We start from the raw sequence: 67220 nt of genomic DNA, 5'->3' as shown, positions 1-67220 counted from the left end.
AGCCAGCAGTGCGGGTGGCTCTTCTTTTGGAATGATTGAGGAGGCTTTGAAACTTCCTAGAAATAAGGATTGTGGCCGTGAGAAACATGCTGCCTGCAAGTTACCTTTATTCTTGGGGAGCAGCTTTCAGCCTCTCCTCCCTTTTAAAAACTCACATAGATAAGGAGGAGACCAGCATGCTCCCTTTGGATCCCCAGCCCGGAGGAATGTGGGGAATTAGTTTAAAAGACAGGGCCATCTCTCAGGAGCTGAAGCTGCATGTAAACATGGTCACCCCTCCACCCACCTTCTCGCTACGCAACACCCTTCATGAGGTTGCCCCAAATATCATCAGCTACTCCCGGCAATCATTCTTCAGTAGCGTGGAGTTGCATATACACTTTGCAGGGTGTCACAGCCCCACATTTGTCATCTGTACGTGTCCTCTTTATGTCTGTTTTATGAGCAAGAACCTGTCCACCTTAGTAACTTCTGCAGCTAGCTACCACAAGAGATCAGTGACTCAACACTGACCTCCACTGGCTGGCATAGAAATCCTTAATCCCTTTCTCTCCAAATGTTGCACACTGTCACAGGCTGAGCGGGGAGCCTGCCAGCGCTGCGCGTGGAGATGCTAGCATTTCACTGTGGACTGAAATTTAAAATGATTATAAATCCACCTTATGGGGGTATGAATGCAGATTCTGAAAAACTCTGGTCCGATGTTGAGCTATGGGACCACAGACCTCGGAGCGCCCAACATTGCCAAAATCAAAACAGCGTGTGCCACCATTTTGTCTACCCCAGGTTTGGATGCTCAAGGTTGAATTCACAGGGATCTGAGAAATCTAGGTCAATCTATTCCCAGGACGGTATTACTGACTACCCAATTGCCAAATGAGATTTTTTTTTTTTCTGTTAAATGCCTTGAACTTCAGTTGGTGATTGTAACCCCATTTTCAATTGGTATAATAACCTCAGCTACAGACTCAGCCTGCTCTAGATGCAATATTGCAAATGCCTTTGTTGGCTGCAAGGAAGGCCCACTTGGCTCAGTGCCACCAAGGTTCGGTTGTGATTCTCTTCATGGGGACCAGCCAAGGTTTGGAACCAGCCAGGGTTTTCTGGAGACATGGAAAGCCAAAGTCAACAAGGGGACCTCTGCACCCTGAAAAAAATGCAAGCTCATTGCCTTTCCTGGAAATATGTCAGGAAATAGTTCCTGTGTACCCCTCAAGTCCAGAACAGCCCTTTAAAATTTGGGCACTTCCTGATTATAGTGGAAGCCTAGATGAGGCCCCCCTACTCAGGAGCTTACAGTAAGATTAAGGGAGCGATTGGTGGAGGAGATTCTGATTTGGAAATAACTGTCATTTGGTCACAGTGAACAGAAGACTGTAAGAAGACAATATACCAGGTGTTCCTGACTGTTAAGAACCAGAGTCAAAAATGTAACTCTCAGAGAGCAAACCTGTGTTGTTCAGGTTAGTGCCTGCATTTGGAACAAGATGTTGCCTTAACACTGCTATGCTGAGGTGAATTTTAACCAGAAATTTAAAAATATCCATTGCAGTAGATATAAAAAAAATTGAGCAAAACAGCTTCAGTAAATATCCTTATTGGTTCACGCCTTTTAATGGATGTAAATATTTTATGTAAAGGTTGTTCATTTTATGTAAAGGTTGAATAGGTAATATATGTTCATGGTACTAAATTAAAACCCATAGAAGGATACACAAGACAAAGTAACTCTCCTTGTTATCCCTGTTCCAGAGTGAAGCAGTTCTTCTCCCCTAGACAATCTCTATTCCTAATTACTTATGGAACCTTCTAGATAGATTCAATATGCCTGTGTATATATATATATATATATACACATAATTTTTTGCACAGTTGGTACTAGCCTTTGTATCTATACTTGTCTGTGTCTTGCCTTTTCCCTCTCATATGACAGTAGCTGGAATAGCCTCCCGTAGCATCACCTGAAACACTTGCTTGTTAGTTTTGATTGCATAGTATTTCATTGTATAGCATTCCACAATTTATTTAACCTGTACTCTACTGATACATTTCTAGGCAGTTTCCATTTTTTTGCATTTATAAACAATATCCAATAAATCGTTGGAACATAAATAATTTCTTGCATTTGCAAACACATCTGTGGGGAGAATTCTTAGAATTGGAGTTCATAGGTCAAAGATATAGACGCTGGTCATTTTGATAGATAGTGCCAAGCCTTCCTCTACTGACACCAATTTACCCTCTTACTGTCAATGTATAAGATGGCTGACTCTCCTCTTCTTCATGGACACAGCATGTTAGAAAATGTATTGATCTTTGCCAATCTGAGATGAAATGTAATATTCTTTTCTTTTTTTTTTTTTTAAAGTAAACTCTTGTGGTGGTGTCTGGGTGGCTCAGTCAGTTAAGCGTCTGACTTCAGCTCAGGTCATGATCTTTCAGTTCACGAGTTTGAGCCCTGCATCAGGCTCTGTGCTGATGGCTCAGAGCCGGGATCCTGTTTTGGATTCTGTGTCTCCCTCTCTCTCTGCCCCTGCCCCATTCATGCGTGCGCACATGCTCTCTGTCTCTCTCTCTCTCTCTCTCTCAAAAATAAACATTAAAAAAATTTTTTTAATTAAAAGTAAAAAAATAAAGTAAACCGTTATGCCCAATGTGGGGCTCAAACATACAACCTGAGATCAAGAGTTGCATGCTCACTGACGTAGCCAGCCAGATGCCCCTGGAATATTATTTTCTTACAGTATTTTAACTTGGAATTCTCTAATTTTTAGCAAATTAATAAGGTTTTGGGGCACCAAATTAATAACCAACTGGGTGGCTCAGTTGGTTAAGAAGCCAATTCTTAGTTTTGGCTCAGGTCATGATCTCCTGGTTGGTTTCATGAGTTCTAGCCCTGCATCGGGTTCTGCAACGTCAGCATGGAACCTGCTTGGGATTCTCTCTCCCTCGCTCTCTGCCCCTCCCCCACTCACACTGTTTCTGTCTCTCTCAAATAAAATTTAAAAAATTAAAAAAATATTAATAATGTTTTGTCCTTTTTTGTTACATTTTCTTACAGATTTATGAGAACTCTATGTTAAGATATTCTATGATAAGGGGATTAACTCATTAAAGTGTCAAATATGATCACCAACTGCTACATGTTGCTATTGAGCACCTGACCAGTGGCTTATGCATATTGTGATGAACAATAAATTATAAAATATACACCAGGTATATTACTACAAAAATAAAAAGGTTGGAAACATCTCATTTATAATATTTTATTATTGATTACCTGTTGAAATGAAAATACTTTGGGTATGTCAAGTTAAATATAATAAAATCATTTAAATTAATTTTGTCCATTTCTTTTTACTTTTTTGATGCCACTAGAAAATTTAGACTTGCAAATGTATTTTGCATTATATCTTGATTGGATGGTGCTTTTATGAGCTGCAAAGTTTTGCCCAGTTATATTTTTATGTGGTCAGATGTATTAGTCTTTTTTTTATGACTTCGGAGTTTTGTGATATTCCATTTCCCATGGAAAGTCCTCGTAATTTTATATTTTTATTCTTTACATAAAAATCTCTGATTCATCAGAAAATTGTTTTGATGCAAGGTGTGAGGTAAGAATCCAATATTACTTTGTCCAGAAGGCAACCCAATAGAATAACTGAGTCAGAATAAGCAACATTTATTGTTTAATCTCAACTTTTTTCCCCACTGATTTGAAATGTCACACTTATTACATCCTATGTATGGTAACGTGTGGTAGGGCTAGTACTACATATTTTCTTTCTCTTTTTTGCTGAGTTTTTCTGGTTATTCTTGCTTGTTTATTTTTCGGTGTGAGCTTCAGAATCATATATAGATCCAGAATTCCATTGTTATAGTAACTATATTAATGTTTACATTAATTTGGAGAGAAATGAAAGCTTCACGATATTGAGTTTCCCTTGCCAAGAACATCATATGTCTTTACATTTATGCTAGTGCTTTTTTGTGTCCATGAGTAGCATTGTAAAAATTTCTTCATATAGCTCTTCCACAGCCGGTAAATTTATTTCTAAATATTTTCTAGTCAAATTGTTATTAAAAATGAAGTCTTTTCTTCTATTAATGCTTCTTTTTTTAATATATGAAGGATGATGACTTTATATATTAACTTTGGAACCAAGGGCCTAACAACATTTCGCTTTGGTTTTAAAGTTTATTTCTTTATTTGGAGAGAGACAGAGACTGTGTGAGCAGGGGAGGGTCAGAGAAAGAGGGAGAATCTCAAGCAGGCTCTACACTGTCAGTGCGGAGCTCATGTGGGGCTCGAACTCATGAAACCATGAGATCATGACTTGAGCAGAAATCAAGAGTTGGACGCTTAACCAACTCAACCACCCAGGCCCCCCTATTTTGTTAATATTTTTTAGTTGGATTACTTTTTATTGTAATTCAATATTAAATCATATGATCTAGGAACACGGATGATTTGTCTTCTTTTCTAAATTGTATACATTTTATTTCCTTATTTTATGTAATTGAATTGGCCAGGATCTCCAGGTCAGTGTCTATTAGTAGTAGTAATAGATATCCTTGTCTTGTTCCTGATTTCAAGATGAATAGTTCTGAGGTTCCCCACTCAGCATGATGCTAGGTTTTAGATTGAGATAAATGCATTTAATTATATTAAGGCAGTGTCAATTGCCATTTTATTGATAGGGATTTTTTCAATTAAATTAAAAATTTTAAATCTTAATTCCAGTAGAGTTAACATACAGTGTAATATTAGTTTCAGGTATACAATGGAGTGATTTAACACTTCTGTCCAACACCCAGTGCTCACCGGGACTAGTGCACTCCTTAATCCCCATCACCTATTTAACTCGTCCCCTGCCCCGCACACGCACCACGCCTCTAATAACCGTCACTTTGTTCTCTATAGTTAAGAGTCTGTTTCTTGATTTGTCTCCCTCCGTCTCTCTTCTTCCTTTGTCCAATTGTTTTGTTTCTTAAATTCCACATAGGTATGAAATCATACGTCATTTGGCTTTCTCTGAGGGATTTACCTCACTTGGTATTAGATAGGGTTTTTAAAAAAAGACTCGACGTTGGGTTTTATCAAATGCCTCTCAACATATAGGCAAATGACTTTTAATCCATTAGTGTGGTGAAAAGAACAGATTTCCTAAGTTGAACCATCTTTGCATCCCTGGACTAAATCACACTTGGTCATGGTGTATTAGTTTTCTAATGTGCTACTGGGTTTTGTTTAACGATGTTTTGTATTGATTATTTTTGTGTAATATTTCTCAGATTGGTGTCTGTTATTTCAGTTTGCTTCTTTACGGACGCCAATTATGTATGCATTTAATTTATTTTGTATGTATTCCATATCTATCACATCATCCCTTTAACGTCTTGTGTGTTGATTCTTTATATTCCCTTTTTCCATTCCTGTCTTCCACATCCCCAGCTGTGCTTTCATCAGTACCCAGTCTTTATGCAGCTTCCAAGCTGCATTTGACCTTCATTTCGGTGATTTTTTTTCAGATCTTCCCTTAATCCTGCCAGCATATGTGTAATCTACTTCTGTTGCTTTGTCATTGTTTCCTGTGAAATTGCATATAGGTGACTATTCATTTATTTTTAAAAATTCAGGAAAATATTTAGCCACAATTTTCATCTACCTCATTGAACATTTTTCCAGTAAATGTTTTCCTTTTTTTCCTGCTTTTTTTTTTCTTCCCTTAATATATTTTTATAGATCCTGAGTTGATTCCTTTTTGGTTAATCACCCTGGAATAAGTTTTTCTGAATCAGCTCTTTTCAAAAGACTTCTGTGAAAGAGAGGTGTGGGCCATATTCTAGCTAGCAAGAGTTGTTCTACTGAAAAAGCGGGTTATTTCAGCCTTTAACTTTGTCCAGCCAATTGATTATCAGCAGATTTGGGCCATTCATAAGGCAAAGTAATTTTCTTCCTCACCGGCAAACCAACAGATTGTTTCCAGCAAGTATGGCTTTTTTGTACAACTTTTCATTCAACTCCATCTCTTCTCCTTTTTCTAGAAACCTCACCAGCTTGAGATCCAAACCAGAGCAGCTCACACTCAAGCTGGTATACTTTTATTAGTATAAAACAAGGGTCAGCAAACTGCAGCCCACGGACCAGCTGCCTGTTTTTATCAATAAAGTTTTGTTGAAACACAGCCATGCCCATGTGTTTGTCTATGGCTGCTCGGGCTCTACAGTGGCAGGGCTGAGTAGTTCAGACAGAGACCATATGTCTACAAAGCCTAAAATATTTACTATTTGGCTGTTTAAGAAAAAGTTCACTGGCCTCTGTTGTAAAAAGCTGGGTTTACATTTCAATATGTATCGCTTATAACTCTTAAGACTTTTTCTGAACTCAGCATCCATGGTCACCTTCACTCTGGAGCTTGCTATGTTTCAGTTTGATCTTCACTGATTTTGCAAGTCTTTTATTTTATTTTTTGTTTTGGGGTCTCTGTTGTTTCCTAGATTTATAAAGGGTAGGCTTTGCATTACTGTTTTTCTTGTTTTCCTTTCTGCTTTTGGGTGGTTTTTCTGAGATGTGAATGAGGAATTGCTGAGTTTACTCTGTATATTAAAATTAGAAATTCTCAGGGTGCCTGGGTGGCTCGGTTAAGCCTCTGACTTCAGCTCAGGTCATGATCTCACAGCTTGTGAGTTTGAGCCCTGTGTCAGGCTCTGTGCTGACAGCCAGTATCCCTCTCTCTCTGCCCCTCTCATCCCTGTCTCTCAAAAATAAATAAACATTTTTAAAAAATTAGAAATTCTCGGGGCGCCTGGGTGGCGCAGTCGGTTAAGCGTCCGACTTCAGCCAGGTCACGATCTCGCGGTCCGGGAGTTCCAGCCCCGCGTCAGGCTCTGGGCTGATGGCTCGGAGCCTGGAGCCTGTTTCCGATTCTGTGTCTCCCTCTCTCTCTGCCCCTCCCCCGTTCATGCTCTGTCTCTCTCTGTCCCAAAAATAAATAAACGTTGAAAAAAAAATTTAAAAAAAAAATTATAAATTCTCAAATGATATTCCAAAGAATTGGTTTTTTGTTTGCTTCTTTGGTTGGTTGGTATTTGGTCATTGAAGAGAGACCCCAGCATACTAAATGTCTTTGTCCTAGGTACATGAAGATTTTTTTCTCTTTAATTTAATTTATCATGACACGTATCATGATATAAGCATTTTCTCTTTAAATACATACATTTATATGAGGTCGGGGGTTGGTCCATGAAAGGTGAGCATATTTCTGGAGGAAATGTACCCGAATGTAGTTGCTATAAGAACAGGGATCCATATGTGTGTTGTCCGTGACTTTATCTCCAGTACTGAAAGGAGAGTCTGGCACATAGTAGGCACCCAATATGCATGTGCAGAGTGAAGGGGTGGAAAGGAAACCCTCTGGCTACAAGGTCTTGCTGTTGAGTGGGCAGGGATGCCTAAAGATAAGATAAGAACTCCTGGGGCGCCTGGGTGGCGCAGTCGGTTGGGCGTCCGACTTCAGCCAGGTCGCGATCTCGCGGTCCGTGAGTTCGAGCCCCGCGTCGGGCTCTGGGCTGATGGCTCAGAGCCTGGAGCCTGTTTCCGATTCTGTGTCTCCCTCTCTCTCTGCCCCTCGCCCGTTCATGCTCTGTCTCTCTCTGTCCCAAAAATAAATAAACGTTGGAAAAAAAAAAATTAAAAAAAAAAAAAAAAAGATAAGAACTCCAGAAGAGGAGTCAGTCTGGGATGGGTAGAAGTGAAGAGAAGGATTGGTTTACAAATTGGGTTTGGGAGTCAAAAATTAAGCTCTAGCGACTAGGAATAACATAAGGTATTCAAATGAGAAACTGTTGATATTCTTGCAAACTGAGTTTTTTTAATAAAATCAAGAAATTAAATTCTTTCTTCATCTCAAAACAAAAAAAAAAAAATAGAAAAGTCAATAGGAATAACAAGGGAAGTAAAAATAAAACACAAAAAGAAACTACTATGGTGTCTTTGAGGTGTATTTCAAATTAGAAGGCACTTAAGCAAAATGTCTTTTCTGTGAGGACATTTTAAAAATAAGATCAGTTTCCAGTTTCCCAGGCAATTCCACATGTCAGGAAGCTTATCTACCTACTTGACTGACTCAAGTATGAAAATGATAGTAACAACTTGATGGATAGTCAGATAAAGCTTGGTAACTTTTCCTCACCAACCACTGGCCCCATAGGAGATATTAATCACTCCGGTTTTTATTTTGTATCTGATGTTTTAAAAGTAAAACCTAAGAAATTCATTTCCATGTGTTTAGGTTGAAAGAAAGAGAGAGAGAGAGAGAGAGAGAGAGAGACAGAGGTTTCACTCAATCTATTTCAGAAAATATAGGCACCTTGAGACTGAACATTTCTTTCAGTCTTGGCCCAAAGGCAATCACATTAGGGACATTGCATGCATTTGGGGTGATAAAAATTGAGCTGTGGTCTATCCTATTGCATAATTTTCATTCTAAAATTACTTGCACTGGACATAATGACCCCATCAGTCAACCTATCATCTGGTTAGTTGAATGAAGTAAAATAATCTCAGCTGGTCTCAGAGGAGTGGGGCTGAGATTTCCTGTGGGTTTGTTCTAGATCTCTGTCAGCCAGCCAGCATTGGCTCTTACCTTCCGTCTCTACGGCAAAGACTACTCAGGCCAAAGGAGAAGCCGCTTTAGATGAGGTCTGTAACCCAAGATGGAAGCACTTAACTAACCCAAGTTTTTTTTTTTTTTTTTTTTTTTTTTGCCCCCCCCCCCCCCCCTTCTGGTAGATCTAATGCACAGTGATTGTTCCTAATTAGGCGGTCTTACTTGAAAAGTACCCCCCCCCCCACAAATGCTAAGAGGGAGCTCTCTTTAAGTGTCTTTGAAACAAAGATACATTGGGGTAGAAAGTCAGTTTTCACTTAAGAAATCACAGCTGGGTAAACAATGTTTGTTCACTACAAGAAGAAAATTTATAGTATTTGTCAGGAAAAAATAAACACATTGGGACTGTTTGTGACAGTGTCACACTTAGTGATCCTTTGAGCCAGGCAACACAAGAAACAGATCAACAATGGAGGCAACTTTCTCATAATGTTTTGGAGCAGCTTTTTGTTTCCTTACCCATTTTCTATTTCACTTTTCAAGAGGACCTATATTTCTATGCATGTTGGGAAAAAAAGAATAGAGTAGTAATGGACCCTTTACTATCCTCATTGTCTATGTTTTCCGGAAGAGAAGTTCTCCTTAAAAACAAAACAAAACAAAACAAAACAAAAAACAAAACAAAAAAATAAAAAGATAAATTCTCTTATGAATTTTAGCGGTTGTAGGCCTTCACTCCTGGTCTTGGGATTTGACCCAGCCTTAGAGCAATGTTTTCCAGACTAAATTTCATGGAGAGTTAAAATTGGTTTTAAAACCAATACAGAGTTTTCATCTTTTAATTTTATACGGAAAGGTCATTTAAACAAAACAGAATATTTCTATCATCTACTATAACCCTCATTTTTTACAAAAAATGAATATTTTGAGGCACCTGGGTGGCTTCGTTTGTTGAGCATCCGACTTCGGCTCAGGTCATGATCTCATAGCTCGTGGGTTCGAGCCCCACGTCGGGCTCTGTGCTGGCAGCTTGGAGCCTGGAACCTGCTTCGGATTCTGTGTCTCCCTCTCCCTCTGCCCCTAACCCACTCACTTTCTGTCTCTGTCTGTCTCAAAAATAAGTAAACATTGAAAAAAAAATTTTTTTTAAAGAAATGAATATTTTAATACCAAAAGAGAAAGGACAGAAAAGCAAGTGTAAAAACCTCAAAACAAAAGACAGAGCCTTTCATGGAATACATTTAACTCTACGAGACAACTGAATCTATTTCCCCGAATTTCTCATTTCACTCCTGAAAGTTGAAGACCATGTCAACAGCTGGCCCCGAGCCACGACTGGCATTTGGAATTCACTAGATTAGGGCAAGGCCACAGAGAACTTCTGGTGCCAAGGGCTATAGAAAGGGGAGGAGTTTTGTTGAGTGCTGCCCATGCCCTTTCGTGGTCATCCATCATTACCCAGCAATCTGTAAGTAAGCTCAGCAATCTGTAAGTGTTTTTAAGGGACCTTGGGGGAATTCAACTGTTGTGGATTTTTCAGTTTATTTAAAGGTTTGGCAAAATTTATATTAAACACCCCAAAAGTTTTAAATCTTTAAGCCCCAGTGGAATTTCAAAGAGCTTAATGATATTTTCTTTTTAATGACTGGACCCTAGAAAATTATTTTTAAAAGCAGGGTTACTATAAAAAGGGTTCTGAACGTTTTTAGGACAGCTTATGGTACCAGTGAAAGCACATAGACTTCTTGGTGGTTTCATGCAGGAAGGTGTGCATATGCATGTGTGTGCGTGCACGTGTGTGTCTGTGTGCACGTATGTGTGGCAGCTGGAAGCACCTGCCAAGGAGCGCCCTGCTTTTATTTGTCAAGCCACAGTAACTTGCTACCATGACCCTAATAGATAAACTCCATGCTTTGGAGCCTTTATAGGGGGCACGTAAACAGAAAAGGAAAGGCGGATCAGAAGAGTGTAGGCAGAAAGTGAATGTTGAGGACCCAGAGAAAGCAGTGAGAAGGGGACGTATCCAGAGATGCACAAGAAGGAAAGATACCAAGGAGAAGTAGGGCCCATATCAGACTTCATACAATGAGTCCTCGGGTCTCCATGGATAATGGCTATACCGAGTGGAGCCTCATGAGTTTGGTCCTTTACATAGAACTCCTATCTGTTTAACAGAAATGCTGATAATTGGCTGGAACCTTCTGTCCCTAAAAGGATTGTAACGATTGGCATTTCTGAGAGGGAAATCTGCTCATCTACAAAAATTACCCAGCGGGGACTTCTGTGGTTAGGCCCAGGGAGAAAATGGACCCATTCAACAGGTTTAGCATTAACGCTCCCTTCTGCCTATCACCAGCCAAGCTGAGTAGGCAAAGACTAGCTATACCGGCAGCTTGATGTGTTTGAGTTTTGGGGTCTACCAGAGGGAAGCCTGAATCAGAAGTCAGAAGAACTGAATTAGTCTCTATAATCTTAAATATATTTAATTTTGTTTTGAATGTTTATTTTTGAGAGAGAGAGAGACAGACAGAGAACAAGTGGGAAAGGAGCAGAGAGAGAGGGAGACACAGAACTGGAAGCAGGTTCCAGGCTCTGAGCCGTCAGCACAGAGCCTGACATGGGGCTTGAACCCATGACCTGTAAGATCATGACCTGAGCCGAAGTCGGATGCTCAACCGACTGAGCCACCCAAACGCCCCAGTCTCTATAATCTTGAAAAAGTCACCTAAATTTTCTAGCCTTATACTTAAAAATCTATAAGAAAAAGAAGGTTGGTCTTTGTCAGTTTTTTGGTTTTGTTTTTATTAATTACAGTATTTATTTTGTGCTTTTTTTTTCAGTAGCAGAATCCTGTTTTCACTAGAAATGCTATTTGAAAATTGATATAAATAAATAACCACGAAGCCAACCTGATATGGTGGAAAATACCATGGGGATGGGTTCTGGAAGCCAGACCTGAGGCACCCCTGTGGGCTTGGCCCGTCTTATCTTTTCTGAGACACTCTTGGTGAAATTGTGGGATAGATGGGATTTGACATCCTTCCAGCCCCCAGAGCAGCTGACTCTATGCTCCAGCTACAGAAAATCTATTTGGGTGTGTATGTGTGTGGTTAACGTTTCAAAGATGAGTGTTAGTCTGTACCTGGAGATATAGGGTAAAGGGCAAGCAAGGCCATGGCAAGATAAACAGCTTACTCCTAAATAAGCACAAGAAAAATAGCTGTGAAGGTCCTGAGGTCTAGCACAGGGCAATACCATAAGTTACATCAGCAGAAAGGCATAAACTTTCATCTACTGAATAAAAACAAGTGTCTTTCAATCAACCACAGTTGGGATTCAGGGCGTAACTTGTTGATATATGCGAAGTTATATATAGTTTTACGTGCATAAATCTACTTCGTAGATAAATATATTTAAAACAATGGAGAAAATTGGGGCGCCTGGGTGGCGCAGTCGGTTGAGCGTCCGACTTCAGCCAGGTCACGATCTCGCGGTCCGTGAGTTCGAGCCCCGCGTCGGGCTCTGGGCTGATGGCTCAGAGCCTGGAGCCTGTTTCCGATTCTGTGTCTCCCTCTCTCTCTGCCCCTCCCCCGTTCATGCTCTGTCTCTCTCTGTCCCAAAAATAAATAAAACGTTGAAAAGAAAAATTAAAAAAAAAAAATGGAGAAAATCTTGATATGAATGTAGCAAAAGCTATGGAATTAATGCAAAAACAATATGTCTTAAAATTAAGACTTCTTTTCCAAGTTTAATATGACTTGTTGCCTATGAAAAGCAAATGCTCTGAAGGGATAAAAATGAAATAAATTATTCCTTTCCCAGAGTAATCTACAGATACAAGAACTCTTCAGTGCGGTGGTATGTGTCCGGCGAAAAACACACTTAAATTTATGCATCTGAGGGGCGCCTGGGTAGCTCAGTCGGTTAAGCGTCTGACTTCGGCTCAGGTCACGATCTCACAGTTGTGAGTTCAAGCCCCGCGTCGGGCTCTGTGCTGATAGCTCAGAGCCTGGAGCCTGCTTCAGATTCTGTGTCTCCCCCTCTTTATGTCCCTCCCATGCTCATGCTCTGTCTCTCTCTCTCTCAATAATAAAAACGTTAAAAAAATTTTTTTAAAAACAAAAAAAGTTATGCATCTGAGTTTTACCAAAAGTGTTGTTAACCTTTAGAAGAAGGATTTAAAGAAGAGTTTAAATATTCTTTCTTGATTAACTAAAAAGTCTCCATAATTTCTTTGAAATTTTTGATATCAAATACATAAACACTTTAAGATAAATAATAGAGATCTGTGGGTTAAATATTAAAGTGATGATTCTGGAATAATATGGTAAAATAAGCCAGTGCTATGTTTTATGACTCTCCATCTTAGGAGACAAAATGCATTATTTATAAATCTAGTATTTATAAATAAATAAGTTCTATTTACTCTCCATGATACACTTACCTTATATAAATTATACCAAATCTCCCACTGATTAGATTGAATAGATTTTCTTTTTTTTCTCATTTGTGTTTTTATTTATTTTTTTAATATAATTTTTGTCAAGTTGGCTAACATACAGTGTGTAAAGTGTGCCCTTGGTTTTTGGGGTAGATTCCCGTGGTTCATCGCTTACATACAACACCCAGTGCTCATCCCAGCGGGTGCTATCCTCAATGCCCATCACCCACTTTCCCCTCTCCTCCACCCCTCCATCCACCCTCAGAATGTTCTCTGTATTTAAGAGTCTCTTGTGGTTTGCCTCCCTCCCTCTCTGACTGCGGGTGAAATAGATTTTTAAAGAGATATTTCTGTCCATAAAGGCATTCTTATTATCTATTTTACAATGAAATAGTAAATGCCATATTTTGATCTTTGAAATAACCAATTTATATTAAAGATATTGAGCTTTTCTATTTCATGGCTAGAATAACAAAAAAAAAAAAAAACAACACAAAAGATGGCATTTTAAGCAATGTGTATTTTTAAATTGAGTTTCAGCATGGAAAGTGTTGAAATTAGCAAAGTATTATCAGCCACACCTGGTAAGATCAAACAGGCAGTTTTTTACAATCTAATTTAAACTCCAGAAAAATGTATTAGAAATGTAAAAGGCTGGCTCTGCACCTATTTGAACAAGGTCACTGTCACCACTATAATATTTTAAGAGGCCTCTTGTGAAGTGAAAATATGGGAAATCACTTAAAAGGAAGAGTCACACTTGGAAATATTTAGTTCATAATATGTGTTATATGGGTTGGGGGAGACTAATACACATATGGAAATTCATTCTACCTGCCCAAGAAAAGAAAATACTTTCACTCTAATGATTTTGATGAGGATTATGATGGCAGTCATTTTCATTAACTAGAATTTACCAACTTAGCAGAATTTCCAGTTATGAACATTGTATAAATTTTACAAAACTCCTTCATTTAGGAAATGAATTTTGAAAACAAGAAAGTGAAACAAATAGAAGCTGACTTCATGAGTCCTTAGCTCTCTTCTACAACCCAACTTAGTCTCAGTCTAGAAAAAAACAGGCCCGACATTGATAGAACACCAAATAACACAGGCTGTCCATCCATGCAACCACCCATCCATCCATCTATCCAACCAACTATCCAGCCAGCCATCCACCCATTCAATCATCCACTCATACTTTTGAGAGAACTAATTTCGTGACTGAATTGAGTTTTAAATTATGTGGTTTATTCATTAATACTCAATGAATGAGTATTTATTGATATGCTGTTTATTCCCATAAATTATGTTGTTTCTACAACAAACTAATAATAAACAATTATACCTAACATATGTAAATAAATCACAACTCTTCCTTTTGTCCTGGTCATCTCAGCTAATCCATGCTTCGTAACAGTGGGATCTAGAATGGAGTAATTATCATTCCCTTACAAGATTGAAAAGCCAGAAGCTAAGGGACATATAGAGCACTCTGTAAGTTAGCCCTAGAGCCAGAGCTAGAACTCACATTTTCTGACACATGAAGCTCTCTACTTTTTATTTTGATTCCCTGGTTCCATCTTTACTTCAGGGAGACAAAAGAAGCCATACCATCTCTCCCATGTCCCCTTGTGAAGAGGGGAGAAAAACCAGCCATGAGCCACAATGAGCAAAACAATGTGACATGGGAGAAGACCACAAGCATTGGAATCAGGCAGAAACAGCTTTTATATCTTGGTGTCCACACTGCTTTCTGCAGGAGTTTGGGCAGGTTCCTATACCTCTCTGAGCCTCAGTTTTCCCAGCTTTATGTTTTTTAATATAATTTATTGTCAAATTGGTTCACATACAGTGTGTACAGCGTGCTCTTGGTTTTGGGGGTAGATTCCCGTGGTTCATCGGTTACATACAACACCCAGTGCTCATCCCAACAAGTGCCCACCTCAATGCCCTTCGCTCATTTTCCCCTCTTCCCACTCCTCCCCATCTACCCTCAGCTTGTTCTCTATATTTAAGAGTCTCTTATGTTTTGCCTCTTCCCTCTCTGTTTGTAACTATTTTTTTCCATTCCCTTCCCCCATGGTCTTCTGTTAAATTTCTCAAGTTCCACATATGAGTGGAAACATATGATATCTGTCTTTCTCTGACTTACTTATTTCACTTAGCGTAATACCTTCCAGTTCCATCCACGTTGCTGCAAATGGCAAGATTTCATTCTTTCTTATTGCCAAGTAGTATTCCATTGTCTATATAAACCACATCTTTATCCATTCATCAGTTGATGGACATTTAGGCTCTTTCCATAATTTGGCTATTGTTGAAAGCACTGCTATAAACATTGGGGTACATGTACCCCTATGAATCAGCACTCCTGTATCCTTTAGATAAATTTCCAGTAGTGTTATTGCTGGGTCATAGGGTAGTTCTATTTTTAATTTTTTTGAGAAACCTCCACACTTTTCCAGAGTGGCTGCACCAGTTTGCATTCCCACCAACAGTGCAAGAGGGTTCCCGTTCCTTCACATCCTCGCCAGCATCTGTTGTTTCCTGAGTTGTTAATTTTAGCCACTCTGACCGGTGTGAGGTGATATCTCAGTGTGGCTTTGATTTGTATTTCCCTGATGATGAGTGATGTTGAACATCTTTTCACGTGCCTGTTGGCCATCTGGATGTCTTTGGAAAAGTATCTGTTCATGTCTTCTGCCCATTTCTTCACTGGATTATTTGATTGTTAAAATTATTTGATTATTAAAATGAAGATAATAATGCTATTTTTGCAGGCTTTAAAATAATAATTAAACTGTGTTTATAACATATACATAGCTTCTGGCACATGGTAAATAACAAGTGAATAAGTGGGAGATATTTTTTATTAATAAAGGGGAAGACTATGCCTGCTTAAATTAGATAATAAACATTTTATTATAAACACTTTTGTAGCGTAGCTCACTGGTCTCTATAGATTTCCTCTGCAAATCCCAGCCTTGTGGTCACCAGACCCCTTGGGTGACACACAGTTAAGGCCAAACAATAGCCACTCTGCCAACCCAACTAAAGGCCCACAGCATACAGTGCCCATAACATGATCCCAGGAACATAAGATGAACACTTAACACTGTCTAGACCAGAAGTTGCAAGCTTGGGAGCCAGCCTCATAAATTAAATGAAAGAAGCAGGCTGAGGCTTGACCGTGGGAAAGTTGAAAGCATGCATCCTCTCAGGAGGGAGCAGCCCTAAATTCCAGGAGACTGGAAGCCTCATTTAAGGGGGGGTGGAGCGGGGATAGCAGAATGGGGATAGCAGTGTTTCCACCTCAGTGTTTCAAGAGAAGCTGGAAGTCCTGATTATATGAACTCTCCCAGTGTCTGAATGTGGCTGACAAAATCACTCTCTCTGGGTCCCATAAAAGATATTCACAGCCCAGTTGGGCCCACAGACTATTATTTGGGACTCTATTCTGCACCTCCAGGTAAGGGGAAAACCCACTGGACTTCAAAGGAAAGCATAATAGCTTTTCAGTTCATATTTGTCTGCCCTTCCGTTCACATCCAGTCACATGAATGACTTTTTCTGAACACAGACCAGAATATCTACATCCCTGTTGCCCTAAGATACTAGAGTGAGAAAGTTGGATGATCAGAATTTTGAATTGTGCAAGAAAATTCCTTGTGCTGTTAACACGCATCCTTTGATAGAGTCTTGTCTTATTTCCGAGTGAGGTGTCCTCTGGCCATAGTCTCCCGAGCCTGGGAAAGAATCTTCCCTCCAGCTGGAGTTCCAGAAGTGGCGGAGCTGCCCCTGGGAAACTGGTTTGCCTACATCTTTAGACTATGAGATGCCTCGCCGGCTGTTTTTGTCTTGTGGTAACTGCCAGGAAGCTGAAAGCCAAATTTTCTAGCAACTGTTTACCTGTGTTTCATGTGCTTATCTTAGTCCTGACTTCATTTTAATTTTCCGTTTTAAATTTTAAATTTATCATTGAAGTATAATTGGCATACAATGTTATGTTCGTTTCCGGTGTACGACATAACTGATTTAACAATTCTGGGCATTACTCAGTGTTCACCACGACACTCGGATAAGTATAATCACCATCTGTCACCATTGAAAATTGTTACAATATTATTGACTATATTCCCTATGCTGTACGTTTCATCTCCATGACTTATTTTATAACTGGAAGTTTGTATCTCTTAATACCCTTTATTGATTTCACCCCCTACCAACCTCCATCTGGCAACCACCGGCTGGTTCTTTGTATTTAAGTGTCTGTTTATTTGTTTGTATGTTCATTTGTTTTGTTTTTTATATTTCACATATAAGTGCAATCCTCTGGTATTTGTCTTTCTCTGACCGACTTATTTCACTTAGTATAACACTCTCTAGGTCCATTTATGTTGTCACAAATGGCAAGATTTCTTTTTTTTATGGTGAAGTAACATCCCACTGCATATATATATACAACATTTTCTTTATCCATTCATCTATGGATAGACACTTGGGTTACTTCCACATCTTGGCTGTTATAAATAATGCCGCAATAAACACAGAGGTGCATATATATGGTTTTGAATTAATTTTCACTTTCTTCGAGTAAATACCCAGTAGTGGCCTTACTGGATTATACGGTATTTCTATTTTTAATTCTTTGAGGAAGCTCCGTACTGTTTTCCACAGTAGTTGTAACAATTTACATTCCTACCAATAGTGCATGAGGGTTCTCTTTTCTCCACGTCCTCACCAACACTTGCTATTTCTTATATGTTTGATACTAGCCATTCTGATAGGTGTGAGGTGATACCTCATGGTGGTTTTGATTTGCATCTCCCTGATGATTAGTAATGTTGAGTATCTTTCTCTTGTGTCTGTTGGCCACGTGTATGTCTTCTCGGGAAAAAGAAATGTCTATTCAAGGTTCTCTTCTCCCTTTTTTTAATAAAAGTTGATTTATTTCTTTTGAGAGAGAGTGAGAGAGTGGGGAAGCAGCAGCAGCAGCAGAGAGAGAGAGAGAGAGAGAGAGAGAGAGAGAAAATCCCAGGCAGGCTCTGTGCTGGTGAGCCAGACGCGGGGCTCCAACACATGAACCATGAGATCATGACCTGAGCCAAAACCAGGAAGGAGTTGGATGTTTAACCTACTGAGCCACCCAGGGGCCCCTCTCTTCTTACTTTTTAATCAGATTTTTTTTTTGGTGTTGAGTTAGATATGTTCTTTATATATACATTGGATATTAACCCCTTAACAGGTATATCATTTGCAAATATCTTCTCCCGTTCAGGTTGCCTTTTTGTTTTGCTGATGGTTTCCTGTTCAGTACAAAAACTTTTTATTTCGGTATAGTCCCCAAAATTTATTTTTGCTTATGTTTCCGCTGCCTGAGGAGACATATTTCTAAATACGTTGCTAAGGCCAATGTCAAAGATTGCTGCCTATGTTTTCTTTTATGGGTTTTGTGGTTTCAGGTCTCATGCTTAGGTTTTTAATCCATTTTGAATTTATTTTTTGTGTGTAAAGTATAAGAAAGTGGTTCAGTTTCATTCTTTTGCATGTAGCTGTCTAGTTTTCCCAACACCATTTATTGGAAATTCTGTCTTTTCCCCATTGTATATTGTTGCCTCCTTTGTCATAGATTAATTGGTCACATACACATGGGTTTATTCCAGGGGTTTCAATTCTGTTCTGTTGATCTCTGTGTCTATTTTTGGGCTAGTACCATACTGTTTTGATTTCTATAACTTTGTAGTAGTTCTTGAAGTCTGGTATTGTGATAGCTTCTGCCTGGTGCTTCTTTCTCAAGATTGTTTTGGCTATTTGGGTTTTTTTGTGGTTCCATACAGATTTTAGGATTATTCGCCCTAGTTCTGTAAAACTACTATTGGTATTTTGATAGAGATGACATTGAATCTGTAGATTTCTTTGGGAAGTATGGACATTTTAACGATATTAATTCTTCCAATACATGAGCATATTAATTTTTTATACCAGATTCTGATGTTCTCACTTACATTTTTTATTTTAGTGAGCCCCCCAAATCCCATGTTTGGAACGTGTTGTGGCAAAAATCAATTTGAAAAATACATAGAGATCGAATGCTGCTCAGCAATTTAAAGGAAGAAACTATTTTTTTTTTAAATCCTAACATTTCACAATACTTATATGGTTTTATTTTTTTTTTTATTTTTTTTTTTCAACGTTTATTTTTGAGGCAGAGAGAGACAGAGCATGAACGGGGGAGGGGCAGAGAGAGAGGGAGACACAGAATCGGAAACAGGTTCCAGGCTCTGAGCCATCAGCCCAGAGCCCGACGCGGGGCTCCAACTCACGGACCGCGAGATGGTGACCTGGCTGAAGTCGGACGCTTAACCGACTGTGCCACCCAGGCGCCCGGGGAAGAAACTATTGATACATGGAACAGTTTGGAGGGATCTCAAGGATACTTTGTTTAGTTTAAAAAAGACAATAACAAAAGGCCATGATTCCATTTACATAAGACTCTTGAATGGCATTATAGAGATGGAGAACACATTAGTGATTGCCAGAGGACAGAGATATGGTGGGTGGAGTGGGTGCATTCAACTACAAAAGGGTAGCACAAGAGAGTGCTTTGGATGGAACGGCTCTGTTTCTTGATGGTGGTGGTGGTGACAGAAAGTTATAATGGAATCAAATTGTGTAGAACTACACACACACCCGGAAACACACGAGCCTATGTAAAAGCTGATGAAAACTGGGTAAGGTTTATAGTCCAGTTAGCAGTATTGTACCAATGGTAGTTTCCTACTTTTGCTGTCGTGTCACAGTCATATAAGATGGCATCATTGGGGAAAGTGGTGTGAAAAGTGCCCAAAACCCAGGTACTATTTTGCAACTTCTCGTGAATCTGTAGTCTCTGGATAATCTGTGAATATAATCTATAGGCCTATAACTATTTTAAAGTAAAATATTAAGAAATAAGTAGATGCATAAAGACTTACCTGGATGCCTATAAAAGGGCCCAAGTTATTTATCTGGCAAATTCTATTCTTCCCTAGTGATACCGATTTGCTAAGGGCCACCCTCACTTTCCAAGGAACTCACTTTATTCGTAATGAACAGTTTTAAAACCTGTAGCCAAAGCCATAATTTCCTCTGGGAAATTATGATGTAATCATTAGTCAGTGCTCAAAAAACCCACTTGGGAACACGTTAGATATGTAACGATTGCTTAGAACTGAATATCCCTCAGAAGTTTTCATTTTTACCCGTTGCTAATAGAGAAATCTCTCCACTCAATGAACTCTTTAGCCTACTGAAACGAGTAAAGGAACATGAGAAGGGATGCCTAGAAAGTATGTGTTTATTAATATAGAGAATTACGCATATGCACATGCATACACACTCCTACTGAATTGATGGGATTTGCTATCAATTATTTTCCAGTTATTGCCATACTAACCAGATCAACTATTGATCAGATTGATCAGCTTCAGTCATCAAAATGCCTGGAAACCATGGAACGGCTGCAGTTTGCATCTAGAATAGATGGTGTTTTGTATAGAGTTAGATCAAACTTAATGAGTACATTTGAAGTGAACTGTCCCACGGGCCCACTTAGGCTGCAGCGAGTTGTGAATGTTTTGTGACTTAATGTTGAAGCAGGCTCTGAGAACAGGAGCAAAACAGTATTCAGGGCAGCTTCCTAACGGTAATTCCAGCCCCATTACTTGATAGCTCCTGATACTACTACATAGCAAAAGTTCCTACCTTTTTAATAAAAAATTCAAAAATTTGGTTTTGAGAGCAGAAAATATTATTAAAGTGCCTACAAAAATGCAGAATTTCAGAATACTGAGGAATATAGGTAATGAGGTAACCATTTAAATTTGATTGAGCAGAAGTATGAGGGAAATTTCATCGAGTACGATTATTCTGAGCACCAATTCACTGTGTGTGTATGTTTGCAGGGGAGTGGTTCCCCACGCCACTGAGAAATTCTCTGACACCAGCGGTGTGTCCCACAATTCAACTGAATTCTGACACTATCTACTAGAGGGAATATCAAGTTAGCCCACAGGTCAAGGGCTCAGTCCCACAAAATGCCTCCCCCACTTCCGATGCCAATCACAAGCCCCAGGTGATACCTGTGCTTCAGACCCACCTTATAAATCAGATGTTCCCATCACTCCCTCCTTGAGTTCTATAAATCTGTTGGTGTGGCTCACAGAACTCAGGATACTAACACTCACTAGATTATCAGTTTATTACGAAGGGTACTAAAAGATATGAATTAATAGCCCAGTGAAGAGATCCACAGGGCAAGGTCCCAAGCAAAGGAACTCTGCCCTCATGGAATCTGGGACCTGGCACAGTAGCACATGGACACCCTCTCGTTTGCCGACCTGGAAGCTCTCAGAACACTGTCCTTTTGGGGTTTTATGGAGGCTTCCTTACATAGGCATGATTGGTTATATCACTGACCACCTGCTATTGATTCAACCTCCAGCCGCTCTCTCCTCCCAGAAGGTCGGGATGGGACTGAAAGTTCCAACTCTCTAAACACATGGTTGGTTCCATTGGCAATCAGCCCCCATCCTTTGGTGCCATTCAAAAGTCACCTCATTAACATAAGACGCCTGTATAGTCTCAACAGTTTGGAAATTCCAAGGTTTTTAAACCTACAAGGCTTATCTCATTCTGCCATTTTTTTTTTTTTTTGTCTTTTAATCAACATTGCCTCAGGACAGGCAGGAAAATGGACAGAAAAGTTTTATTCATATTCCTCTAGGAAGAACTATTCATCCAATGTGAGTGCAAATAGTGTTCCTGCTATAGACGCTTACAGTTTAATTCTGAGTTACACAGGAAATAGATGACTGACAAATGTCCTAAAGTCTGAAACCAGAAGAGAGGCAAGAGAATATATGAAAAATGGAAAGGACCAGAACCAGCATCCATTTGTTTTTGCATAAAATAATGTTTAGATATAAAAGCCATACTGCAATTAACAGTCTTATGAATGCCTTTGCCCTCAAACTCTAGGAAAGATGGTCCAAGACGTGGAGAAGGTTGAGACTGAGAGAGGAGAAGGTACTGAAGACAGACTAAGGATTGAGTGAGATCGTGTATAAAACACCTGTCACGTCGGGTATACAGGTGGCATGAACAACTTCATGTGAGACAAGTTCTGTATTTTTCATTTGGGCAAATCAGCAAACCAAACAAACTCATTGGATATGCTCTTCAAGGTGAGTCTGGATACCCCCAAGGACGTTAACATTCCCAAATTATTCCACAGCTTTCTTCATGTGTGAGATTGCAGCACCTGGGGTGTACTTCTTTGCCTTCCTTCTAGTCCCTCCACCCCCACACACTCCAGATTGTTCCAAGAATATCCTGTACGCGTAAGCTACACTCAGAGATACAGTGACACATGCAGGGAAGAGAAGGGGGTTTCGTAGAACCTCTTTTCTCCTCTTTGCTCCAAATTTAAGTCAACACAGTTTTCTGTGACTTGTTTCTGTGATCACTGTGAATTTATTTCTCTGCCAGATACCTTTTACACTCCACAGACATTTCATAATGCTTAAGGAAAAAGAAAATGAAGCCACGATTATCAAAGACTTCATCAAAGCAAGGGGAACAATCACTGTTACTTCTGTGCTGGAAAAATTTCTGCCAGTCTTGAAAGTGTCTCCTGACTTATGACTGTAAACTCAGATATAAACTTGTCTACCAGAGGAGAAATTTATAAACTATGGGTCAGCTTTAAATATCACTTCGATTGAGCATAGCAGTAAACAAGTCACATCAGACAAAGGTAAGCTCTACTGGTAACACATGCCAGGGCTACAATAGCCCAGACCTTTGCTTCTGTTGTATATTTAAGTGCAACCAGGACTGTGGTAAATTTTTTTGGCTGTAAAAGAGAACACTAGGATCCCTGATGAGGATACCCAGATTATATGGAACACTTCTTGTTTGAAGTTCTGCTGAATTAAATGTGTCTTAAAACTCATGAATCCCAAGAATTTATACTCCTCTCAGATAGATTTACTACATAAGTATCTGGCACTGGAGCATGAAGAACAATGGAAATGGTGCTGACTGTTGGAGAGAATTTTTAGACGTGAAAGACACATCTTTCTGGCAATCCTCTGGTCTCTAGGAAATAAGTATCTTACAGTTTTCTACTCTCCGAAGGCCTTCATCTAAACCAAGAAAACTAATCTACTTTGGGGAGTAACTGCCAGTTAGAAGAGTAAGAGAGCATTTATATGGGGAAAGGGGACCAATTCTGAAGAGGCAAAAGAAAATGGAACACAGCCAAAGGGACCTGAAGATAGTTACTATGTCAGCATAAGGCATGCAGTCAAAAGGATGTAGGAGCAAGCTGATCTGGAAGCTCGTGGAACTTCCAGAGAAGTAGAGAAGGCAGTGAGGAGACCATCTAAGGAAAAGAAGCATGTAGGTACCATGTTGTCATTGCTTGTCTACCTCTGCTTAAAAATTCCCAGCATGGCCCCTATTTTTATTCCATAAGCAAATGTGTTCCCACCGTCCAGAAATCTATTGTTGTGGAGCATTGAAACAGAAGAGTCCAGGGCGCCTGAGTGGCTCGGTCGGTTAAGCGTCCGACTTCGGCTCAGGTCATGATCTCATGGTCCTTGAGTTCGAGCCCCGCGTCGGGCTCTGTGCTGACAGCTCAGAGCCCGGAGCCTGTTTCGGATTCTGTGTCTTCCTCTCTCTCTGCCCCTCCCCTGTTCATACTCTGTCTCTCTCTGTCTCAAAAATCAGTAAACGTTAAAAAAAAAAATTAAAAAAAAAAAAAAGTAGATGAAACAGAAGAGCCCAAAGGAATGGGAGCATGAAGCATCCAAGGAAACCCAAGAGAGAAAATATCAGATGGCTCAAGTTTTTCTCAGCATTATGAAGAGACATCCAGAACCTCTCCTTAAACAAGTATCACGTACTGCCCAAGGCACTATATAGTCTTAAACAAAAACCACTGCCTGACTCTGAGATGATCAAATCTCTCCAAACATTGCTGGAGCCACAAAAATGTGGGAATTTTATTAAGATTGTTGTCGTTGATGATGATGACGATGATTATAGAGCTATGGAAGAAAGTAGCCCACAATCATAAGTTTTAAAGTGTGCCTTTTTACACATACATTTGTGGAGCATTTGGGGTAAAGGGAAGAGGGAAAGGACTGCATGGGAAATCTGAGGAGAAAAAGACTACTCTTCAGAGTGACTTGGACTGGCCCCATCATTGTTACAATGAACATTATGATTATTAACCGTTTATTAAGTAGTAGCTACATGACTTTTTAACCCAATACTTAACCAAAATGTTCTGGATAAATTAATCCTTAAAATTGCCCTTTTAACTTTTCTCTTGGTGTTTAGATATTTGCTGAAAGATGGAAGGCTTGTAAGCATACTGGAGGGATCAAATCCCTCAGTCAAATGCCACTTCTGATGGCATTTAGGGTCCACTCAGATGACCTTAAAGAATCTCATCTCATTATCTGTGATGTAATCACCTCTGTTACTATCCAAGGTCATATTCGCTTTTTTGGGAATATATAGTAACGGACACACATTCTACTGGCTAAGACATGGACATACTCTTCGGGGGCCACCATTCAATCCACTACACTGGTCAGTAAACGTATAAATTTAGGCATTAGAAGATGGCTTTATGAAGAAAACAGAGCAGGGAGAAGGGATAAGAGAGTGACAGGGGATACTGTTTTTGATAAGGGTTAGAGAGAGCATCTGTAATGAGGCGCATTGTAGTGGAGACTTACTTGAAGTAGATGGGAGAGAAGTCTTTCAGGCAGAGGAAAGAGTAACACAAAGGCCCTAAAACTAGTTGTGTTAGAAGTGAGAACAGCAAAGAGACTGGTATTATGAGAATAGAAGTGTAGTAGGAGACGGGTCAGAGGCAGAATTTGAACTTTATTCTGAGTAAAAGGGGAAGCCATTGGTGTATTAAGCATAGAGGAATAATCAGTCTGACTTTTACTACTGTGCCTGATATACAATATGGAGAGGGCAGCAAAGTAGCGTGACCATTTAGGAAGACACCGTGCTATTCCAGGCAGGAATAGGGCTAGGGGTAGTAGCCATGGAAGTGGTGAGAAGTGATTCGATTTGGGATATACTCTGAAGGCTGAGCCATTAAGATTTGCTGATTGAGGGGCTATATGTGAGAGTGATAAAAAGAGTCAAGGATGATTTCAATGTTCTTTTTGCGCATGTGGCTGGATGGATATAAGCCAGCACCAAGTGAGACTTAGAAGATGGGGAAGAAGCAGATTTGGGAGCGAGAATCCTGTTTTGGATTTGGAAATTCCTTTTAAACATTCAAAGAGAGATACTCTTCTGTGAGTTGGCTATAGGCATCTGGAGTTCAGGGCGAAAGCTATATATCTTGGCATCATTGGTGGATAGCTGGTATTTAAATCACTGTAGAGTCAGTGTAATATAGAAAAAGGACTAAGACTGCAGAACCCTAAAATCAAGAAGCCAACGTGATGTGGAGGAATTAAGAAACAGATCCGTGAAGTGAGTTAGTGGTGTAAAACCATGAAAGTCTGCTGATCTGGAAACGAAAATAAGAAAGTGATTCAAGGAGGAAGTAGTCAACTGTGTCAAAAGCTGCTGATAGATACAATAAGATGAGGATTGAGGATCTGCCATGGAATTTGTCCATGGCCAATCGTTGGGAGTCATGAGAAGAACACTTTTGGTGGAGTGTGGACACAAAACCCATTTAGAGCGAGTTCAAAAGGGAACTGGGAAAAAGAATCGTAGACGACTAATTTGGGCAATTGCGATGATTTTTGCTTTTAAGGGGAGGAGAGAAATCGAGTAATAGCTGGGGGAATTGTTGTTTTAAGATGGGAGGAGACACTATAATACCATGCTGATGAAAATGCTCCTGTTGAGAAGCAAAAAATGATAATGCAGGAAAAGGAATGAGTGCAAGAGGGATGTCCTCAAATAAGTGAGAAGAGACAGCGTCCAGCGCCTGAGTGGTCAGTCAGCTTTGGAAAGGAGCAGGGCATGTCTTTTCTTATAACAAAAAAGGAACTCGGAGTATATAGTTGATCTATTAGTGTGAAGATGTGCCTTCTAAGGGCTTTTATTTTCCCTGTGCAATAAAAAGCAAGGCCATCAGCTAAGAATGAGGAGAATGGAAAAGGATCAAGTGTGAAAAGGTGTGGAACAGCCGTCCTAAGGGAGTAAATTGTCAAGCACAGCACTGAATCGTCTAGTGAATTTTCTAGGACACCACTATCCTATAGATACACGATGTAAGCCAAGAATGGAATTTCAAACTTTCCAGTAGCCACCTTAAAAGGGCAAAATAAAACTGGTGCAATTAATTTTAATAATATATTGTATATAACCAAATATATTCAAAATGTTATCTCAGCATGTATCGATATAAAAAATTGAGAAGATTTTAAAAGCCAAAAAGAGTGCATTTTACGGTTTCAGCATACCTCAATTCAGACTAGCCATGTTCAAGTGCTTAATAGCCACATGTAGCCAGTGGCTACCATATTAGATATTGCAGTTCTAGGGCATGAAATAGTACTAATGGATAACATGAGGGCCCCTTGAGATTAGTAGCCATGAACTGAAGTGAAATTTGCATGACTATGTGTTGTTCTTAAGTCACATTCAGAACTCACATAGAGATGGGGAGTAAGCAGAGTCGGTCTTGACCAGGGATGGAGTTTTGTGAGCAGAATTCAACCAAAGGAAAATGGGAGAAGGGAATTGGTGGCATGTACAACCAAATGATTATACAAGTTAAGCAAAGAACATAAGCCACAGAAGTAAGGGAGGGGGGCAGTGTGAAAAGGTGATAGAGACAATGGGAGTTCTAGTAGGGTCAAAGAACTTTCAGAATTGTAGCTGCTATGCAATATACAAATCTGTCCAAGCACAACATGTGTTTTATGTGAGTTCAGAGGAAGAAGAGACCATGCCCTACCAGGATGATCCAGGAGAGTTCAAGGAGGAGTTGATGGGTAAATCAGGGCTTGAAGGATGAAATAGGGTTTTTATTGCTCTATGCGAAACATTGCAAAATGAGGAAAAAACACAAGAACTGATACAAAGAAGCAAAGATATTCAATATTTCCTGGGGATGAGAGTTTAAAAAGCCTTAATATTTATTGAGATAGCTATTGATTACAATGGGCAAAGTGGCCTATAATGATGGGTCTTTAGAGAAAGAGTCCTGGGGTAATTTCACTGAGGAAAGAAAGACTTGACTATATAATATGGTGATAGTCCCAGAATACAATGTTTCTTAGGAATTGGAGAACCAAGGGCTAACGATTGTTTCCAAGAAATACATGCTCTTCTTTTCTGGCCCACCTCACCCTTATACACACACACACACACACATACACACACACACACACACGCACGCACGCACAAACACACACCTTTCATCTTTCATTTAGAATTCAGTCTCATTAATGTAATTCTCTTCTATGGAATAGTCAGTTGCATCCAAAGAGAATCAATATATATACCTTTCATCATTATATCCTGGAATAAATTTTGGAACCAACTGGGATTAGAACATGTGGGATTAAAAAGGCTTTGATTACTACTAATACTTTATTTTTTAATAGCACATCAACTCTCACCATACAGACCTAGTTTTTCATTCCTTCAGAAAACAAGGTGCACTATTCACAATATGCATTGTACTCTTTTTTTTTTTCTAAATCCAATGCCATTTCTATTCAAAATTTAAGGGTAAGGCATCACTTTAATTTACTTTGGTTCTCAATACAGTCATTAAATGATACAATCATTAAGCAATAGGAAATTTAGTTTTTCCTAGCATGTTCAGATCATTGTTGCAAAAAAAGTTAGCCTCTCTTTTCCCAGCTCTAAGTATTTAGGGAAACCTGCCAGTATATCCAGTCCCTCCTTTTTTTTCACAAGAATTTCCTACTTCAATTGGAATATTTAGAAACAGTTAAGAAGAGCTACATGTTTCCACATGAGACTTTAATAATACTGTACTTTGTATTTACATATCATATATCCTTGGTACTTCATAGCTCATTATCATTATAAATTTACAAATCAGTACATGAATGCACAAGGCTTAGAAGCAACTCTTTTCCTGTCCAACAGTAAGTTATTAATGCCAGGATTGGAACTCCTAATTATTGACACATGTGGTCCTACAACATCTAAAGATCATTTTCATAACATGAAATGAAGTGCTCAGTAAGTAGAACATATCAATTATCAAATATCCTATTTATTCAAGATAATTTTAAGAACCATGAAGCTTTAACCACGTAACCATATATAAATAACCATATTAAATAACCATATTAAACCTCATAGGCCTACATTAATATAAGTATAGATTAATGTATCATTTGATCAAAACTAATCCTTCTGTGGATCGGTAAATATAAACATATATGATACAATCAGCTCTGCCAAGTGGAATACATTTCAATCAAACAGTAAGCAAATATATCAACATACTTAAAAATGTGGACTACTGCTTTAAAAACCTGTCACCAACATTCTGTGATTCTGAAGGGTACAGATGCCACTGGTCAGACTGCTATATATGTCATCACCTCTCTCCTTCCTGGGAATAAAAGCACCCACTGTCTGCTGATTCAATTAGGAATGTCAGGTACCCAGTCCTCTTAGCAGTACTGGCTGTGGTTCTAATTCTGGTGTCTTGAGCATCCATATGTCTGGGAGATTCTGTAAGATCTGTCTCAAAGAAGCAGAGGCTACCATGTGGGCATCTGAAGGAAGATTAGCAAGTGACTGAATCAGCTTCATGACTATTGTCTTCAAACACCGGTGGGCAGTATCCAGATCTCTGTCAAACTGTTGTCCTTGAATTTGTAGAGCCAAATGACTGCAGATGTGTCTAAACTCAACACGATCCTGAAATAAACAGCAAACACATACAATTAGATAGGTTATGGGACATTTGTTATGTTTTGTGTACCTAGCTTCCATTCCCATCTCTTCTCATCACAGGACCTCATTTTTTCTCTCAGAGAACCTCTCCCCTCCATTTTCAGCCTATGTGGTTTGACTAAAGCTGACCCCAATTCTACAACTCCAGGGACCAGACCAATCGGAGACCACCCCCCTTCGGCCACTTGGAGTGGTCAGGAATGGACAGGTCTAACACAGACCAATAAGCCGCAGTTCCAGAGTGTCTGTTAGATTGCGAAAGAGAAGCTCTCTTTAACTGGGGCTTTTGGAAAGCATCTTGTCACTCTAAGGGGAGAATCCAAATGAGAATGAAGACAGCACAGAAGAAAGTAGAACAAAGGGATTAAAAGCGATTGATTCTAATTACATTGTCTGAGCATATTGACCCAGCAATACTTGAACAATAAACCCCAGGATTTTGGGGGTATCTGAGTCAATAAATATGCCTTTTTACTTAAGCCATTTGGAGTTGAGCTTCTGTTATTTGTTCCTAGCAGAGCTTTGAAGAATACACAGATAGCCTTTGTTGCTATTATTCCATATTCACTGTCTTCAAAATTCCAATACAGGGTTTGTATTTGATACCATCATCTCAAGAAGTTTCCAATGCAAATTTAGAAAGAACAGTTCCCAGGTAGTTAAACATAATGAAGTAACTAAACAGATTTTTAATCCCCAAATGGTTCACATTCTAAAATCCATTATATAGACATGGTATACTAAAATTATTCCAATAAATAATCAAAATCATTCCATCTCAGCGATAATGTTAAATAGATAACTTATTTTAAATACATGTAAATGACTCTCCACAGGCTTCCGGCTCTGGTAACAAGGCACACTTAGTTTCCCCGAAACTTTTGCTAACCGAATTCTAAATAAAATAGAACAAACATCCTTTCTGATATTGCAAGAAAGCAATGGAAATTCCTAACAGCCCAAGATAAAGGAAGAGTGGATTATTTGAGCTGTGCATCAATACTCATCAAAAAAAGAAAGTCGGCCTCGAGCTGGGTTTGGGATAGAGGATAAAGTTGCCCCGAGGATGCATAACTCTTGACCTTTACTACACAGCAGCTTAAGTTTGGAGCTGCCCTCTACACTCCATACCATATATACGTTATGGAAACACTCACGCTAAGAAATTAACTTAAAAAATTGGAACTGGGCGGAAATATCCACAGACACGTTGGTAAAAGCAAACAAGAGCCTAATCCATGGGGACACATCCACAGCCCATGCCCCACAGTAGTATTCTCATAAAGCTTTGTCAAAGACAAACTCAGAATATGACATTTAAAACATAGTCCACCATGATACAGCAGATACCAGTGCAGGGCAGGATTAAACTCCGAGTATTTCAGCTAGAAACTATACAATCTGTTTAAAGTGATTAAAAATATAAAAAGGAATCAAAACTATTTTAAGTAAAAACAGGCTTGAAAAAGAACCAAACGCCATTTCTAGCATGACAACTATCATGACAAATTAAAAACTCAATAGACAATTTATACACCTGAATAAACCTCGGAAGTGAGGAATGGTAAACTGGATGCTTAATAGGAGAAAATTACTCAGAATTCAAGATGAAAAGTCAGGCACGGGAAATATGAATGAGATGTTAAGCAACATGGATGACAGAATGATGAAACCCACCAGATGCACTTCCAGGAGAGACGAGAGAGGCTGGGGGAGAGGTGGGGAAGCAATATTCAAAGAGAAAAATGGATAAGAATTATTTGAAATTGATCCAAAACATGAATCCAAGTTCATGAACAGAGATTCAGGAAGTAAAATAATCCGGGCACAGAATAAGTTAAATGAGATTAAAATCTAAACTTATTAAGGCAAAAGTACTTTAAAAAATTTTTTTTCAATGTTTTTTTTTTATTTTTGAGAGACACAGAGTGAGTAGGGAAGGGCAGAGAGAGAGGGAGACACAGACTTCAAAGCAGGCTCCAGGCTCTGAGCTGTCAGCACAGAGCGTGATGCGGGGCTCGAACCCAGGTACCATGAGATCATGACCTGAGCCGGAGTTGGACGCCCAACCAACTGAACTACCCAGGGGCCCCAAGGCAAAACTACTCTTAAAGGCAACCAGAGAGAAAATGGCTGATGGCTTCAGGAGATGACAAGTCAGACAGCCAACTACTGAGCTACAACCACTGAAGACAGAAAGGACTGAGATAATTTTTCAAATAATTGTCAACATAGAGTGGTTTTTTTAGTCCAAATAAACTATTATTTAAATGTCAGGGCAAAATAAATATACCTTCATTTAATAGCACAACAAGAGTTACCCCACTGTCATATTTTTCTAGAGCTCTAATTCAGAAAGGAAATTTAATTCAAAAGGAAAGAATGAGCTATAAGAAGCAACAGTGAACAAAGGAACTTAAAAATATGACGCGGATCTAAAGAACTGATTAGACAGTTAGCTAACAATGAACTTGGGGCTTACAAAACAAGATGCTTCTAAGACGCTGAATAGGAGTAGCGTGTAGGATGGAGTGGCATTCTGAGGCTTTGTACATATTCAGAGAAAAGTGGCAAAATTGATAAACATCAGACTTGTTAAGTATGCATGTGGGAAATGTCAGTGCTATCATTAAAGCACAGAAATAATACGTAAAGTTAAAACTCAGCAGACTTAAGAGGTATATTAAAACTTAATTGATCCTATCATTCGTCAGTAAAAATGAAGAAATATAAATCGAGGTGAAAAGAAAACATCAAATAAGCCACCTTTTGAAATATAGTGTTCACCAGATTGGATTTTTTTTAAAAATCTATTGGTATGTTCTTTATAAGAAACACATTTAAAACTAAAAACACCTAAAAACTTAAAACAAATGGATGCTAAAATATATACAAAGCAAACAGAAGCCGAAACAAAGCCAGAAAATTCATTATTGGGGATAAAATAAACAACAATTAATAAAAGAAATTATACCCCAAGATGTTACAACAGTTTTGTACCTGTGTGTGCCTAATATGATAATGTCAATTTACATTCAATCCACAAACATAAAAGCTGATTTTTACCCAGTTTCCTCAGAAACTAATAAGTCAAACAACAAAACAATCAATCAACCTTGAGAGAAAAGATGGAAACACTAATCACAAGATGGAAACACTAATCACAAGCTTGGTCCAATAAAGATAAGCAGATATACTTATTCTCAAAAACATACAGAAAAATTATGAAAGCTGATTATATTATAATAGGCCAAAAGCAAATTCTCAATGAATATCTAGAAGTCTATATCATACAAATCACAATGCAAATAAACGAGAAATCAGTAACATAATCTTCCCAGTACATATATGACTTAAAAGTCGACTTCTAAATAATTCATAGACCAGTGAAAGAATAACTGAAAATTTAAAATATTTTATACTGAACAATTATGGAAACAGTAGATCGCGAATTGAGATGCATTGAGATGCATTGAGAAATACATACACTTAAGGCTATAGACAAGTAAAGAATAATCACTGGAAAGTCATGAGCTAAGAAGGCAACTCAATAATTTAGGAAAAGGGTAATCCCAAAGAAAATGAAAGAGAGAACTGAAAGCTGAAATTAGAGTTTGGAACTAGAGTTTTCTTCCTATTTCTGTACAGAAAGAGAAGGTATTCTGCTCCCTAACAAAAAATGCTGTCACTTGGGTTAGAAGGACTTGGGCTTCTGGCAAAGTGTTTATTACAGAACATCTTCTGGGAAACAAAACAAACATTCATCTATTCGATTCAGCAAACCATGGCAAACCATGGCAGCAGGACCCAGGCGACTTAGGTGCTGGGATAAAGATAAACACAAGACACCACAGTTCCCTTACTCAACTATTCACAGACACCCATGCTTCTTGTTTTGAATTCCTCTTTAAAGCATTCTCGCGTCCCTGCCTTTGTGTGTTGCTCCTTTCTGCTCAGAAGGTATCAAGGGGCTACTTAGATAATCTGTCCCCTACTTTATGGAGCAACCTATATTCCTGGAGCATATTGCTTGGGAATGGGAAAGTAGAGGGGGAAAAAAAATGCCTCTGGACTACTTCCCCTAGATCCACATCAAGGGAAATTGTCCGCTTGCTTTATAGAAGTAATACAACTCTAAGTACAAAGTGGAAGGATCAAAGACAACATGCAAAGGGAAATTCAAAATTGAAGGAACCACCGAAATGTGTGCTGACGTGCGCCTATTAGCCAGTCTGCAAAGGCATTCATCACCCAAATAAGATTAAAATGCCTTTAAAAATACGTTTGTGGGCCTAAAATCTGAAGTCAATTTCACGTTTACTGTAAAGAATCAAAGAAGGCATCGTTTGAGGAAAGTATACATATAATAAAATTCCACTGCTGGGCTGTACTGGTCCCTGAGGCCCTGGGTAAACTTCAAATCCCTGGCAAGCTCTGCAAAGTCTCTTTATTTTACTCTTTTAGTACAGTATTTCTTTTTAATCCTTTCTCAAATATATTCACAGTCAAAGAAAACAAATTAATAGGCATAGGCTTTCCATGGGACTCTTAAGCCAGGGGATGGAAAAAATAGAGCAGGTGGTTGCTTCTCTTCCTTTCTGAAGGGTCTGAAGGCCAACTGTGGATCCAATAATCATGGCCTCCAACTAAACCTCTGCTGATTCTGTTGCACAGGCGGGGGCCAAAAATTCACAGCATAGAGGCAACGGAATATTGAATGGCTCATGGGCTTTCAGTAGAAAATCACATCATCAATATTCGTGATGATTTCCTGTATGGTGCTTTCCGTTCAATGACAGAGCACATCCTCCCGGCAGCCTTTATTTGACAAGTCCCAGATGCTTCCAGAAATGATGTAATATCCTACGTGGGGTTTTGAGCACATTGTCAGCATTAGCACTATGAGCAATCTAAAAGCAGGTTTTGGAGCTTCCAAAGCCTTGTGTAATTTCAGACTCTGGATATGAAATGTATTGATTGCTACAGTGGTCCAAACTGGTAGCCAGCATCTACATTTTATACGGACTCAACTAATCTACTGGGGTAATGGCCTCAGCCTGTTTGGCTCAGTTAATTTAAGTTAATAATTACGTTTATTTCAAACGTGTAAAATCTCCACTACATGCTTGCCCTCACTGGGTAAAAAGCATTAAGACATGAGTGACTTCTTTCTAAGGAGCTTCTAACCTAATAGGAGGATCGAGACACATAGAGCATATATCCAAATGTCTAGGGAAATGGGATGGGGGCTATGGTAAAAACACGGAAACCCAATCCTACAGAAGACAAACATTTATAGACTCATAATCCAAGCACTGCAGAGGGTTCATACGAAGCTCGTTCCGATGTGTGAATCCTTTCTATGGCATACCTGGTGTCCCACCGCTTGCCACACTGGAGGCAACCTGTGGCTCTAGTCTTCAGAACATTTTTTCTTTTTTTCTTTTTTTTTTTTTTAATTTTTTTTTCAACGTTTATTTATTTTTGGGACAGAGAGAGACAGAGCATGAACGGGGGAGGGGCAGAGAGAGAGAGGGAGACACAGCATCGGAAACAGGCTCCAGGCTCCGAGCCATCAGCCCAGAGCCCGACGCGGGGCTCGAACTCAGGGACCGCGAGATCGTGACCTGGCTGAAGTCGGACGCTTAACCGACTGCGCCACCCAGGCGCCCCAGAACATTTTTTCTTAATTCCTAGCCAAGGTCTGCCCTATAGTAGACAGAAGAGTGGCCTCCCGAAGATGTCTATGTCCTAATCCTCAAAACCAGTGAGCATGTTACCCTATGCGGCAAAAGGGACTTCATAGGTGTTAGTTAGGATGGGACAGCCCTCCAGGTATCTACAAAGACACCTGGAATGTGGGGCTGACTCCTTCATGAGCACTGGATTTGCCACCAGAGTCCTGGATTTGCCCCTCTAATCGGCCATCTGCGGACAAGGCATTTCATCTATGGAATAGTCAGTATTCTAATCTGTAAAATGGAAACCGCGACCACGTGGAGAGACCGTGAAGGTCAAAGAAGCTTACCGTCCCACAAACTCTGCATTTATAAGGCACTCCATCAACCTAAGCTTGTGCATAGGGCACTCCGCTAGATGGTGATATCAGCAGGAAGGACAGAAGGGGAAGGAAGGACGGCAAAGCAAAGAAAAATATGTCCCATAGGAGGTGGGAATCTAATTGGTGAGATGAAACTATTTAAACTGTTCAGTAGAGATATCACACAGGATAAGATTAAGGCTCAAATAGAGTGGTCGAGCTCACCTCATCTCCATTAGGATGACCACCGTCAGAAAAACCTGAGCACGACAAGTGTTGGTGAGGATGTGGAGAAGCTGGCACCTTCGGGCACCGCTGGTGGGAAGGGAAAGTCACCGAGCCACTCTGGAAAACAGTATGGAGGCTCCCCCCAAAAATGAAACAAGGAATTACCATACGATTCAGCAATTCCACTTCTGGAACATACAAGTACAGCCAAAAGACGGAGTCAGGGTCTCAAAGAGATACCTGCACATCCACATCCACAGCGGCACTCTCCGCCAAGAGGGGGAAGCCAAGAGGGAGAAGCAGCCCAAGTGCCCGTTGACAAATCGATGGATAAACAAACTGTGGTATATACATAGGAGGAAATACTATTTAGCCTTTAAAATGTGCTATGACGTGAATGAACCTGGAGGACATTATGCTAACTGAAATAAACCAGACACAAGACAATAAATACCGTACGATTCCACTTATGTGTGGTACCTAGAGTCAAAGTCACAGAAACAGAAAGAATGGTGGATGCCAGAGCCGAGGGGGAGGAGAAATGGGGATTTGTTGGGGTTTTTTTTTTTCATTTTTAAAAAATGTTTATTTATTTCTCATAGTAGAAGCCTTTATTTTTTTTTTAATTTTTTTTAACGTTTATTTATTTTTGAGACAGAGACAGACCATGAACAGGGGAGGGTCAGAGAGAGAGGCAGACACAGAATCCGAAACAGGCTCCAGGCTCTGAGCTGTCAGCACAGAGCCCGACGCCAGGCTCGGACCGCGAGATCATGACCTGAGCCGAAGTCAGACGCTTAACCGACTGAGCCGCCCAGGCGCCCCATAAGCCTTTATTTTTTTAATGTATTTTTGGGAGAGAGAGGAGAGAGAGAGCGAACGGGGGAGGGGCAGAGAGAGGGAGGGAGACACAGAACCTGAAGCAGGCTCCAGGCTCTGAGCTGTCAGCACAGAGCAGACATGGAGCTCGAACCCACCAACTGTGGGATCGTGACCTGATGTGAAGTCGGAGGCTCAACCCACTGAGCCACCCAGGTGCCCCTGGGGATTTGTTGTTTAACGTGTACAGGGTTTCAGATGTTCAAGATGAAAAAATTATGGAGATTAGTTGCACAACAATGTGAACGCTCTCTATACTGCTGAACCATACGCTTAAAATAGTAAACTTTATGTTATGCCTTTTTTTTTTTTTACCACAATAATCTTTTTTTTTTAAGTGGTCAAGACCATCAGAGTTCTGTCCTGCCAGCCCTTGCAGAAGAAATGAGGCATCAGAGAAGTGGTGGGAAGACTGTACCGATATTATGAGACAGGTGATTCTAGGGAAAGCAGTATCGGCCCCCCAGGGAAAAGACGGCCCCCACAATCAGAATGAATAACATGAGCTACGGCCTGAAGTCAAGGAGGGGCTGGGACTGGGAAGGGGCCAGTCTGAAAGATCTTTGTGCTCCGAACCAGGACAGAAATTAGTGTGCGAGCCTTGAGCGCCACAGTAACGTCTCTGGACTCTTCCAAGCATGGGGATAACAGGGCGAGCCAGAGTTTTAAGAACGCTGGTCTGGCCTAACCCACTAGATGCAGGATCCAAAGCCAGGCTCCTGACACACCCTGTCTCACTCAGTCCTCACAACAGTCCGTGAGTGACAGGGGTTTAGAGAGATCAGGCAATGTACCCACCTCGCACAGCAAATGAGTGGCAGGGCTTGAGTTATCCTCTCTTCCCAAACTCAGATGTTCATCAAAGACCCGCCCCCAGATCAGAAACCGGGCTGGTACAGCAGTGATTCGCAAAGCAGAGTTCACTCTCCAGGGCAGGCAGCAGAAGGGGGTGGGGGCCTGGATTCCCGCCCCCCCCCCCCCCCACCATAGACGCCACAGAAGGGTGAGCAGGGATACCATGAAAGCACGCAGGAGAGGCACCGCACTAGCTTCGGGATGGAACAATGTCTGCAAGTGAATGTTTCTTCTTTGGCCACAGTCACTCTATTTTTCTTAAGGCTGGGTGTTATGAACCTCAAACTGGCATTGGTCACATACAAATTGAAAATTGGTCCATTGGCCCATCCCTCCTCCCTGCAACATCATTGAGAGGGTTTGGCTGTCTGGAAGACGTTCAAGGTGTGGAACCTTCTACACCCCATGCAAAGCCAACCCGTAGCTAATCAGACACCTCCTAGCTGGAGCTCACTCTTCCGCTGCTCGGCCCTCTCCTACCTGGGAGAAAGGGAGGTCTCTTACAAAAACTGCCCACTTGCCCTTTGCTGCCTTCTGCATTGTATTTATTAGGAATGCGCACATCTGGAACCCTGGAGCAACCGTAAATGCACCTGCAAAATCCAAAAGGGAAGAAAAGCTAAGACTTTTTTTAGCTTCTTACTGAAAATAAACACTCCCATCGAAACTGAAGGCTTGAAGGCAAAAAGAATCTGGCAGCAGCAGTTTCAAGGCTTGTTTTCTGAAACCAACACCAACGGATAGTCAAAAACACAATATGACTTTATAGGCTCTACAATTCAGATAACTTTTAAGCAATCCATGAGGAAGATTTTTGGCTTTTTCCCTACCTCATCACCTTCAAAATCACTTCTAGATCTATAAAAACTAAAAACCAGTTCATATAGGCTTAACCTCCGCCTTTAAAATAAGTCCATTCTTTTGGAAACAGCAACATTTTAAGCTATATTCTCTTACAAGGGCCTCCGTAACCTTGTTTCTTTTCACATTTTCCTTTCTTGCTCCCCATGAACCTAATGCCCTCTACAGAGAGGATTGAAGAAAGAGCTTTTTCCCAGCTTTCTGGGATGAAGCCTGACCTTAATGAACTTCAGCTTGGCCAGCAGGCCGCTCTCCACTAAAGGAACACAAACCCCCTCCCCCAGACCCATCACAACCTTCTGCACTGGATGTGTACGTAAAATGGGAACGCCATTTCTTTATTTAGAGGCGTGTTGTGAAAACCACGCTATCAGAAACAGTATACTACAAACTGCCCCTTGGTTCATCAACATCTGGCTTTGAACTACAAGTTCACAGGGTCCAGAGCAGCCTCCAGTTGCCTGGACCCCAGGTCAATCTCAAATAGATATGCAACTGTGTTAATAAAACACTCAGTGAAGAACCAAAGTATCTGCCAGTCACCATAAAAAGTCTATCGTCCACAGGAAATTAAACATTTTTACGTGTGGGGTACCCAGTTTCAACACTTAAAAGTAACTAAGGTTCCTTATGCATTTGCTTTGGGTATGGTACCGTTTTCATTAGAAAAGTCCAGTTAAAAGCACTTTGCGATGGATACAAGCACTTGATTCAGGTACGTTCACAAGGCAAACCCCAAAACTGTAAAATAAAGCACGGCAGCATTTCCAGCAAGATGTTATATATAAGTAGTTTTGTTTTAGGGCCTTCCTGCCCTATCTTTCCCCAAAGTTTCATTTTGGAAGCATAAGTGCCCTGATTTTCTTATCATTCAGTATGAGCAATAACAAAGCTAGAGTTAAGCTACTTGAAGAGCAGTCACTGGGCCTTTTTGTCACAGGAAAACATGATTTTATCCCCAGTGAAGGGCAATTCTGTGGCTATGCTACTAACCCTATAACCCTGAGCATTTATTTCTTCAATAGTATGTTCGTAATTTTTAAAGGCACGGTTCCCACATTTGCAGAAATTGGCTTCACAACTCATGTTAATGAGGAAAAAAGCAGTCATCACCAATGTCTTCCTCTGAGTGACCCAACATTCACACTTGCAGTTTGCAAAGAACATTAGCAGGGACCGTGAAGCCAAAGCCAATGGTTTTATGACCACCGCACTCGGTATGTAGAATGAGAAAACCAGCAAAGACTACTGAACATGAAGGAATGACTGCTAGTGGAATTAGCTCATTGAAATGAGTGAACCCACAGGCAGGTTTTTTTTAAGCTTTATTTATTTTGAGAGAGAGAGAGAGAGAGAGAGAGAGAGAGAGAGAGAGTCCCAAGCAGGCTTCACAGTATCAGTGCAGAGCCCGATGTGGGTCTCGAATTCATGAACAGTGAGATCATGACCTGAGCAGAAATCAAGAGTCTGACACTTAGCCGACTGAGTCATGCAGGTGCCCCTCCAAAGGCAAGTTTAATCTGTAACAGCAGGAATGTTCTCTTGCCTCCGAAAGTTGGCATCAGCCATAGTTTCCATGAAACTTGCTCCAGAGCAGAACTCTTGGAAACTGTAAATGGTTTTAACTCCTCAAAGGAAGACAGACAAACTCAATCAGAGTGACTTCATAATTGGCTTGGTTAATGGTGTCTATGTGAGTTGGTCATTTTCAGCAGCTCTTAAAATCCTAGACTGCGTGTTTCTATGTTTCCTTTGAGTGGTGAGTGCCTAAAGCATCCTTGATAGTTATTACCAGTTTGATAATGATTTCCTACATTTGTCTGGTGCTTTTTGTCACTATGTAAAGTGGCCATCACATAAAGAGACACACAAATGGACCAATATAATGAGCTAAATTGTGTCCCCCCACAAAAAAACTCATATGTTGAAACGTAACCTCTAGCGTGACTGTACTGGAAAAAGGACATCTAGGGAGGTAATAAAGGTTATATAAGCTCGTAAGGGTGAAGTCCTAATCTGATAGGATTGAGGTCCTTGTAAGAAGAGGAAGAGACATCCAAGATCGATCTCTCTCTCTCTTTCTGCATGTACAGAGGAAAAGCCATTCATGACATAGCAGGCAGTCTACAAGCCAGGAAGAAAGCCCTTAACAAAACCCAAATTTGCTTGCACCTTGATCTTCAACTTTCCAGCCTTCAGGACAATGAGGAAATAAATGCCTGTGGTTTAAGCCACCCAGTCTATGGAATTTTGTTACAGCAGCCCACGCTAAGATACCCAGTCTACAAGGTGACTGTTGTAGTCCAAGCAGTGTGCAGTGCACGGCACATACAACCGTACCCCGTCAACTGTACACACTCATGTACTTGATTTCAGCATGATATTCATAGCCCCTCTCTAATTGATTTGGTAGAAAAAGTCAGCTAAAACCATGTTTGGATCGTGGGCCATGACTTGCCGGCTATGAGATCTTTAGCAAAATCCTAAATTCCTCTGAACCTCGGTTTCCTCTTGTAACAGATATTTGTCAAGCTGATAAACTCTAGGCTCTCCAACAAATTTAACAAGACTCAGTACCGTGAAGCATTTTTTATCCACTATAAAGAATCTCACTTCATGTACGTTTGGCGTGTGTTTGATAATCTCTAAATATTCAAAAAGAATATTGTGTTGGATTCTTTAAGAAAAGACTAAAATACTATAAAAAAATATCCATTAGTATTGTGCTGAGAGTTTCTCTGCCTTCGAGCCTAAAAATTTCACTTCCTTAATTAATCCTCAGTGGTTTGATCAGGAAGTCATTCAGTGATAACGTCTCTACGCTATTCATAAGAGACATGGGCTAAGCTGACCTCTGGAGAGCGGAGGATTCTTAAAAGTCTCCTTGGGTCATCCTGACTCTGCTTCTGTAAACTCAGAAAATTAAATAGAGTCCATGGGTCAGATCCATCAATATCAAGAATGCAACACAATAATAACAGTTGACAAGAACATGAGGCATCAACTTATTAATAATAATAATAATAGCTCAAAGGTATTGGGACTTTATATGGGCAGCCACTAGCTAAGACTTCATGTGCATTATCTTAGTAACCCAATAAGGTTAGATCCCTCTACCCCCACTTTACAGGCAAGGGGATTGAGGCACAAGAAGGATACTCTGTCCAAGGGCCTACAGCAGGCAGTGGCATAGTAGGTTTGAAATATTCTGGAAGACCAGATCACCGAGCTGTGCTGCACTGTCTCTGCTTTGGGTCCCTGCTGCCTATCACCTGGGCTGTGGGCTTCAGGCCAAGTGAGTCCTCCTCTCTGTGGCAAGTAACACTGTGAAAGAGACCTGATGTTGGAAACATTTCCACACACTTCCAAGTGACACACAAGTGTTATTTCCATTAGTACAAGTCCTCCTGAAATCATTCTGTGTAGAAAATCAATCTGCGTGTCCTTAATTTGAAAATACAGAAAACATGAAAGGAATTGGAGAAGACACACATAAATGGAAATATATTCCATATTTAGGGATTGAAGGAATTAGTACTGTTAAAATAGCCATACGAACCAAAGCAACCTACAGGCTCAGTGCAATCCCTATCAAAATTCATGGCATACTTCAAAGAACTAGACCAAATAATTCTAAAATTTGTGTGGAGTTACAAAAGACCCCATATAGCCAAAGCACGATTAAAAAAGAACAAAGCTGTAAGGATCATGCTCCCTGATTTCAAGGTATACTACAAAGCTATACCACAATGCTGGTGCAAAAACAGACATACAGATCAATAGAACAGAACTGAGAGCTAGAAATAAATCCATACATATATGGGCAATTAATCTATGACAAAGGAGCCAATAACAATGAAGACAGGACAGTCTCTTCCATAAATGGTAATGAGAACCTTGGAGAGCCACAGGCAAAAGAATGAGATGGGGGGGCGGGGGGGGGACAAAACGTAGGCAGTAAGCTCCCTTGACATCAGTCTTGGGACACATCTTTGTGGATCTGACTCCACCAGCAATCGAAACAAAAGCAAAAATAAATGTGACTACATCAAACTAATGAGATTCTCCTCCACAAAGGAAGCCATCACCAGAATAAACGAGCAACCTATTGAATAGGAGAAGATATTTGTAAATCAAACATCTGAGAAGGGGTTAATATCTAAATATATATAAAGAACTCATACAACTCAACAACAAAAAAGTAAACTACTGACTAAAAAACGCGCAGAGCACGTGAATAGACATTTCTCCAAGAAAGCATACAGGTGGACAGCAGACACAGGAAAAGATGCTCAACATCATTAATTATTAGAGAAATGCACATCAAAACCACAGTATCTCCTAACACCTGTTACAATGGCTAGTATCAAAAAGACAAGAAATAGCAAGTGTTGGTGACAGCGTGGGGAAAAGGGAACCTTTGTGCACTGTTAGTGGGAATGTAAATTGGTGCAGCCACTTTGGAAAACGCTATGAGGATCCCTCAAAAAATAAAGAACAGAACTGCCATAGGAGTCAGCTCTTCCACTTCTGGGTACTTATCCAAAATATATGAAAACACGAATGTGAAAAGATACACGCACCCCTGCGTTCACTGCAGCATTATTTTTAATAGCCACGATATGAAAACAACCTAAATGGCCATTGATACATAAATGGATAAAGAGGTGGCTCCACACATACACACACACACACACACACATAGCCATAAAAAATAATAAAATCTTGCCATTTGCGACAGCATGGATGGATTCAAGGGTACTATGCTAAGTGACATAAGTCAAACTGAGAAAGACAAATATTGTATGATTTCACTCAGATGTGAAATCTAAAAAACAAAACAAAAGGACAAACAAAATAAGGCAAAGACAAAAATCAGAGATACAGAGAACAGACTAGTGGTTCCCAGAGGGGAAGGGGGTTGAGGGGTGGGTGAAATGGGTGAAGGTGGTCAACCGTGTGGTGATGGGTTGTAACAAGACTTATGGTGGTGATCACTTTGTAGTATATACAGATGTCAAATGATAAAGCTGGGCACCTAAAACTTACATCACAAAAAATATTTAGAAAGACAACTCTTCCGAATTTTTCGAGTTAACACCAGTGATAATGAAACCAACTCTGCATAACCAGCCCCCTGGAAAGACAAACTACTGTGTCCTTAAGTCTGAGTTCTTTATAATCATTACTCCACAACCAAATGGAGATACTACCTTCTCTCCAAATAGAAAACCAAGAAAAATCCCAAGATGTTAGTTAGCCAGGAGGCAAATCATCCAGAGAAACCTCTGCCTGTTTCTCTCCCTTCTGAAAGTACTGGCTCTTCTCAGGAGCTCTAAGAACTCACCCTTGCAGGTGAGCAGCAGACTCCGGGAGTAAGAAAGTTGACAGCTCTGTTCCTAATGAGCACTCTGGACACTTCTAGAAAGTGGAAGCAACACATGCAGATGTCTACTTGTTTTCTCGGAAGGTGAATAAAGGACTGGGACTCAAGGTGCAGGGAGGTAAGGGAAGCTTGAGCAAGTTTATGGACTGAGGAACCGGCAGAGTGCAGGCAGCAGAGACTATATGGATGAGAAGGGAATTGATAGAACGAGGTCCAGGGCAGATGAAGGATTTGCTCTAGCAGCTAAGAGGAAGGCTACTTTGGTTGGGGGTCAGGGGGACCAAACAGCATTTCTTTATTAGCGACGAGAAGGAGGATGAGGGGAAATGAGATTTTTCAGGTCGAGAGGAAGCTATTTGTGTCTGTCGGCCTCCATTTTCTCGGAAAAGGAGTGAGGGGGTTGAGGTTTGGATAAAGAAAGCTTGGGGCGCCTGGGTGGCGCAGTCGGTTAAGCGTCCGACTTCAGCCAGGTCACGATCTCGCGGTCCGTGAGTTCGAGCCCCGCGTCAGGCTCTGGGCTGATGGCTCGGAGCCTGGAGCCTGTTTCCGATTCTGTGTCTCCCTCTCTCTCTGCCCCTCCCCCGTTCATGCTCTGTCTCTCTCTGTCCCAAAAATAAATAAACGTTGAAAAAAAAAATTAAAAAAAAAAAAAGAAAGCTTGAGGACGGTGGAACATGTTGAGGACAAAAGTCAAGTCGAAAGCGTTAAGAGGGTCACCAAGTAGAAGTGACAGCTGGGTAAAGTTCTGGAGGTGTGATCTGTAGGCCAGAGCAGAGAGCTCAGTGCGTCTGAGCTGGGTCAGGCCCTCGGACCACGGTCTCTGACCTGACCCCCAAACTGCGACCTCCCCGGCTGTGATTTATCCAGGGTCAGGTCCTCGCCTCAGTCATTTCAACAGTTGCCTTTGCCTGCAAGACGATTCAACGTCCTCTGCGTGACACACAGGCCTTTGGCCACCTGACCCCAGCATCAGACCCCTTACGTCTCCAGCATCCTTTTATACCTTCTGCCATAGCGAGCTCATTTCAGTTCCCCCAAAGGCCCAGGCCCTTTCCTTGCTTCCGGGCCTTGGATCACACAGCTCCCCTGAAATGTTTTTCCCCTTTCATGTCTGTGAGGCAAGCACTCATTTTGTTTCTTAAAGATCACTTCCTCTGAGAAGCCTTCCGAGATCACCTAAGGTGGAACTCATCACTCGGCCTCTCCTCTTGCCAACCTACCTGTGCCCCAGATAGGTTCCTGACATCACACAGCGCTTCCTATTCCGTCAGTTCTAAGATGCACCTCTTTTCACGAGGTTTCAAAAATCTCGGAAGTGGCGATACATCTTAGAAACGGCGCATCATAGTTTAACTGGCAGGAGTTTTTATTTCTTTGGGGTACCAAATACAAGGTGCATTTCACACGAGAGAGCATTAGTGACATGCAGCTGCTTTTTTAACTTTCTAACATGAGTGGAGCAGCACTTCCCATTTTTGCCCCAAACCCTGGCTTGTAGAGCAAGATAAAGCAACTCTTGAGGACGGCTCTAGGCTTTCTTCAACATCCCTCCCTCATTTCCTTCCGATAGCCGCCTGGGAGGCAGCAATGAAGCAAACCTGGAAGGCCAGAAGATCTCAAGATCCGTGACTTTCAACCAACTAAGGTTAGTTAATGACAAAGCGGAGACTGGATCCCAAGCCCCCCCAGGTGTCCACAGCCCCACTCGGCCTGAGAGGCGGCCGCTCTGTTCCCCGGCTCGCCTGACTTAACAGTTTGGTACCATAAGAGGAAACGTGCCCTACAGATATGAGCTGCGTGACTTAGCAGGAGTTTAGCATTAGTATTCACGCTTCAACACCCGAAACCCACCCCGCTCTCACCCCACTTTATGAGAATTTAGGTTGACTCTGTAAGGCCTCTGAACTCTGCGGGGAGTTGGATTTATGCAAAAATAATCGTGAGTCTTAAGTGTGAAGGAACTTTAAATAAATCTAGGTGATTTTGTCATGCAAAAGACAGAGGGGACCTCAGACGTGTATGCAAGGCTCTGGAGAAAGGGCTATTAATTTAGAAGGGGGGGGCCAGGGGGAGCGGTCCTCCATCCACCGCTGCACATGTGGAAAGGGCCTTCAGCTGGAGCAGGAAGCTGATTTATGTGAGAGACAGAAAGGAGTTCCAGAGGCAGGTTTTGGCAAGGCTTCCCTGCGTCTCGGCTCCGCAGTCAGGTGGGCTCCAGGTGGGCCCGAGTTCCTGGACTCAAGTCCCCGGGGGTGTCGCCTCCCGCGTTCTCTCTCGCCCCGGCGGAAGGTCTGTGGCCAGCGCGGCCTCGCAGTGGGCGGCCCCGCCCTGCCCGGGGATCCTGCGCCCCACGCGGGTGCGGGAGGCCAGACTCGCCTTCGGATGGTTGGGGAAGGACCTCTCCTGCAGGAGGGGGCCCAGCAGCGTCTGCTCCACGCTGACCAGCTCCGAGGTCGAGGCCACCACGCGCGCCAGCGCGCTGCGCATGCCCATCTGGGCCAGGGTGCAGCTCCGCGCCCGCCTCGGCGCCTCGCACCGCTTCCGCTTCTGGGGAGCTGACCCGCTCCCCAGAACCCCCCATTCCTGCCCTCCCCCCATCCTGGCGCCCCAGGACAGGCCCGGCCGGCCGAGGGCCTGTCTATGCGACGCGCTGGGGCGGAGGACACGTGGTCTGGATCGCGCGGGCTCCCGGGGTCGCTGGGACCGTCCCCTCAGCCCCACTCCTGCTGCAGCAGCTGCAGAATCTGCAGAGCCACTATTTGGTGGCTGATGGAGGCCACTAAGGGCGCGGGGCTAAGCCGGCTTCCCTGTCGGCGGCTCCGCGCTCCGCGGGCAGGTGCAGCAGTGAGCGAGAGGGGCGGGGGCGTTTGGGGTCGCCAAGGTCACATTTCCTAATCCGCGGCCTCGCGGCCCCCTGGCCTCTCCCGGGTGGAGCCGGCCCCGCTCCTGCCCCCGCCCCGCAGTGGGTGACCCGGGCTGGCCGCTGAATTCGCTCCGTCCGAATGGGCGTGTGCAGACCCAAGGCTGCCCGAAGCGCTGCCTCTGTGCGCTCGAAAATCAGCCAAATGCTGAGCACTGGTTTTACATCGACTCCAGGACTTCGCCGGGGGGGGGAAGCGTGCTGCTTTGAGCAGATGTATCTACCTGCAGGGATGGCCCGCCCCCGTCTCCTTTGAAAGAGGCCTGTCAGTGACCTTTCGTGCCGCGGGTGCTGGAGGTGGCCGGTGAAAGACCCGCCCCGATCAAAAGTGCGAAGAGCCAGAGAAAGCTCACAAAAGGAAGACTGTGCCTGATCATGCCCCCCCACCCCCTTTCCCAACCCTGAGAATTTTCAGGAACTTCGTCAAGGCCTTGTGTTCCCCCAAACCAAACAAGGGGACTCGGGTATGGGAAGTCCTGCCCCTCTCTGCCTTGCCCCATGCCACGTGAGCTCAGAGGATCTGACGCCTAAAGTAGCATCAGGGCACAGCATGGGGGGGGGGGGCGCTCCTGAAGTGACTGGGGAAGCGCGGGTCTGGTAACTGCCCAGATGAGGGGCCTAAATGGCTTTGTGTGAAAGTCCCAGAGGACAGGGGCAGGGAGGTTTGAAGCTAAATCCTTTTACGAGCCATGAACCCCGAGACAGCTGTACAAATAGTTGCTGCTTTTAATTAAACTTAACTTCGCCGCGTCCTTGACTTAGGAGAGAAGACTGGGACATTTAAGCTTTGATAGATTGGAAACTATTGGTGTGTGGTTACATGTTAGGAGGGGGGAGAAAAGCAACACACGCTTGAGGAGAATGGTTGGAAGAGTGTTACAGAGCAGCATGGTCTCCGCTTTCTTCCTGCATGGGAAACTGTTTGCATAACTTAGCAGGTAAGGAGGGTACAAGCCCAGGGACAGACACATCAACCCTAGTCCCGGGGGAGGGGGGGGGGTGGAAAATGGGATTTCATTCTTCCTTTAGAAGGGAGAGTCCACTCTTGGTGCCGTCCAGTAAGAGCTGGAGAGACCTTTGTGTGGGAAGGCTGCTCCAATGAGTCTGTTAGTCTAAAGGGGAGTCCTCAGAGCTATGGGGTGAGATTCAGGGTCCTTTAAGGTTTCTTCAACTCTGGGATAACATGACCCCATATAATCCTCCCAATTCTCCAGCGAAGGTTCCTTCTAGTTCTCAGTGTTTTCTTCGCCTATGAAAACAAATCTGAATGCCAAGGTAAAGAAAACCTTTCTTAAACAAAAACGAGCATGTTCACACTAATTATAACTAAGTAAAAATGCATGTCTGTGCATTGACAGAAAGGAAATTACTTTGGAAGGAAGTAAATAGCTTAACATTGATGAGATTCTCTTGATGAAGTTACTTAAGTTCATGATAAAAAATTAAAAAAAAAATCTTTGAGTTTGTGTGTGTTTTAGTCCTCAAACACTGAAATACATTAGGTTTAGCGGAGACTGACCAGGAATAGCAAAAACTAAGCCCTACTTTGCACAGAGCACGTCAGATCTCCAGGCATGCTCCTCTTTCTAGATAGGCAGGAAATCCAGCCTCGTGGGCTCACTCTTCCGCTATCAGATGGCTGACTGCAAAACCTTCTTGACAGACGAAATTCCAGCCAACAGCAAAATTGAAATGGCTAGACACAGCCTGACCTGAGGCCCCACTGTTCTACAGAGCAGGCTGATTCTGAGACCCAGGAGACCAGCTGAACTTCAGGGACTATGAGAGAAGGGGCCACAGAACCGTGGGGTCCAGGGGCTGGTACATACTGCTTATACTGTCTGGGTTTCCTCGTATCTTTTAGAGAGGCCTGGATCGCCCGGCAGCTCAAGGCCATCTCCGGCATCTGTCTCAGCCATGGACCACATTTTTGTTTGCTATGACCTTCTAATGGCTGATGTCCCAAAAGCTGGAGATATGAGGCCCTAAGTGAGGAAAAGTATTCATAGGCTTATTGAGATGGGTCAGCAGCACAGCAGATCTACCTTTGGTTTAAACACCCCCAACGTTACACATGCTAGGCTACCAGACCAAGCAACTAATTACACACTCCCAGCTCACTATGGTGACAGTTTGAGGCCACTGTGTAACAGAAGGCACACTCAAATTGGATGAGGTACTGGACACCAGATATTGTTGCTTCACAGTATCTGTTTCACTCTTTTTTTTTTTTTCAACGTTTTTATTTTTATTTTTGGGACAGAGAGAGACAGAGCATGAACGGGGGTGGGGCAGAGAGAGAGGGAGACACAGAATCGGAAACAGGCTCCAGGCTCTGAGCCATCAGCCCAGAGCCCGACGCGGGGCTCGAACTCACGGACCGCGAGATCGTGACCTGGCTGAAGTCGGACGCTTAACCGACTGCGCCACCCAGGCGCCCCTCTGTTTCACTCTTTAATGGAAACAACACCCTCATCACCCAGTAGCTATCCGTCCTCCTCCATGCTCAGTCCATGTAGTCAAGTAGGATGAAGCTGTCCCACTGCACAAGTGAACAGGGGCATCTTAGGCTGGGGCCACTTACACATCACATTCTCATTGTGAATGATCAGGAGTGGGCACATGACCCAGCTGGAGCAAGTATGACAATAATATTTAGGATGCCTTCAGCTGAATGTACTATGTCAAATAAAATGATGGAACTAGAAGACAGTGTGGACCAAAAGATGAAATAGCAAAAAAAGGTGAATTCCTCTTTTAACAAGAAACCAATATAAAGGCATTTTGTCAATCAGAATAAGCTATTGTCTCGGATCACACACCTTAAGGTAGGATGGCTCCAGGGTTGGTTAATCTCTAGGGGTGTCGCATCTCCAGGCATGCTCCTCTTTCCAGATACCCTGGAAATCCAGTTTCATGCAGCTAATCCTTCTTCTATCAAATGGCTGACTGCAGTGATCCCTTGTGGATGTGGAACTAAGAAGACGTAAGCTCTGGAGCTTCTGCAGCCATCTTGTGAGTCTGAGGGATGAGCCTGTCCAGGAAGGAGCCAACACTCCAGAAAGAAGAGCAAGGGGTCCGTAGAGAGAAGCCAGTGGCCTTACAACACACGTGAGCCCTACATTTGGCAGTATAACAAGATGACCCCACCTCTGAGCTCTTCAATTATATAGGCCACTAAAATCTCTTTTTGTTTGAGCCCCTTTAGGTTGAGTTTATGGCCTCTTGCAACAGAAAGTCACAATGAAAGCAAATTGCTTCACATAGCTTATAGGGTGGATACGATGTTACAGTGTTAACAGGAGTGATTCTGTAACCCAGTGCCCCTCAGGCAAAACACTGCTAAAAGGTCCTTCCAACCAGTTCCAGCAACACCTCTGTCATTCACCTCGACTTTCTATTACTTCAGCACTCGTGGGGAAAACTCTTGGAGCAAGTCCGGTATTCCGGACAATTGATAGGAGCATTATGAAATGAGCAGTGGAAACACTCATGACCCTGGGTGATGTGGGGTGAAAAGGAGAAGAGGATAGAAAACTCGGTGAAATGAGAAGCAATATTCTATCTGTTAAGAAACATGATAGAGTGTGGTTAGAGGAATACGTATTCCGGCGCCTCCGTTCATCCGAAGGTTCTTTTCCACATGAGCAAAAGATATGAACTTCTTTCTTCTTTTCTCTCTCTCTTTTTGTCGTTTCTTCTATTGGCATACAGTCAATGCACAATGTTACACTTGTTTCTGATGTATGGCGAGTGTTAGACATCTCTACACGTTCCACTGCGCTCACCAAGAGTGTAGCAAGATATGAACTTGGATGTGGAATCTTGAAGAAGCCTGGCACAGTGAGGGGAAGGGAGGTGCAGCTACATGAAGCCTTCCTCAAAGGACTTGGTAGAGCCCAGATACATTTGAGCTCTCCTTATATACTTTGGCACTTTTCTCCAAAAGGGATCCAAGAGCATTCCAGAAATGGAGCTGGTAACCTTCAACACACCCTGGCAAAGTTCATAGGCGGGAGCAAAACAAAGCATGTCCAAAGAGACCAAAGAGTTATTATTTTTGAATGAAAATTATGGTTGAGGAGAAACAGATGCTGAAGAGATATCCCAAGATAGGAAAATGTAGCGTGAAAGAGAAAACAATGGCCCTAGAAAGGATGGAAACCTGAAGAAGAAAGAGCAAAAAAGATCAAATTCCCTTTGTAAACATACAATTGCAATGTTTGAATATGCCAGGTCATAAAAATGCACGTGCAACTCCAAGTTCGGCCCAAACATTTGATTTTCAGAAAAAAAAAAAAAAAAAGAAAAAGGCAGTCCTGCCACGAAACCTCTGAACTGCCAAAAACAATTGTTTACATAGGGCAAAGTGTTTTCAGGACATCATATACGCACTGCCTGCCCAGACCCTATTAAGCTGGTGAAGCTAAGTGAAGTTTAGTAAAACTGAGTGGAGAAAAAAAAGGGAAGCATAGTAAAGGGAGGGGGAGAAAGAAGAAGTTTAAAATGCTGAGTCTCACCTGACTGTGCCGACATAATCTGATGTGCAAGTCACATCCTCACCAGAAAATGCAATTCTTTCTGGACACGTAAATCATTTTACTTGGTTCTGTCTTTCTGATAAATTTACCTCCAGGAGGAATTCTTGATGTTGGCAGAAAAAAAAAAAAATTAAAAGTGGATTTTAAAAAGCACAGATAGGATTTTTCCCAATTCTTGTAGCTTTGGTGGATGATTTTATGTTGAAGAGTGACAGAGTTGTTTTGGATTTCATGCTGCCTACACATAATTTCAACAAGACAACCTGGCTGGGTTTCCCCTTCAATTTCTGATTACAGAATGTAACCCTTGAAGAATAACCTTTCCCTTGGAGGAAAAAAGTGAAAAGCTGCTTAATTCCCTGAACTATTTGCAGGTTCTTTAATGTTAGGGGCGGGGGGCGGGGGGCTCGTGAGGATGTGACCACCCTCATCACTTCCCATGACCATCCTGTATTTCCAGTAGGTACTCTCTTAATACGATCTAAAGAAATACACTACTCCTTTCCTTATATTTATCCTCATTCCCCGATGCATTTTTTTTTTCTCTAAGGAATTTTCTGTTCTTGTTCCCCAATTCCTCTTCTGTCAGGCTTTATGGTGGAGCAGGCGTTGGTGTTTTTATCTACGTTCTCATTTCCTCCTCTCTCCCTTCTATTTTTCCGAGCTCTCTTTCCTAAGACAAATAAAAGAAAGGAGGGGCAGGGAGGAGGGATTTGGGGAGGTACACAGTTCTGTACAGCGTTCGCTGCAAGATCACTATGCTTATGTTTCTGCGAAGTCAGAACTTCTTACTGGGAGCTTCAATCCGGTTTCCAACTCTTAAACCCTGCGTGAGGGGAGGGGGATCTCGAGCAGTTTCGAGAACTGGATTAGTGCCTTCCCACATTGGCAATCTGTGTTAGGAAAACAAGAGAGGCTGACAGATCTGCTTGTTTTGTTTGTTTGGTCATTTCAAACCTTTGTCTCAAAATATTATTGAGAATAGTCAGAAGAGTTGAAATAAGGTAAAAGACATTTGAAAAATAAAGATTTGTTGAATATGACTGGAAGCAATCCATTTTCCCCCCCTTGGAGGAAAAAGATATAAACTATTTTAAAACTTCTGTTTACAGAAAAACATGACATTGCGTATTTTGGCATTACGAATGTCTATATTTTAATCCTCATCATCTGTTTCTTTGTTTTTGTTTTTTTTTTTTACTGTTCACTGTTAATTAGCAAGTGGGGTTTTACAGATGCTAATCTGACCATAAAACACAAATGGTCCATAGAAGTGATCAAATTTCAAGCATTTGTTCAAAAAACCCATATATAAATTTTATTTGGTCTGTACTTCCCATTTGAAAATTGAAACCACATCCAATAGGATCTATAATGCTTCTGTTCAAATATCTAAGCTTACTCATAAGCTTAAATTGTAGTCTTTAATGGATCATTCATAGATAATGGTAGATAATTTGTTAAAGAAGCATTGAAGGAATTCTTAACATCTCCTTCATTTCAGCTAAGAATGAAATTTAATGCTTTCTGAGTAAATGTTAATTTTAATACATGATTCTATTTTACAAAGGCTTCGTTTTCTTTTTCTTAATTTTTTTTTTTAGCATTTATTTATTTTTGAGAGATAGAGTGTGAGCGGGAGAGGGGCAGAGAGGGAGGGAGACACAGAATCCAAAGTAGGCTCCAGGCTCCCAGCTGTCAACACAGAGCCCGACGCGGGGCTTGAACCCACGAACCGTGAGATCATGACCTGAGCTGAAGTTGGACGCTCAACCAACTGAGCCACCCAGGTGCCCCAACAAAGGCTTCGTTTTTAAAAAAATTTTTAAGTAAATATTATTCCAAAGTCAGCACAAAATATAAAATGCGTGTGACGGGATGCCTGGGTGGTTCAGTCAATAGAACATGTAACTCTTGATCTCGAGGGCATAAGTTTAAGGCCCATGTTGGGCATAAAGCTTACTTAAGATAAAATAAATGCATATGATGAGCAAAAAAATATACCCTAAAAACTCTTATTTATCACAATTTACACTATGCTTCAAAATAAAACCTTTTTTAGCTTTCTTAAATTTCCATGTTAATATTTTAAGTTCCCAAATTTAACATTCATGGAAGCTAACAGATTGGGCTTTTGTGGATGATAGAAACACCTGCCTGTGGAATCCAAGAAAATCAACTTAAAACTATAAGAACAAGTGAAATTTATTTCAGATATATATAGAGTCAACATACAAAAACTGATTAGCTTTCCTATATACCACAATAACTGATTAGAAGTGTCAGGGGGGAAATGGTCCATTTCATAATAACAACAAACCTAGAAAATAGCTGGAAATACAGTAAACATGAACATTTTCAAGACTTATGACAAAAATTATATGTAAAACAAAATTACTAAAAAACTGTAAAAGAAGATGTAAATTACTAAACTGTAAGAGAAGATCTAAAAAGAGAAAAATACTCCCTTACAGATTGAACAGTCCAAATGTATAAAGTTATAGATTTTCTCTAAATTAATCTAATAACTCAATGCAATCCCAATAAAACCTCAACAGGATTTTTATGAAACTCAGCCAACTCATTTGCAAGTTCATCTGGAAGAGAAAACATCAAAATAGCTTCAGAAAATTTTGTTTAAAAACTTTTTTAATGTTTATTTATTTTTGAGAGACAGACAGAACGTGAGCAGGGAGAGAGAGGGAGACCCAGAGTCTGAAGCAGGCTCCAGGCTCCGGGCTGTCTGCACAGAACCTGACACGGGGCTTGAACTCACAAATCGAGCGATCAAGACCTGAGCCGAAGTCAGACGCTTAACCGACTGAGCCACTCAGGCACCCCAAGAAAATTTTAAAATGAGAAAAGTTAGGAGGGACTTCCTATCCTGTGTATCAAAATGTGCTATAAGCTATACTAACTTTAAAAGTGTGATAATGGTGCCAAAATGGACAAATGGATCAACAGAGTCAGAGCCAGGTATGTGTATATATACTAGAAGCTGCACATATGGTAAGGGCTTTCAACAGGAGCAGGGAGCTGATTTATGTGAGAGAGGAAAGCGTTCCAGAGGAAGCTTTTGGCACGGACTTCCTGCATCTCTGTTCTGCAGTCAGGTGGGCCCCACGTGGGCCCCAAGTTCCCTGCCTATACCGAGTTCCCATAAATGTATACAAGGTACAGTATATATACACCACAAAGGAAAAACTGGATAGATTTTATTACATAAAATTGTAAAACTTTTATTTGATGAAGACCATAAATAACATTTGAAAACTAGTGAAGTCTGAGAAAATATATTTGCAGCACAAAAAACAGGCAAAGGATTAATATATGGACACACAAAAAGAAACTATACAATATTTTAATGAGACAGATTTTAATAAAATATAGGCACAAGAGGGGCACCTGGGTGGCTCAGTTGGTTATGTGCCTGACTTCTTGATTTCAGCTCAGATCATGATCTCACAGTTTATAAGTTTGAGCCCTATGTCGGGCTCTAATAGTGCAGAGCCTGCTTGGGATTCTCTCTCTCTCTCTGTTTCCCTCTCTCTCTGTCTCTCAAAGTAAATAAATAAACTTTAAAAAATATATATATACATAGGCAAAAGAGATAGAGTCAATGGTCTAATAAATATATGAAAAGATGGTCAACCTCACTAGTTCTTAGGAAAATGCAGGTGCAATCAACATTGAGATATGGCCTTCCACTCCTCAGCCCCTCAAACTGGCAGAAATAAAAGCTGATTAAAATACATGTCGCCAACAATGTAGGGTAATGCCTACTTTCATATACCATTAGTAGGAGTATACTAAGTCAACTGTTTTGGAGCCTCACTTTTATCCTCCAGAAAGAGTCACACGCGAGGACAGTTGTACATACACTGTGTGCAATAAAGGAGGAAAATGCAAATAAATGAAATGCTTATCTGTAGGGGAATGGGTAAAGAAAATCATGGGACACTGAGAGTATATGTCTCTGTTACAAAGAATGCTGATACGAAACATAAGTAGAACTATAGCCCTTAACATGGAAAGAAGGAAGTCGCAAGGCAATGCCCTCACCTGACAAATATTAATACTGATTGAGCTTCTCAACTGGTCAGGCACTGTCGTAGACTCTGGGGCACAGAAATAAGCAAAACAGGTCAAGTTCCTTCCCGGAGCAGCTTACACTCTAATGCAAGTTTGGAAATAAACAAATCAACAAATAAATGTCACCAGTCGTGTTCAATAAGTGCTGTGAAGAAAAAGCAAGCATGGTGTGTCATTTTACTGCGTTCAGCTGTAGGAGAGAAACCCAAGAAGCCAAGGCTTGAATAAATAAGGATTATTTATTTATCAACGTGTAACGGAAATTCAGGCTAGGGAGAGGGAAGCTGAGGGTAGCTTACCAAAGAACGACGTTCCTTCCAGCTTTCTGTTCTACCATCCTCATTGGTGGCTTTCGTCCTCTTGCCTACAAGAAGCATACTGGCTGTGTGATTCGTCAGCATTCCAGGCGGGGACTATTCTTTCTTCAGTAAGCTCTACACCCAGCATGGGCCTTGAACTCACGACCCTGAGATCAAGAGTCACGTGCTCTACCCACTGAGCCAGCCAGGTACCCCTCATGGGGCCTATTTTAGATATGGCAGTCAAGGCAGTGACATCTGAGTAGAGACCTATGTGAGGTGGAGGGAGTGAGCCTTGAGATGTCGGGCCTGAGGGAAAGGCTAGCAGTGAGGCCCATGGCAGGAGCAGGCCCATGTGTTTGAGAGCAGCAGGCTTTGTGGCTGGAGCAGAGTGAGGGCTGGGGTCAGAACACACAGGGTGTTCTGCATGGACCTTGGAGGTTTTTTTTCTAAGGTTTTTATTTTGGAAAATATTCAACAGAAAAGTTCTAAGAATAATGAAAAGGACTCACGTACTCTTCATCTAGAATCTGGATCAGTTGATGGCATTTTTGCCCCATTTGATTTATCTCTCACTCAAATCTCTCTTTCACTACACGTATTTTGTATAACCCATTCAAGAGTAAGTTGCAGACATCAGGACTCTTAATCCCTATGCAATTTTCATGAGTCCATTAAAACAAGGACGTGTTCTTATATAATCATGGTGTGATTGTCAAATTCAGGAAATTGAACATTGATTAAACACCACTGTCTGATACATCCAAATTTCACCAATTGCCCCAGTAATGTCCTTTTCTTTCTGAATCAGGATTCAATCCTGGATCACACATTACCTGTAATTGTCATGTGTGTTTAGTGTGTAAGCTGGAACCATTCCTCAACCGCTTTGTCTTTCATGACATCAATCTTTTTTAAGAGTACAGGCAATTTTTTGGGAGGTTTTCCCTCAATTTGGGTGTATAAACGTTCTCTCATGATTAGATTCAAGGCCTGTGCTTTAGACAGTGATGCTGCACAAACCACGTGTCCTCCCCGGTGTGTCATATCAGGAGGCACGCAATGCCGGTTTGTCTCGTTGCTGGTGGTTTATGCTTCCGATCACTCATTGAAGACGGTCTCCTCTGCATAGACACCTTTTCCTCTTGGTAAGTAATAAATCATTTGTGGGGAGATATTTGAGACTCTGTAAATATCCAGTTCCCCCCTCCCTCACCACCACCACCAATAAACTTTGACCCAATGGATCCAAGGACTTTAGACTTTGTATTGTGGGAAGCCACTAGAGGGTAATAGTGTGATTCCAATATTTTAAAAAATTACATCTGTATGTAAGTGCTCAGTGCTAAAGGCTGGGAGCATTGTTAAGCAAGTGATTAACTGTAGACTTCTACATTATTTAGGTATTTGAGAAGAATAACATGTCCTTGAACTACCTGGGTAATTTTTTTTAAAAATGTGTATTTTTTTTTCATTGAAGTGTAGTTGACACACAATGTTTCAGTCATTTCAGGGATACAACAGACTGATTTGACAAGTGTATACATTGTGCTGTGCTGCCAGTGTCACTCCCATCTGCACCATAGGATGCTACTAAAATGCCACTGACTATATTCCCTACCCTGTACTTTTTATCCCCGTGAATTAGTCATCCCCTGACCTGAAGCCTCTATCTCCCACTCCCCTTCACCCACTTTGCCTATCCCCTTACTCACTTCCCCTCTGGCAACCATCGATGCCTTCTTTGTATTTATGGGTCTGGGTCTGCTTTTTGTGTTTGTTTGTTTCTCTGTTTGTTTTGTTTTTAATATTTCACATGTAAGTGAAATCATGTGGCATTTGTCTTTCTGTACCTGACTTATTTCACTTAGCGTAATGCTCTCTAGGTACATCCACGTTGTTATAAATGGCAGAATCTCATCTTTTTATGGTTGAGTCATATTCCATTGTATATATACCATGTCTTCTGTATTCATTCATCTATAGATGGACACTTGGGTTGCTTCCATATCTTAGCTGTTGTAAATAATGTTACAGGAAACACTCGGGTGCATATATCTTTTCAAATTAGTGTTTGCATTTTCTTTGGGTAAATGCCCAGTAGTGGAATTGCTGGATCGTATGATATTGCTTTTTTTTAATGAAATTAATTTAAAATTTAAATTCCAGTATAGTTAACATACAGTATTATATTAGTTTCAGGTGTACAATATAGTGACTCAGCACTTCCATACATCACCCGGTGTCCATCACAAGTGCACTCCTTAATCCCCATCACCTATTTAACCTCTCCCTCCGCCCACCTCCCCTCTGGTAACTATCAGTTTGTTCTCTAGTTAAGAGTCTGTTTCTTGGTTTGTCTCCCGCTCCTTTTTCTTTCTTTGGTCTTTTTTTTTTTTCTAATTACTGTACACGAGTGAAATCATATGGTATTTCTCTGACTGAGTTATTTTGCTTAGCATTATACTCTCTAACTCCATCCATATCATGGCAAATGGCAAGATTTCATTTTTTATGGCTGAATAATATTCCGTGTGTGTGTGTGTGTGTGTGTGTGTGTGTGTGTGTAACCCATTCATTTTCTTTATCCATTCATCTATCAATCAATGGACACTGGCTGCTTCCATAACTTGGCTATTGTAAATAATGAGGTATCATAAACATAGAGGTGCATATATCCCTTTGAATTGGTGTTTTTCAATTTTGGGGGAGTACATCCCAGTAATGTGATTACTAGATAATAAGGTAGTTCTACTTTTAACTTTTTGAGAAACCTCCATACCGTTTTCCATAATGATTGCATCAGTTTGCATTCCCACCAACAGTACAAGAGGGTTCATTTTTCTCCACATCCTTGACAATACTTGTTCTTTCTTGTGTTTTTGATTTTGGCCATTCTGACTGGTGTGAGGTGATATCTCTAGGTAGTTTTTTTTTTTTCCTTTCATTTCCCTGATGATGAGTGATGTTGAGCACCTTTTCATGTGCCTGTTAGCCATCTGGATGTCTTCTTTAGAGAAATGTCTATACATTTCTTCTGTGCATTTTTAAATTGGATTATTTGAGGTCTTTTGGTGTTGGGTTGTATAAGTCCTTTATATATTTTGGATGCTAACCCTTTATTGGATATGTCATTTGCAAATATCTTCCCCCATTCTGTAGGTTACTGTTTAGTCTTGTTGATCATTTCCTTTCCTGTGCAGAAGCTTTTTATTTTGATATAGTCCCAACAGTTTATTTTGCCCTAGGAGATCGATCTAGAAAAATGTTGCTATGGCCAATGCCAGATAAGTTACTGCCTGTGCTCTCTTCTGGGATTTTTATAGTTTCAGGTCTCATATTTGGGTTCTTAATCCATTTTGAGTTTCTTTTTTGTTTTTCTTTTGTGTTGGTGTAAGAAAGTGTTCCAGTTTCATTATTTTGCACGTAGCTGTTCAGTTTTCCAAACACCATTTGTTAAAGAGAATGTTTTTTCCCATTGAATATTCTTCCCTACTTTGTTGAAGATTAATTGACCATATAATTGTGGATTTATTTATGGGTTTTCTATTCTATTCTATTGATCTATGTTTCTATTTTTGTGTCAGTATCATACTGTTTTGATTACTAAGACTTTGTAATAGAACTTGACATCTGTAATCCTGATCCCTCCATCTTTGCTGTCCTTTTTCACAATTGCTTTGGCCATTCGGGTCTTTTGTGACTCCATATAAATTCTAGAATCATTTGTTCTAGTTCTGTTGAAAAATGCTGTTGGTATTTTGACAGGGATTGAATTAAATGTGTAGATGCTCTGGGTAGTATGGACTTTTTAACAATATGCGTTCCTTCAGTCTCTGAGCAAGGAATGTCCTTTATGTGTCATTTCTTGGTGTCACCTTCAATTTCTTTCATCAGTGTTTTATAGTTTTCAGAGTACAGGCCATTCTCCTCTTTGGTTAGGTTTATTCCTAGGCATCTTATTGTTTTCGGTGCGTTGTAAATGGGATTTTCTTTTCTTTTTTTTTTTTTTTTTAATGTTTGCTCATTTGTTTATTTATTTGTTTGTTTAGAAAGTGCAAGGTGGGGGAGGGGGAGAGAGAGAGAGAGAGAGAGAGAGAGAGAGAGAGAGAGAGGAGAGAATCCCAAGCAGGCTCCACACTGTCAGCACAGAGCCTGACACAGGGCTGGAACTCACAAATCGTGGGATCATGACCTGAGCCGAAATCAAGATTCAGATGCTTAACCTGCTGAGCCAGCCAGGTGCCTGGGACTGTTTTCTTAATTTCTCCGTCTGCTGATTCATTGTTAGTATATATAATGTAACATCTCTTCATATTGCTTTTGTATCCTTTGACTTTACTGAATTCATTCATCAATTCTAGTAGTTTCTTGGCAGAGTCTTTAGGGTTCTCCCTATGTAGCATCGTATCATCTGCAAATTGTGAAACTTTTACTCCTTTCTTACCGATATGGATACCTTGGTACTTCTATTTTTAATTTTTTGAGGAAACTCCATACTATGAAAATAATTCTTCCAAAACATGAACAAAGTCTGGAGTCAGGACGATATGGAGTTAGGCCCAAAACATCTATCACTAGCTGCGTAAATTGAGGAATTTATTTACTCTCTGTGATTCAAGTTCCTCATCTGTAAACTAAGAGTAATATTAGTTTTGTATGAATTAAATAAGAAAAAAATATGTAAAACACCTAGTACACAAAGCAATCTCTGAATTCTTTTTTATTGTTTTTTCCCCTCATAAATGTCCAGTTGCACTCTTTATAGTGGCTTCTTTCCATCAGATATGCTTGCTATTTTTCACATCTTAAAAATTCCATCTTCCCTCAGTCCAGTTTCTTTTCTTCCTTCACCTCTTGAAAGACCTGCCTATTCTCTGTGTGCTCACGTCCTCACTTCTTTTTTTTTTTTAATTTTTTTTTTCAACGTTTATTTATTTTGGGGACAGAGAGAGACAGAGCATGAACGGGGGAGGGGCAGAGAGAGAGGGAGACACAGAATCAGAAACAGGCTCCAGGCTCCGAGCCATCAGCCCAGAGCCTGACGCGGGGCTCGAACTCACGGACCGCGAGATCGTGACCTGGCTGAAGTTGGACGCTTAACCGACTGCGCCACCCAGGCGCCCCTCACGTCCTCACTTCTAACTCTGTTCCCATGCTGCAGGGATTTGCCTGCCAAACTTCCTCCACTCCAGAAACAGGCCCTTCCCCAGGTCCCGTCAGCCTCCTATTGTCAGTTCAGTGGTCACTTGTCAGTCTCTTAACCTTTCCATTCTTGGAAAGCTCTCTTCTCATGGCTTCTGCTACCTTTGTGTATGGATGCTCTCCCAGATCTCAGGTTGGGCCTTCCCAGTCGTCCCTGTGGGATCCTGTCTCTTTGGCCTTTAAAAGCCAGTCTTCCTCTGGCTTCAGTCCTTGGCCCTCTTATCTCTTGGCTCCAATAATACAACACCTCCTCAGAGAATTCCTTCCCTAAACAACTGATCTGAAACACAGAGTCATTCACTGTCATATTTTTAGCACTAGGACAAATTGAAAATCTTATTTATTGATGCGTTTACATGTTTATTTTCTGTCCCCAGAGGTTCCCCCTCTGGATTGTAACTTCAGTGAGAAACAGATCTTGCTTCTTCAGTGCTTTTTCCTAAATGCTGACAGTGAGTGACCAGTTTGATGAATGAATGAACTCTACACATTCTTTTTGAGCCATTTCTTTATTTCAGGCATTACCTGCTACCTTTATGATAATGACATCCCAAAATAAGACTCACTTAGCTCTCTCTACAGTTCTGTGGATGAATATCAACTTGCCATGAGACATCTCTCCCTGGATATATCATGATCACTTCAAACTCAACTTATTCAGGACTGACCTAATTTTCTTCACTCTTTGTAACTACTCTTCCTGCTGTGTTTCCAGCTCCTCTTCCAGCGTCCCAGACAAAAAACTAGATGTCATTCTTTACTCTTCCCTGTCCTCACCTTCTCCATAAACTCAAGCCTTGTGATTTGTCCATCTGCCTCTGAAATATCTGTAACCAACCCACTTCTCTTCACCCACTACCTACACCCTACTCTTACCCATCATCATCATCTGACATCTGGGTGGCTACTACTTTGTTCTGTTTTCTCAGCTTCTGTTGTTACTACCAGCTAACTCATCTTCCGTATGGCACTGAGAATAGTTTTTCTAAAATACAATCCAACATTTAGAAAAGCAAATGTTCACTAGCTTCTCATTACCCTGAAGATAAAGTATGAACACAGTAAGACAGCTTATATGATCTTCATGAACTTGACCATGTTCCAGCATGTGTCAGTTTCCAGCATCATGTCTCTTTCTTCCTCTTTCTCATATTACACTTTGGCCACTTAGTGTCCCATTCACACTCAGCTCTTCGGATTCAGTATACTTTCTCTTGCCATTGGAGCTTTTTCCTATGCCGTTCTTTTTGTCAGGAGCAGGGAGCCATTCTCTTCCTAGTCTAACTTCTTTTTTTTTTTTTTTTTTTTTTTTAAACATTTTTTTTTTTTTTTGGGGACAGAGAGAGACAGAGCATGAAGGGGGGAGGGGCAGAGAGAGAGGGAGACACAGAATCGGAAACAGGCTCCAGGCTCTGAGCCATCAGCCCAGAGCCCGATGCGGGGCTCGAACTCACGGACCGCGAGATCGTGACCTGGCTGAAGTCGGACGCTTAACCGACTGCGCCACCCAGGCGCCCCCCTAGTCTAACTTCTATTTCATCGATGCTTAACTTAAGTATCACTACTTCCAGGACACCCTCTCTCACCTTCTAAGGATGTCTAATTGTCTCTTCTATATACTTCAAAAACCCCTATCATACCATTATATTAATTAAAAGCTAAAACAAGTAAATTTCAAAAATTCAGTAGTTTAACACAATAGCAGTTTGCTTCTTCCTTCATTGACTGTCCAGTGAAGATGCTCCTGGCTAATGGGGACAAGAAAGAAGGGCACTCACTCTGCACTTTAGGTGCCAGTGAAGATGAGAGCTGTGGAGATTTTTAGCACCCTCAGTAACTTTGAAAGCTTCACAAGAATATAGCACGGATTTCCATCTCAGGGATGCCATTGTTGCATTTTGGTCCTGCAGGGATCTGAGGACTTTCAGTTATGAAATTTTAGCTCCAACCTAAAACTTTAGTCTGTGTTGTGGTTTCATGGCTAAATATTTTGCGTAAGGTAGGATGTTGAGCATTATATGGCTTAAAGAAGTATCGGTCAGATAAAAGTAATACCCCTCACAAAGGAAAGATAAATGTATGTGGCAGAGTGGGGTAGGATGTTTTCTTTATCCTCATCAATATCACCTCTAACTTGCTAGTACCCTGGGTTCTCACAAGGCCCGAGGTCTAGCTATGTCTCTGTAACTCATCATATGTGAGATCTTGAGCAGCGAATTAACTCTTTGGTCTTCGTCTTTCCGATTTGCAGCCTTTACATGTGTGATTTCCAAATATCCCTGCTGGTTCTGATTTATATTTTGTTCATTTTTTCATTCTTTTATTCATTCACTCAACAACTATTACTGAATGTCTGTTATGTATAAGGCATTGTTCCGGATATAGCAGTGAACAAAACCAGGCAAAATCCATACCTCTTGGAATTTATGTTCTATAAATCTGATTCTTTACCATTAATGCAATACAAATTATAAGTGGTCAGAATGCAAATTTTTTGATGCCTTAGTTGATTGTGACTTACATTTCTTGATTTTTCTGATTCTAAAATGAACCCTCAATTGATAATATCCTGGATTAGTGAGGATGTAGAAAACGGAATGAGCAGTCTCTGAGCCTATAGGTACGATGTAAATTAAGTCAGCCATTTTAGAGGATGGTTTGGAGGTATTATTAAGATGTCAACCAAAATTTCAAATGTACATGTATTTTGATCCAGCAATTCCCCTCTGTGGAATATTTCTTATGTACACACCATGTTACCATTCTAAAAAAGGAAAACTATATGATTGTATCAACAGATACAGTAAAGGTGTTTGACAGAATCTCACATCCATTCCTGATAAAACTTGCAGCAAACTAAGAGTGGAAAGGAATTTCCTTAATCTGAAAAAGTACATCCTTGAAAAACTTACTGCTACACCATATGAATGGTAAAAGACTGAAAATTTTCTCACTAAGATTTGAGATGAGGAAAGGATATTATTCACTGTTACCACTTCTATTCAATATTGTTCTAAGAGATTCTAGCCAGTGTAATAAGGCAAGAAAAATAAATTATGCATCTAGTTTGGAAAAGAAAAAGTAAAACTATTTTTCTGTTTGCATTCAACATGATCATCTATGTAGAAAATCCAATGGGAACCTATTAAAAAATCACTAGAAGTAACATGAATATAGCTTATTTACAGGATAGAGGTCAATATTCAAAACTCAATTGTATTTCTATACATTAACAACAAATCATTAGAAATTGAAGCTTTAAAAGAAGTGTCATTTATAATACATCAAAAAGTAAGAAATAACTAGGGATACATTTAACAAAACATGTACAACACTTGTGTGCTGAAAATGATAAAACATTGATCAGGGAAATTAAAGAAGATCCAAATAAATGGAGAGATATGCCATGCTTATTGATCAGAAACATTAAATATTATTAAGATGTCAACTCATTGTAAATGGATATACAGATTCAACACAATCTCATTCAAAATTTTAGTATTTATTTGTATAAATTTACAAACTGACACTAAAATTTATATGGAAATGCAAAGGCCTAAAATAGCCATAATATCTTTGAAGAAGAATAAGGTTGATTTCACAACTTTTTGTAAGCTACAGTAATCAAGACAATTTGGTATTAGAATAAGCTAGGGAAAGAGATCAATGAAACAGAATAGAGTCCAGAAATGGACCCACACATATGGTCAATTGATTTTTTGACAAAATTGCTAATGTAATTATGTGGGGAAAATCATTTTAACAAATGGTGTTGGAATACTTGCAAAGGATTTATAATAGTGAGAATTAATTCTGAAAAAGAAGAATGAAACTATAGAACTTCTATACAGACATTTCAGATAATTTTTTTGACAAAACATCTATCCATGGGGGAAAGGAAAGTCTTTTTACTAAAATAAAGTGCTAGAAAAAAATTGGATATCTATGTTTTAACAGCAAACTTCAACCCTCATGTCATTATAAAGAAGAAAATTAATTTAAGATGCACCACAGCCTTAAATGTAAACAATATGTACTTATACAGCTTCTAGAAAAAGAAATGTTCTTAGAGAGGGCTCCAAAAACACTAAAAATAGTTGCAAAACTATTGATAAAATGGACTTCATGAAAATAAATTTTCTTCTATTTAAGAGCTATTGTTGAGAAAATAAATAGGCGAATCACAGACCGGAGAAAATATTTAAAATTAATATATGACAAAGGACTTGTATTCTGATACATACATGTTAATAATTGAGAAAATCCTATTTTTAAAATAGGCACAAAATTTGAACAGACATTTCACAAAAGAAGCCATTAATAGCCAACAGGCACAAGAAAAGTAGCTGAACATCGTTAGTCATCTGGAAAAGACAAATTAAAACCACAACGTGCTACAATTTCACACTCACTAGAATGGCTTAAAAAAAAAAGAAAGAAAGACTGGCAATAACAAATGTAGAGAGCATATGGCACAGTTGAAACTCTCATACATTGCTAGTGGGAGTGTAAAAAAATTGTACGAGCAACTTGGAGAACTGTTTGGCAGCTTCTTATAAAATTAAACATACATGTCCCCTATGACTCAGCAGTTACATTCCTAGGTACTTACCCAGAGAAATGCAAACATATGTTAACGAAAGGACTCATAAAATTATATTCACAGCATTCTTATTCACAATAGCCAAAAATTGAAAAAACACACATGTCAATCACAGGAGAGTAGATAAACAAACTATGGTATAGTCGTGGAACAAAATACTTCTCAAGAAAAAAAAACAGTTTAAAACCATTTATGATTGCAAAATATGCCTAAATCTTACAGGTATTAATCTGATTGCAGCAAATGAACCAAAAAAGAGGACTCACCACAGGTGACGGAATTTTGTCCCCATGACCTTGGTCATATGGTTATGCTTGTGAATATGTTACATAACTTGGCAAAGGGACTTTACAGATGCAATTGAGGAAACTCATCAGTTGACTTTGAAATAGGGAGATGATTCAGGATTATCCTGGGAGGCCTAATTAAGCATATGAGCCCTTAAAAGCAGAGGCTGAAGGGAAAGTCGGAGAGGTTCAAAGCTTGATAGGAACTCCGACTGGTTTCAAGGTGGAGGAATCCATGAGGAAACTGTGCGAAGGAAATGGATTCTGCCAACAACCAGCGCTTGGAAGATGACCCTGAGCCCCAGACGAGAACTCCCCTCAGCCAACACCTGGATTTTGGCCTTGTGAGCCCCTGAGCAGAGAATTGAGCCATGCGGTGACAGATTTCTTACCTACAGAAACTGTGAGGTGATAAATGTCTGCCGTTTTAAGCTGCTCAGTTTGTGGCAAACTTTTATGCAGAAATAGGTAACTAACACGCTATGTGATTTCATCTATTTTAATTACTAGAACAGCAAAATGGATATTATCTATGATAATAAAAATCAGAAAATAGTTGCCTGTTAAAGGAGAGAGCTAGCTAAAAGGGGCACAAGGCAAATTTCTGCGGTAATAGAAATAAGTGTTCTATATCTTATTTTACACAGTGACTGCATGGTTTAGAAAACCTTCAAAATTCAATAAACTTTATATGTCCATCAAAAACAAAGAAACACAATGAATGCCCACCAGAATGCCTAAAAACAAAACGAAACCGAAACCAACCAAACAAAATACTGACAATAAGCATTGGCAAGAATGTGGAACAATTAGAACTCTCCGGCATTGCTGGCCAGAGTATAAAATGGTACAACCAATCTGGAGAATGTTTGGAGGTTTCTTAAAAAGTTAAATACACATTTTCCCCATAACCCAGCAATTCCACTCATAGGAATTTACCTAAAAAAATTAAAACTCTGTCCACAAAAAGACTTGTGCAGGAATGCCTGGGTGACTCAGTCGGTTAAGCATCCGACTTCAGCGCAGGTCATGATCTCGTGGTTCATGGGTTCCAGTCCCAGGTCAAGCTCTGTGGTGACAGCTCGGAGCCTGGAGCCTGCTTCAGATCCTGTGTCTCCCACTGTCTCTGACCCTCCCCTGCTCACACTGTCTCTCTCAAAAAATAAACACTAAAAAAAAAAAAATGTTTAAAAAATATATTTGTGCATCAATATTCAAAGCAGTCTTATTCGTAATAGCCACAAATTGAAAAATAACCTAACATTCACCAGTGGGAGAATGGGAAGACAAATTGTGGTATATCCATACCATGAATACACTGTATACTAAGTGGCAAAGAACGATACGGCCACATGGATGAGTCTTCAAAATGGCATATTGAGGGGTGCCTGGGTGGCTTAGTTAAGCATCTGACTTCCTTCCGCTCAAGTCACGATCTCGCGGTTTGTGAGTTCGAGCCCTGCGTCGGCTCTGTGCTGATGCTGGAAGCCTCCTTGGGATTCTCTCTCCTTCTCTTTCTGCCTCTTCCACGCTCTTTTTCTCTCTCTCTCAAAAATAAATAAATCAACTTTAAAAAATTTAATACTAAAATGGCATAGTAAGTAAAATAATTTCGGCACAAAAGAATGCATACTGTTGATTCAATTTATGTGAAAGTCCGTGAACAGGAAAAACTAACTATGGTGATAAAAATCAGAAAATGGTTGACTCTGGGTTAGGGGGATGGGTAATGAATTGGAAAGGGCCAGTAAGAAACTTCTGGGGTGATGGGAGTATTCTATATTTTGTTTTGGGTGATGATGACACAGGAGTAAGTAATTATTAACAATTATTAGACTGATAGCATAATGTATAAACTTGTCAAATCACTAAATTGTACACCTGAAACTAATGTAACATTGTGTGTTAACTATACTCAGATTAACAACAAAATTATTGGACCGAGCACCTGAGTTCTGTGTATTACATGTCAACTGTATTTCATTAA

At 40.7% G+C, this 67220-nt stretch overlaps 1 protein-coding gene across 1 annotated transcript; it reads right to left on the bottom strand.

Annotated features, from left to right (window-relative positions):
- Positions 1 to 24769: 24769 nt before the first annotated feature.
- DLEU7 (deleted in lymphocytic leukemia 7) lies at positions 24770 to 48125 on the bottom strand. The gene is given in 5 exon segments (XM_040447943.1): positions 24770 to 29001; positions 45663 to 45795; positions 45797 to 45927; positions 45929 to 46093; positions 48045 to 48125. Coding segments are annotated over 5 exon segments (777 nt in total). The 3' UTR covers positions 24770 to 28734.
- Between the last annotated feature and the right edge of the window lie 19095 nt (positions 48126 to 67220).

The sequence above is a fragment of the Herpailurus yagouaroundi genome, unplaced genomic scaffold, assembly GCF_014898765.1.
Source record: "Herpailurus yagouaroundi ecotype Mexico unplaced genomic scaffold, PumYag 197, whole genome shotgun sequence".
NCBI classification, from domain to species: domain Eukaryota; kingdom Metazoa; phylum Chordata; class Mammalia; order Carnivora; family Felidae; genus Herpailurus; species Herpailurus yagouaroundi.
The sequence above is the reverse complement of the archived record's forward strand: the minus strand, read 5'-3'. Positions and strand labels throughout refer to the sequence as shown.